We start from the raw sequence: 72,089 nt of genomic DNA, 5'->3' as shown, positions 1-72,089 counted from the left end.
GTTTGATCAAACTTTGATGCAAACTCCTTTAAACTAAAATCTTGGTTTGCTAACACAATTTAATGTTTAAAAGGTGAATTATCAGTTGTATTGTGGTATGCTCCTCCAACTCTATTTAAACTTACTCTACCTACAATTGTATTTTGAGGATTTCCAACCTACTAAAGATGGGCCATTCCAAATCCTAGCATTTTAGGACTATTTTCAAGGTTTTGTACATAAGCTACTAGTGCATACATTGGTGAAGTAACTACTGACATTGCTTGTCTTGTAACTATCATAACTTTTTTCTTTTTTTCCCAAGGTTCATCCATGCTAGTGCTAGTACCAGTGCCAGTGGGATCAACTACAATTGTATTTGAAGATTTAACAAATGTTGTGTTGGGATGACCTTCAAAAGTAGAAGTATAATATTTTTTTTCCCTTTCTAGATGAATCATCTTCAATCTCATTGAAGAGTCCAATGATTGGTTTACTTCCTCTTTTGGGTGGGTCTAGTACTGGAACTAGATTCGAAATCCCTTCACCACTTGTACCAATGGGCCCTATGCGTGCATAACCCATTTTTTGTATCATAGTTGCTCTTTTATTATACATTTGTTTGAAAGAATCACTCATTTGAATAGTAACAATATGCCTACCCCTAGTTGACCCAGAATCTTGAATACCTTGAATGTCTCCATCAAACTTGAGGTCCTTCTATCTTTGACTATCACTGTCACTGTAATTGCCAAATTCATATAGTGCAGTTAGATGCTCTTTATTCCAATAATTGTTGAAAAGTTCATCCTCCTCAATTTCTTCAAAACCTGCTAGGGTCTTTGGTTTACCCAAATTTTTCCTCATTTTCCAAAAATCAATCATCATGGTTTGACACCATAATTTAGATTTTCATGCCCCTTTATTTAATTACTTTCAACATAGAACTCTTATAAGGTTGAGATGATTTCTTGTAGAAATTTAAGTATGATAGAGACTTTGATTTGTGTGACTCTGATATGTGCAATGTCATAATTTGGGATGACAATTCTTGCATTGAAATATTATTCTCCATTACATGTTTTTCCATCTCTTTTTTAACCTCATCCCATGAATCCATGTTTTAAACTTTTCTATCAATGGCATCTCATAATGTTGATATTTGCTTGTAGAGTTCCCATTGGCAATAAGTCTTTTTTATTATGTTCAGTGGATCATAATTCCAGTGACTAACAAAATCAAATCCAAAAAATTATACCAATTCATTTTCCACTTTGAAAGCCTTTCTCTCAAATGTGAGGCCTCCAATTGTGAAAGGTAAGGAAGGAAATATCATTTTCTTTTGTTGTCTAGTGAAAATTTCATTTGTGATCTCCATCTATCATACATGTTCCAATGCAAAACCCCTTTCTATAACATGCATTAGAAGTCTGTATGATTCAACCATTGAACCGTAAAACTTAAAGACAATGTCTTCTTCCATGAAGAACCAGTCAGCCATTTGAATTTGACTTTCCTGTTGAATGCAATTTTTACAAGACATAGGCAATCTAGGCATGCAAGTGCCTATGATTTTTGGTAAATAGATGCCAAAAAGAAGTTTACAAAATGGTTTTACTTATTATTGTTAGCAGTCATCCTCATCTTATGTATCCACTCATCTACTGGACTTGGAGTCTCTAATTTCTTCTGGGTTTTCTCATCAAACTTATAGACCTCAATATCAAGCTTGTTGTTCTATGTCTCAAATATTAGGTGATGCTTTTCTAAAAGAAGGTAGCACAAGTAACTTATGAACCTAAATGTCTTCATCTTGCCTATAATTGTACTTTGTTTAATCATTAGCAATTATTCTTGCATAGATTCAACAATGTGTTGAACAAAATTATATCTTACATCTACCTTCTCAACTGATTGACCTCGATAATGGATATTATAAATCATTTCAAGAACACTAGCCCCCACTTCTTTCTTATTGTCCAATCCTAGAAAAAATGATAACAAAGAGATAGTATTTTGAACCCATGGCACAAAAATATCATACTGATAAAGAGGCTTATGGTCTATGTCCAATGTAACAATAACACTAGTATGATCAGTAGATGACTCTGAGTTTATTAAACCCTTAATATATGAATCTTGAAAAACTCTATCAAGTTTTTCATAAGCCTATGCTAGTTTATCCAAATCAATGCACTTGTTAAAGCTTTATGGTTTACATCCTAGCCCTAGGTGTAATAGAGAAAAAAATTCACTCTCAGTTATGGATAAAATTTTCTCCTAAGTGTTTTGGTTTAAAATTGCCTTTCTATTTTCATCATAATTTTGAGCGCGTAGCATTACAATTTCAAGGCAAGGGAATACTTCAGGTACAATGAGGTTTGCTAATCCAGTAACCAAAGTAACTAGTTTATTGGTATGTGCATGAATACTTTTGTTATATTTGTAACAATTTCTCCCCTTTTGTGGATCTCTCCACTTATTAAACAATGAATGTCTAATTCCCATGATTCTCAAATCTTCATGCATAACATGATAAAAAATATCATGACATTCATTGATGAAACCTAAGATGTAGGTATTCCTCCTATTTGACTTGATGGTCCATCACGTACATATGTAGCATGCCCTCCAAAACCTGATTCACTTGCTCAATCTGGCCATTGGTCTAAGGATAGTATGTTGTACTAAAATTGAGCCTAGTGCCCAAGCTGACTGCAACTCTCTCCAAAATAAAGAAGTGAACAATGAGTCTCTATTGGAGATGATCTTACGAGGAATTCCATGAAGCCTGACAATGTCTCGCAAGAACACCTGAGCTATGTCTCATGCTGTAAAAGTAGTATGCACGGGTGAGAAATGTGCAACCTTGGTCAATGTGTCAACTATCACCAAAATGGCATCATGGCGACAAGATGACATAGGAAGACCAACAATAAAATCCATAGATATAGTAATCCCATTTACACTCTGCAATCTCATGCAGCTAGAGAAGCCCACCAGGATGATGATGCTCTACCTTCACCCTTTGGCACTCAAGGCATCTCACAACTATGCTAGCAATCTGCACTCTCATGCTTGGCCAATGATACAACTGTCTCAAATCTGCATGCAACTTCTTAACACCGGGGTGCACTACATAAGGTGCTCTGTGAGCCTCAAGTACAATGAGCTAGCACAAACCCCCAATGGAAGGTACATACATATGTCCCCTATGATGCAAAAGTCCATCAGACTCCAAGGAATACTCTGCAAACTTCCCTTCCAAGGGTCTCTAAGAATGTACTAACTAACTCACTTCTACATAAAGCTCATCGGCTGATAAGTGTTGTAAGATCCGCTCTCTCAAGTCAGTGCAAGTAGTCACAGATGAAAGCTCATGGCACCTTTTTCTTAAGGCATTTGCAACCACATTCTCCTTTCCCTTGATGTAATGAACATCAAAATTGTACTCACACAGAAACTCCATCCACCTTCTTTGCCTAGCATTAAGGTTTGGCTAAGAAAATATGTACTGCAAGCTCTAGTGATCAGAATGGAGCTCAAATCTATGACCCAGAAGGAAATGTCATTATCTCACCAAGGAATGAACCACTACTGCAAGTTCTAGGTCATCAGTGTATACCACAAAATTTGCAATAGGATCTGGTACTGCAAGAATCAGTGCACTCATGAGGGCTCTCTTAAGCTCTTGAAAAGCTCTACCACACTTCTCTATCCACTCGTAATTCTTCCCCTTTTTCTGAAGAGATGTGATGGGGTGTGCCAATCTAGAGAATCCTGATATGAAACATCAATAATATCTTGCTAGCCCCATAAAACTCCTCACTTCAATAATATTGGTGGGTGCTGGCCAATCCATAATGGCCCTGATCTTTGATGGGTCTACTGAGACTCCATCATCTAATATGAAATGACCCAAATAATGTATCTCAGGTCTGAAGAATGCACACTTCGACAAGCTGCCAAACAACTGATTCTATCTCAGCTTCTGCAATACCTACCTCAGGTGCTCTTCATGCTCTTTCTTGTCATGAGAATAAATCAGAATGTCATCAAGAAAAACAACCACAAACTTATCCAAAAAGGTACATAATACTCCATTCATGAGGCTCATGAATACAGTTGGAGCATTCCTAAGGCCAAATGGTACCACTGTGAACTCGTAGTGACCATACCTAGTACAAAAAGATGTCTTGGGGATATCACCATCCACAATCCTCAACTAATGATAACCTAACTTCAGATCAATCTTTAAAAATAATCAGGCACCCTATAATTGATCAAAGAGATCATCAATTCTGGGAAGAGGATATCAGTTCTTGATGGCCACTTTGTTCAATTATCGATAATCAATACACAACCTAAGTGATCCATCCTTCTTCTTAACAAAGATCACTAGTTCACCCCAAGGTGACACACTAGGTTGAATATGACCCTTCTCTAAGAGTTCCTCCAACTGAGCCTTTAGCTCACTGAGCTCATGAGTAGTCATCCTGTATAGTGCTCTCAAAATTAGCTCGGCTCTTGGCACAAGGTCTATGTGAAAATCCACTGCTCCAGGTGGAGGCATACCAGGAAGCTCTGAAGGAAATACACCTACAAACTCTTACAGGATTGGAAAATCATTGAGGGATGACTCCCCCTCTGGATCTTCCTATTTGTCACTAATGGTGATAGCAAACAACTGACAACCCTTTTGCATGCATTGCCTAAGATGCATAGTAGAAATCATATGAAGGGATACAGGTCTCTTCACTCCGAAGATCTCTCTAGAGATTCCATCATCATCCACACATTCCACCCTCTTCTGTCGACAATCCATCTTGGCGCTATGGGCATAAAGCCAATCCATGCCAAGAACAACATCATAAGAACCTAGAGGAGTAATGCATAGATCAGTCCTAGTGGACATGTCTCTAACCTACATCTGACAATTCTGCACCAAGGAACTAACTGACACTCTGGCTCCTGAGGCTAACTCTACTTCCCAACTAACATCTTGTCTAACTACCACTAGCCCACAACGCTCCACCACAAATGGAGATATAAAAGAGTCAATAGCTCCAGAATCAAATAAAACTGCAACCATATAGCCCTATATAATACCTATAGCCTCGATAACTGTGGCCTGATGCTCAACCTAGCAGTTATCAACCGCTACAAAAACTCTATGGGATCTACCCATGTCACCAACTGTCAGCTCTGAAAAAGCCCTACTCTGACCACTGGATGCCTACCCCTACAAACACTCCCTAGCCATATGACCCATGCCACCACAAGTGTAGCATGGTCATCAAGTATACGATCGTGCACCCTGTGATCCAGACTGCTGTGGGCCTCTTGACCTGATAGATCCATTGTATCCACCCCTAGAAGACTGCTGAGTCTTCACTGACTATGACTGTGGGGCCTATACTTTCTGATCCTACTTGGGACCCTATGAATGCCACTACTTGGACTTGGAGCCCTGAAATCCCTGAGAAGGTTTCTGCTACTACTGCTGGGGTTTCTGTTGCTAAGACTGTTGGCCCTAAGAGGACCCTGCTGTATAGTTCTGATTCCCTTTCCAAGGGGGTTTCTGCTAGGAAGAGTTTCAGTTCTCAGACCGATCCCGTGACTCCTGCCTACTTCAAGTATCCTCAACAACTAGTGCTATCTCCACTACCTATCTGAAGGTGGTAGGGAAGACCATCCGAACTGGGCCCTAAAGTGAGAAATTCAGTCCCATGATAAATTGATGCACCCATAGTTTCTCATCTTTCATGTATTCCAAATAAGGAAGGAGCTCAAGAAACCTGCTCTCATATTGAGTCACTGTAAGGCCTCTCTAATAAAAAGAATGGAACTCCTCTATCTATTTCTGTTGAAAATGCTCTGACAAGTACCTCTCTTAGAATCTTTCTAGGAAATATTCCCATGTGAGGGTGTCCATCCTAACTCCACCTATGATCTCCTCCTGATGCCACCAATTGGAGGCATCCCCTCTCAACTGATGAACTGCTAGGCATGCCTTTAGATGAATCCCATAAGGGTGTAACCCAAAGCATCACTGTAGGCTCTGTAACCATACCTTTACTACTGACCCCTTAGTGGAATCGATATACAATGGTGGTCCGAGTCGAATCAATTCCCTAATGTCATCTCCTATATGTCTAGGAGGTCTGTCAAATGGGGGTCCTCTATGGTGTATTGACTCTTCCTCATGCTCACCTTGACCCTCAATCTATCTTGATGGGGGACTCCTAGTCCTCTCTCTGACTCCGGGTCTGCCTCCTCTGGGTCCCTCTGCTTCCACTACTAGAATCTGCTAAACTGGCTGAACTACAGGTACTACTCTTTGCTAAACTACACCGATCAAAGTCTAAAGTGCATCTATAATGTCCTGGTTCAGGTTCGATGGTGGTGGAGGTGGTCCATCCTCTTGTCCCACTCTACCACCCCTAGCCCTACGACCTTTGCCTTGCCAGTTGCTTCGAGTAATAGGAGGCATCTACACAATTAAAAGTTTGAGTTAAGATTAGGAAGCACAATGGCTTAAGGTTCCTAGTATTGAAACACGGGCTCTAATATTTAACTTTAACAAACTATTTTTTATTTTTAAAATATTTTAAAATAAATTAATAATAGTTAAAACTATTATAACTATTAACTATTTACTTGCATGGCCCTGACCCTTGTGTTCATATATTATCAAATTTTATAGGTTTTGAAATTATAAAGGACATACATATACATATTACAAATTTATAAATTTTCATTGCATAATTTTCAATTGAATATTTTTTAACTATAAATCATTAATCAAATATGAAACCATAACAAGATTGTTGAAACCCTTTTTTTGTTTCTAACTTTATAAATATTAATAGTTAATTTTTTATAACAGAGTCGCAGACTAATATTTCAACAGTGCATTGAGATGCCAAAAATAGAGTTGTAGACTAATAGGAACAACATTTTGAGTAGCCAAAAACTATTTTTTTCATTGATAATATTTTAGAATATACAATGTATATAATTCTAATTCATAGCATAGATATTCAAAATAGCTGATTAAATAAGCTTGGTTTTACTATTTTGTAATTTACATTAAAAGGCAAGGCCCAATCCAAAGAAAAGATAGATATCTTAAAAAAAAAAAAATTCCCAAAGGGCAAGGGTCAAGGAAATAGGATTCAAGAAATAGGGAACAAGGAACCAAGAAATAGGGAGGCTGGAAGCATCAATAGGCTGAGGGGCCAAGGGCTTGAAGCCTTCAATTAGAAAGGTCTTCAAGCCCCTCTGTAAGGAATCTATTGGAGAAAATGATGTTGCTAAACTCATCTAGCCATGTGAAGTCAGTCTTGCTGACATCGTCCAACAATGACCACTTTTGTAGAAAATCTCTCCCAAGTTGCACCCACTTCCAATGGTGAGTCAATTATCATTCATTCATGTTGAGTAGGAAGGGATGCTTTTGTACAATACTCCCTATGCCTTGCTCCCAACACTTGTCTTCTACATTTGCAAAAGGGATGCCAATGCCTGGCCCCAATACCTACTTGATCAATACAAGAATTTTGAAATTGTCTTTTAAAAATGTTTCCTTAAAAATATTACACAGAAGCATCAGAATGTCTATTTGATTACCTCCAAGATTGAGAAGAGACGTGAGGAAGTGGGAGGTAATATCTGTGGACACATGATACCTCTTATCATTTTTTAAGAATTCATGGCCAAGGACCATGAATAAAGAATGGCAGATAGAAGGACCTTGGGCATCTTCCTTGCAAACCATGGCTAAGACATCGTCAGGTATCATGCCCAAAAAGGGCTTTTGCAGACCCATTGTAGTGCATTCCAGGTGAATTGGCATATCCATGACTAAGAAACTTTGCAAACTGAATTTAGATTCAAAAACTTGAGAAATGATAATGAAAGGGGAATTTGAGAGGCTATTTAATGATAGTTACATTAAATTGTTTGGCATTTGCAATCTTTCATATCTTTTTTTTTTGTATTCCTATTAATTTTCAAGTGTGCAAAATGCACTCACATTAATGTCTGACAATTGGAGTGCCTACCAAGGTGGTTGTAAATGGAATATAATAATTATAACTATCAGTACCACATTAATGATTCTAATCTTGATGTGATGTTCACTACATTCTTGTAGTGCCTACCCCTAGTTTAAATTTTTCTAGTTTGCATTTCTATTATCATTGTCAAACTCTTTTAGGCCAATTTTATGCTTGATTATTAGTAGTATTGTTTTCAGATTTTCAGATATTGTTTTGCATTTAGTTGATTTATGATGAGATTACTTGGCACTGTATATTTCATGTATGCATGATGATTATCACAATGTTTGCATTTATTGATGATGATTAGTTAGATGCTTTATTATCATTTGTGTTTTCTTATGGATACTTACTGCATTCTACATGTGTATGGTGTGCGTGTTTATTTTCTTTATGTATGGCATTTTTGATGTGGTTAAGGAAGGGAGTAGTAGTCACTTGCTAGTTAGGATCTACATGATGCACTACTTCCTACCATTGCCTGTTTAGTTTAGAATATTGTGTTTGTACATGGGTGGATTTTATGCAAGTTGTAGGTATTGAATATTGACTTCCCTGAATTGCTAGGATGAGAATACCTTTGTTGGAAATAGAGATGGAGTAATTGAGAGGGGAGGGGTGAATCAGTTACCACAAAAATTATTTCTACAGATCCTTAGATGTCTTAAAATACAACTGCTGCTGACACTTGGTAACCACACAAATAAATGTTGAAACTTGATAGATGTTCTGTTAACTTTATTAAGCATTTAAGGTGATTAGCATGCATGCATAAAAAAATAACATGAACACAAGAGACACCAGATTTAACGTGGAAACCCAATTTGGGAAAAACCACCAAGTAACTAGTTACCAATTTTCACTCTTATGAAGTGAGCCTTGTTAGGAGCCAACCCTGTTAAAGGTTACAAAACACACTGTTAGGTGTGACCCTGTTAGAGGATTTGATCACCTTGTTAGAGGTGGCCTTGTGAGAGGTCTTTAAAACAATTCAACTGAATTGTCACCTTGTTAGAGGATATACAAAATGGCTGTCAAACCAACTCTATTAAGAGATTTTGAATCACCGTTACAATGATTAGAAAACAACAATGAAGTGATCTGAGATATATGCAACTTATCTTTGCTGAATACAGATTTCTGTTCTATTAAATCCTCATTGATCGAATGCAACTTTGCAGCTTCATAGGGATGACAAATTCTTCCTCAACATTATCTCATGTATTTGCTCGCACTTTTTGCATCCATTCACTTCCTTTCTTTTGAATTCACAACTTGACTTTTCATATATACCTTACAGATTGTCAAGTCGGCTTAATCAATTGAAAAACATAAATTAGTCGGCTGCATTAAACTTAATTCTTTAGAACAATAAAATTCTTCACTGCCCGACCCAACTCGGTGACCATTGCTCAGAATGTTTCCCCAGTGTTTAACCAAATGGAGCTAGGTAAACACTGCAAACCTTGCAACTTCCTTCAGAGACCAAGTTAACTTGATAAATACTGACCTTCCTTTGTTTACCGAGTGAGCTGGGTAAAAGCTAAATTTTTTTCGCTTACCGAGTGAGCTCGATAAAAGCTAACTTGCCTTTTCTTATTGAGTGAGCTCGGTAAAAGCTAACTTGCCTTTTCTTATCGAGTGAGCTCAGTTAAAGTTAACTTACCTTTGCTTACCAAGTGAGCTTGGTAAAAGTTAACTTACCTTTGTAATGTTCAGGAATGCTCGGTAGTCACTATAAATTGCTTTGCTAACCATCTGAGCTTGGTAGACTCTAGTCTGATGACTGATATGACATTTGTGTAACATCAAAGACAATACATAATTAACAATTGTATCCAACAAGCTCCCTCTTTGGCATTGATGGCAACACAACATGTCATAGCAGAAATGAAATTTGAAAACAAGTCTTTTACTTATATGGCAACACAACATGTCATTATAACAATTCTCCCTCTAAGATAGAAAACTCTACCTCTTACAGTAATCTCCTTCTATTTTGAACAAATTTTAGAGAGATATGACAGTAATAAACTCTCCCTCTTTGACAACACATGCCAAAGACAATTCAAGCTCAAATGAATTTTAGTGTACCTTTAGTACTGATTCATATGCAATGTTTCCTAGTTATGTTGCATCAACTAATAGATCTTCAATCTGGTATGAGTTGATGCATCACTAGAACTTTATTTTAGTGAACTTTGGATAGGGGAGTGACCCCTAACTTACCTCTTCGATAGAAGAATGCATCCTTAGGTAATGGTTTTGTGAATATGTCAGCAATTTGGTCTTTTGTATGAATATATTCCAATCTAATCTTCTTATCTTGCACAAATTCTCTGACAAAATGATATTTTATTACAATGTGCCTGGTTTTGGAATGCATCACTAGATTCTTAGATATGTTGATTGCACTTGTATTATCACAGAACATAACAACAGGTTCTTTGATTTCCATCTTCATGTCTTCCAATAATTGTTTAAACCAAATAATGTTAGAGCAGTTTACTGCTGCAGCAACATACTCTACCTCTGTTGTTGATTGAGATGTACAATTCTGCGTTTTGCTTGTCCAAGAAACCAACCTTTTTCCAAGGAAGAATGCACCTCCACTTGTACTTTTTTTGTCATCAAGGTTTCCTGCCCAATCCACATCAGTAAATACTTTCAAATCCAAATTTCTTCCAAACTTATACCATAAACCATACTCTTCAGTTCCTTTTAAATATCTCATTATTCTTTTGATTGCCATCAAGTGGTTTTCTTTTGGTCTTGCTGAAAATCTTGCTACAATACCAACTGCAAGAGAAATATTTGGCCTTGTATGAACTACATACTGCAATTTTCCAATCATAGATCTATACAATGTTTGATCTACTTCTTTTGATTCATCTTCCTTGGTAAGTTTTAATTCGGTACACAAAAGAGTCCCAACTGGTTTACAATCTTCCATTCCAAACTTTTTCAATATCTCTTTGATGTACTTTGATTGAGTAATGTAGATACTATTTTAATTCTGGTTAATTTGAAGACCAACAAAGAATTTGATCTCACCAAACATAGACATTTCAAATTTCTTGTTCATTTGTTCTGAGAATTCTTTGCACAGATCATCATTCCCTGTGAAAACAATATCATCTACAAATATTTCTGTCAAGACAATCTTATTATCTGGTCCTTCCTTAATATACAAGCTACTGTTATCATTAGTTCTTTGAAAACCAATCTGAATAATATAGTTATGCAATCTTTCATACCATGCTCTAGGGGCTTGTTTCAGACCATACAATGCCTTGTGTGATTTGGAGACCATGTTCTTCTTATCGGGATTAACAAAACCTTCAAGTTGTTCAATGTAAACCTCTTCATCCAGTATACCATTGAGGAATGCTGATTTGACATCCATCTGATAAACTTTGAAACCCATGTGAGCAGCATATGCTAGTAAGGTTCTGACTCCTTCCAATCTTGCAACAGGAGCAAAAGTTTCTCCATAGTCTATTCCTTCTTCTTGAGCATATCCTTTGCATACTAGTCTAGCTTTGTTTCTTGATACCTTACCATCTTCATCCAACTTGTTTCTGAATACCCACTTAGTTCCAATTACATTTTTGTCTTTAGGTTTGGGTACAAGAGTCCATGTCTTGTTTTTCTCTATTTGCTCTATTTTTTCATTCATAGCCTCAATCCAACTATCATTTTCCAATGCATCTTTGACATTTCTAGGTTCAAAATCAGCAAGTAAACAAGTACCTTTCAGCTTATTTCTTGTCATGGTTCCTTCAGATTTATCTCCAATGATCTAATCTGCTGAATGATGTCTTCTGACATACTTGGCTAATATAAGTTCCTTTCCTTTTGAATGGATTTCATTATTATCTTTTTGCATTTCAACTTCAGGCTCTTTCTGTTCTAGCTCGGTAGATATTTGCTCGGTGAATACTTGCTCAGTAGATACTGAGTTTAACTCGATTTGCTGTGGCTCGGTTTGAACTTCCTGTAACTCGGTTGTAGATGACTCGAGAGTAGGAGTTTCTTGATTCTCTGATGTAACTGGTACTGTATCAGGTTCACTAAAGACAAACCTTTTATAATCTTCTGGTTCCCTTTTGCTTTCTTTTTCAGTCCTTTCTACAAACTCATCAACTTTCACATGTGCACTTTCTATGACTTTGTGAGTAGAAAAGTTTAAACATCTATATGCCTTACTTGTGCATGAGTATCCAAGGAATATACCTTCATCACCTTTTACATCAAATTTCCCTTTTCTAGATTCTTTCAAAATGTAACATTTACTTCCAAATACTTTAAGATAACTTACATTAGGTTTATAGCCATACCATAACTCATAGGGGGTTTTGAATGAGTCTTTCTTCAGCTGTACTCAATTCAAGGTATAGACTGCAGTGCTGATTGCTTCCTTCCAATATTTAATAGCAATGCTCTTTTCAATCATTAATGTTCTTGCACAATCCATGATGGATCCATTTCTTCTTTCAACTATTCCATTCTGCTGGGGTGTTCTAGGTGCTGATACCTATCTTTTGATTGCTCTTTCAATGTAAAAATTATTGAATTCTTGTGAAATGAATTCTCCACCTCTATCTAATCTCAAGCATTTTAATCTTTTTCATGTTTCCTTCTCTACTCTGGCCAAATACCATTTGAACTTTTTAAATGCTTCTGATTTATTTCTTAGATACATGGCTGTCATCATTCTTGAGTAATCATCAACAAAAAGAATGAAGAACTTTGCTCCAGTATAGCTTTCAATTCCAATAGGTCCACATAAATCAGTATGCAAAATTTCTAATATGTCTTCAGACTGATAGTTTTTACTTTTAAAACTAGTCTTTCCCATCTTTCCAATTTGACAATTTTTGCATAGACTGACCTCAGGTTTCTTTATGTTGGGAATGCCTTTTACTTTTCTGAACTTGCTTATCTTTACCAGATTATCAAAGTTTACATGACACAACCTTTTATGCCATAACCAACTTTCTTCAACTTGAGCAATGAAACATGAACATTCACCTAGTTCAAGATAGAACAAGTTACCTTTAGTTTGAGTGCCTGATCCAATCAGCTTTCCTTTCCCATCCAGCAGTCTTGTTTTACCACGCATGAATTCTACTTTGATTCCATTATTGAGTAGCTGTGCCACACTTAACAGATTATGCTTTAGTCCTTCTACCCAATAGGCATTATCACATATAAGTTCTTTGGTTAGAGGGATTCTTCCTCTTCCTTTTATACAACAAGGTTCATTGTTACCAAATCTTACACTGCCACCATCATAGTCTTCAAAGTATTCAAACTTAGTTTTGTCGCCAGTCATGTGATGAGAGCAACCACTATCTATGATCCATGTATCATTTTTTCTCATATGAGAAATGAGTGCCATTTTTTCATCACTATCAGATTCATCTTTCACAGCAATATAGATAATCTCATCTTCTTCTTCATCATTAGAGTCATTAGAATCTTTAGCCATAAAACATGTTTTCTTATCTTTGTCCTTGAATGATTTGAAATCTTTCTTGCCATTCCATTTTTGATCTTTCTTTTCATCTTTATTCTGCTTGTTTGGACATCTAACAACAATATGACCAACTTCTTCACATGCAAAATAGATTAGGGGTACTTTACCTTTGTATTTTTCTCTACCTCTAGAATATTTCCTTCCTAGAAGGGCTTCAATTACTTCAAGATCACTGTTTGAACTTTGGTTTGATTCATCTTCACTTTCTGACTGAGATTTTTTTTTGCCTTTCTCCTTGAGTGAAAGTTTGGCTTCAAATGCTAATTCAATGTTTTTGGAAGCTGGAACATAGTTATCAAAGTTGTCCAGTTCAAATGCAGTCATTCTTCCAACTATAGCCTCTAGATTTATCTTATGATTTGCTTCACATCTTCTTTCCTGAATTGCAGAGACTCTGATTGCATAAATGGGAAGGAAAGTTCTGAGGACTTTTCTTATAACTGTCTCTTCACTGATATCTCCACTAGAAGCTTTGATTGTACTGACACATGCTTTAACTCTTTCAACATATTTTGCAATGTTTTCATCCTCTCTCATCCTCATTTGATCAAATTGTCCTCTCAGACTTTCTGCTTTCGCTCTTCTAACATTATCATCTCCTCCATATATCTCTTTTAGCTTTTCCCACATTTCAAAAGTAGATTTGCAGTCCTTGATATCATCAAATTCTTCATAACTCAGAGCAGATGCTATATCTATCATCATAATGTTGTGAGTCTTCTTTTTCAGCAATATCATTGACAGATAGTGTACCAGCTGGTTCTGCATATTTTTCATCAAGGTACTTCAGTCCTGTATCACCAATGGATGCTAGGTGAAGTCTCATCAGTCCTTGCCATGTTGAGAAGTTATTTCTGTTAAGTCTTGGGATTTTCCTTTTGTAAGACATCCTGATCTTTGGCTTAGATCCTTGAAATCTTATCCTGCAAGCACCAAAAGCTCTGATACCAATTTTTGGAAATAGAGATGGAGTAACTGAGAGGGAGGGGTGAATCAGTTACCACAAAAATTATTTCTACAAATCCTTAGATGTCTTAAAATACAGCTGCTGCTGACACTTGGTAACCACACAAATAAATGTTGAAACTTGATAGATGTTCTATTAACTTTATTAAGCATTTAAGGTGATTAACATGCATGCATAAAGAAATAACATGAACACAAGAGACACCAAATTTAACGTGGAAACCCAATTTGGGAAGAAACACCAAGTAACTAGTTACCAATTTTCACTCTTATGAAGTGAGCCCTATTAGGAGCCAACCCTGTTAAAGGTTACAAAACACACTGTTAGGTGTGACCCTATTAGAGGATTTGATCACCTTGTTAGAGGTGGCCTTGTGAGAGGTCTTTAAAACAATTCAACTGAATTGTCACCTTGTTAGAGGATATACAAAATGGCTGTCAAACCAACTCTGTTAAGAGATTTTGAATCACCGTTACAATGATTAGAAAGCAACAATGAAGTGATCTGAGATATATGCAACTTATCTTTGCTGAATACAGATCTCTGTTCTGCTTCATTAAACCCTCACTGATCGAATACAACTTTGTAGCTTCATAGGGATGACAAATTCTTCCTCAACATTCGCTCATGTATTTGCTTGCACCTTTTGCATCCATTCACTTCCTTTCTTTTGAATTCACAACTTGACTTTTCATATATACCTTACAGATTGTCAAGTCAACTTAATCAACTGAAAAACATAAATCAGTCGGCTGCATTAAACTTAATTCTTTAGAACAATAAAATTCTTCATTGCCTGACCCAGCTTGGTGACCATTTCTCAGAATGTTTCCCCAGTGTTTAACCAAATGGAGCTAGGTAAACACTGCAAACCTTGCAACTTTCTTCAGAGACCGAGTTAACTCAGTAAATATTGACCTTCCTTTGTTTATCGAGTGAGCTCGGTAAAAGCTAATTTTTCTTCACTTACTGAGTGAGCTTGGTAAAAGCTAACTTGCCTTTGCTTACCGAGTGAGCTCGGTAAAAGCTAACTTGCCTTTGCTTACCGAGTGAGCTCGGTAAAAGTTAACTTACCTTTGCTTACCGAGTGAGCTCGATAAAAGTTAACTTACCTTTGTAATGTTCAAGAATTCTCAGTAGTCACTATAAATTGCTTTGCTAACCATCTGAGCTCGGTAGACTCTGTTTGATGACTGATATGACATTTGTGTAACATCAAAGACAATACATAATTAACAATTGTATCCAACAACCTTATCACATTATCTCAATGGTAAGAGAGGGGAGATAAATTCTTAAGTCCAAATCCCAAACTTTTAAGCCATTTGTCCTAGTTAATTAGGACAAGTATCCGAGTTGAGTACCCTCCGAATGCATCGAATGATGATAATTCGTGATTATAATCCTTTAGTTTGATTTTGTATGTGTTTTTCTTTGATGAGTTTTTGTATATTGTTTTATGAGTCTTTGGTGAATTTTCTATTAATTAAGTCTAACTAAAAGATTAAATTAATGATTTAATTTAATGGAAAATTATTATGATATTTTAATATTTAATTATATTTAATTAATTAGGAAATTAATTAAATAAAAAGAATTAAATTTGAAGATAAAAGTTATAAGAATAAATTTAGAACGTGATAATATTTATTTAATTTAATAATAATATATTTAGAGTTTATTTTTAAATAAATGCTAAATATTATTATTATTTAAGTTAATGAATATTTTATTAATTAAGCTTTGAAAATAAATTAAAAAGTGAAAATATATTAAATTATTAAAAATTTTAAGCTCACATGATGTATGCATGAGATTAAAATATAAGAAATCAATTTAAATGATTAAACAAGTGAATTTAATAAAGATATTCTAATTGCATGAAGTGCGCATGAGGTTAAAATTTAATAAATTAATTTAAAGAGAAGTCAAGTAAAAATTAAATAAAGTAATTTAATAATTCAACAAATGTGCATGAAAAAGATAAAAGAAAGATTAAGAAAAGTTAATAGGAGTTAAAGTCTGGTGAGCATGGAGTCCTCTCGGGTGATTGCACAATTAGTGCCTTGATTTAAGGAGAGAACTCTTTATCACAATTTGAGGGTTCATTTTTGGGGGACATGAATTTTGGAAGTAAAATTTGGAAGTGAATTTTGGAAAGGAATTTTTTGGAGAAATTTTTAGAGAATTTTTATTGGATAGAAGCAAATTCTCTCATGATCTTTGGGTGGTTGCATATTAGCATCAGGTTCAAGTAGGGTCTTGTTCTTTGATCACTGAATGAATTATCTAATTTGACATTCTTATCTATTTTGCGATTGTAAAAAATTGTTTTCTCAAATTTTGTTGTATGAATCTATCCACCCTTCATTCTGAATCTTTTGCTATTCAATTCCATCTTTATATCCAGATTGAAAAACTATTTAGAAAACTTCATCCTACAATTGAAAGAAATTAGTTTTAAATTGGGGAGGGTTTTATTTTGAAAAAAGAAATTTCAATAGAAAATTTAAAATAAAGAATTCAACTAGTTGGTCATATTTCCCCTATTAGATTAAGGCTGAAATTTTGTATTTAAAAAAAATATTTTAATTAATAAATTTGGGGGGCAGGGTCTATATATATATATATAAACATATTAAAATATATATGGGTCAGGTGGGGGAAACTCCACACCCTCCCTCTTTTAAATGACATCGACAGCCTTACTGCTACCACAAGGACTGCATCAGATGCCACAGGCCCTGCATTAGCAGAGGCCGCATAGCAACCCATGCTATTGTTATTAACAACGATGGGTATTATTATTATTTTTTAAATTAAGTTTTTAAATTATAAAGTGTAAATACTATGTTATTATTGTTAAATAATATTTTAATTAGTAAATTTTAAATAATTTTTTGATTATTATAATTAATAAGTTTTATAAATAAATTTAATAATTATTGAACAATTTTTATTAATGAAATTTAATATTAATTTCATTATTATTTAATAATATCATTGATAAGTGTTAATATTAATTTAATTACTATTTAATAATGTTTAATAAATAGGTTTTTATTTATTAGATTAATTATTAAGCAAATTGCTATTAACTATTAATATTTAATAATTAATATGGTGTTAGTGAAGAATTAGATTTATTTTATTATTATTAATAAATCTGATTCTAATGAAATTGTTAATCATTCTTATTAAAGTTAATGGGGATTTTTTAAAAAAATAAACAATTATCCTTAGACCATTTGGATCAATGGATTTGAATCAAAATAGAGTAATTGTACAATTATTTAAATTCAAGAGCGAGATAATTTGTGTGGGTAAACTATGGATTTTATCTGTTTAAAACATATGTTCAACTAGGAAAGGATGTAAGGCCAGACTTGTACCTTATTATAAATTGTAAGGAATGAATATGATTAGGAGTTAATTAGGTCTTGATCGACATTTTTGTTATTAATAATGATTTATGAGATCCTATTAGAGACTGATGTAGATTTTGATTATACTAAGGTTGATACCCTATCCAATAACATTAGGTCGATTAGATAAGACCACATGCAAATGAGACTCATTGTGTTCAAGTTGAGAACCTGGTCACGAGATTCAAGGTATGATCTACAAGGTAAAAAGGAAAGATAAATTAACATTTACTTTAGTGAGGACAACCATGAATGTGGGTTATAATGACAACAAGACATATGATTACATTCGAAAATTGGTTTTAAAGTATGATGACATAATTATGGAAACACTTTAATAGCCTAAGGAATTAAACCTAGAAACTTACTCACAAAACCCCTCGTAATGTGATAAAGGGATATTGCTAGGAATGTCGACATGTATAACTTGATTGAAAGGATACTAGTTAACAAGTCTGCATATTAGTGATTTTCACTTAGGACATATAAGCTAAGATCTAGTTGATATGTTTTCATGATTTAGTAAAGAGGACCTTAGAGTTTCATTGTGATGGTGGAAAGAGTTATGATAATATTTAGAATGATAATTGGTCATGTTAAGAAAGATAATTGTTGATACACATATCTGATATTTCAATGTTTTGAAAATTAAATGGAAATGATTAGATGAAAGTTAATTGTACATGTTAATGCAAATTATGTGATATTGGATTATTGTGCACTTATATGTATGTATTTTGTATTATTTCATTGGGCTACTGATGTTTAAGTTGAGTGTGTAGGAAAGTTGAACCATGGAAATTATTTGGGAAAACAAGGTTCAACCTATGTGAACACAGTAAAGACAAGGTGAATCTTTGGAAGATTCAAAACCTTGTTGTATTATGTTTGTTTCGTAATGTGGTTGTGCATGAATGTTGTAAGTTTAAAGATTGTGATTATTTAGAGACATGTCATCATGATGTGTAAGTGTTTTAATGTGTGCGTGTCATTTGACACTTGTATTGTCTATGTGTAAATGACATGTCATATAGGGTTTTTGGGCATGAAGTCGCTTAAATCAAATCTAATTCCCATTATGAATTAAGTTAACCCACCTTGGAGAGTGTTAGGATGAGTCAACTTCATGATGGGATTCAAATTTAAAATTAGGTAGGAACTTAGGAGAGCTTAAAAGTGGTTCCCAAGTGTCATTTTGGTGAAAATAAGTCTCCCACATGGTAGTAGTATAGGTTGGGGGTCTAAATATACCCATAAGTTGGTCTAGGGGACTTAGGAGACCCTCTAAACTAGTCATTTTCAAGCCAATTCGAAAATCAGAGTACCATATGACTTCTTTCCTCATCCCTCCACTTGGTTAAGTTCCTATTGGTAGAAGGTACAAGGGTGTAAGAGGGGTAGGTGGGAATGGAAGTGGAGGTCTTTTAGGGAGCTTGTGCCGAGCTTAGTGGTTGTTCCCCACTCTCTAATTGTAGAGACAGATAGGTTTATGGAAGGGAAGCTTGGAAGCCAAGGAAGGAAAGAGATCTTCATCACCATTTCATAGCCATAGCTTGTAAGGAGGTTAGTGCTTCATGCCATATTTTCTCTCATCTCATGAAGTTTAAAGATGGAAATTTTGTAAGAGTATTCTTGTAAGTTTTATGTGTTGCATATGGTGTGAAATTGTAAATGTTTGGTATGTGAGTGTGTATGATTGAATCTATTTGCATTTGGTCTTGTTTCTTGGATTTTTTTGTGTGGATTGAATGATGTTTTGGGTGTGAAGGCTTCACTCACCCTTGGGAGGGAAGAGAAGCCTTGGTTGAAGGGGTTAGTTGGGCTTGAGATTGTAGTTGAGAAATCCTTCTCTTGGAGAGGGGATAGTTTTCATGGAGTATGGGCTCCATTGAAACCATATGCCTTTTTAATGTTCTATGGGAGGTATAAGTGAGGATGTGTGAAGAGGAGTAATTGTTGAAAGCCTTGTTGAGGCATGTGTTCTTGATAGCTTTTTCTATGGAAGGTATAAGTGAGGATGTGTAAATGGATGAAGTGTTGATAGCCTTGTTGAGGCATGTGTTGCTGATAGCCTTGTTATGGCATGCTTCTTGGGAAGCCTTATTGGATTAATGCAATTGCAAGATTATTGTTTCACAAGGATATGGCATTCTCCTCCTTGAAGAGCCCACCTTTACCCAATGTTTATGATTCCATTCATGAATCATTGTGCAAACTTTGGTTGGGGTTGTAAATGTGTTGTAAAATGTTGTGATCATGTTAGTTCTTGTTGCTGTGATGTTGCTTGAATGTATCCTGGTTGAACCTTGTTTTGCTTGCACGAGGGTGGTCTCATTGAGGCCTAGGTTGGGAGGTGAGCCTCCATGGTTCTTTTTTTTTTATCCCTCATTTACAGGTTCTTATTGGAAGGATCTTGGAAACTTGGAGTTCTTGTTATTTTCCATGTGCATAGGAAGAGAAGACATTATTGCATTGAGATGAGATGGAGAGCAAACTCCATCCTGTTGTGTGGCTTTAAACATATTGTAAGAGGATGTTATTGTCTTAGTTCAACTGTCAAATGGAAAGGTTATGAGCAATCATGTGTAGTTAAAAAGTATCTCCATTGTTTTTAATTGATAGGCTTGAGTTCACCACCTTTGTGTATTATAAGAGTATCACGGAAGAGAAATTCAATGTAATGATATTGTTGCTTTCAATGTCTTGAATATGAGTCTATTGATGTGAAGAGTTAAGCATCATTGTAGAATATGAATTGTTGAGATAATGGATTTGTATTTGGCTTATGGTCATGTTATGAATATTATTCTGAAATTTAAAATACTTGAAGGTTTGTGAGTTGTATACATAAAGTTTCTCCAATTTTCTAAATCCATACATGAGAATAATCAGATTTCTTTCATATAAGAGTTCTATCATGTTTCTTTATGTGTTTTTGTATTGAGGTTATTGTCCAAATGAATCAATAAGATCATAAATTTAGATTATCATAACATAATTTAGAAATCTCTAATGTATCATCGCAATAGATATCATGATGCCTTAGACTATAGTAGTAGAGAAAAAAAAATAGATGACATATAATATATAAGGTATAAAACATAAAACTTGCTGTAGACACACAAATTACTCTTTGGATTTTATATGGAGGAAGTGGAAATAATATCTATTAATATAGAAAAATAGAATAGTCAAAAAATATACTATGGTATCTTCCAAATAAAATAATGGAATACCTAGTTAACAAGCAAGACATAGCATAATAAAATAATCCAAAGGAAACACCTAAGGTACAAATCACTATCATTTCAAAATAAGAAGTCAGCAAGTATTAAAGATGGAATTCCCCAAGTGAGGGTCGACCTAGTAGCTAGATGAGACATCGAACAAAAAAATAACAAACAAAAAAAATTAAATCATGAAAGTTGCTGACCAAATTAAACTAGGCGGTCATTTCCAGTCTAAATATAAAAAGAATGTATGGAAAGAGGGAGGGAAAGGGTCCCACCTTTCCATCTCCCCCTTCATGCCTCCCAAAGCTCATAAATAAATTGAAGCGCTGCCAAAGAAACTTAAGTCAGGACACTTTCCTCTTGCAATATTAAGCCACCCACCCTAGAAGAGGAGTCTTGGTCTGCTGAAATAAATGAGAGGATAGGTTGCCATATCCTAGGCGCTAGCTCATAGGAATAAGTAAGTGATAGAAAGTTGGGACATGGGTTTGAGTGCCAAGGGTAGTAAGGAGTCCTTGGAAAGAAAAAGAGACTAGGCACTAGTGTTTTGTAAGTGCAGATTTTGTCTGGTTGGAGTTGACTAATGTTATTTTTCTATGGTGACTAGTTAGTGAGATAGTAAAAGTTTATGCATTTAATTAGAATGTGGGGTAGAGTTTTAAGGGGTGTTGGGTAGTGTATGGTTAGGTATCTAGGATTAGGACTATATTTCAAATATGATAATTGGTAGTTGTCAAGATGGTGTAATCCATCTTACTATTAATAATGTTTTTTTTAATAAAGTAGATGGAAGTATATGTTAATAGTGAGTTTTGATTAGTATTAGGGAGATATAACCTTGATAGGCTAGTAAGGATTTTAATAGATAACTAATTCTATGTGATTAGTAAATGTAATGAGGATGATAATAATAATAATATAATAGAATAAAATAAATTAAAGGTTATGGGACAATTATGTTTGGAGTAAATATTCTAGAAATAGTCTATATAATGCTAATACTACGTACACAAATCTAATACATGATAGAAGTATTCTATATAGAATATAGTGAGTAACATACATGAATTGATACCTTTAGCACCAAGATGTTGAAGGGCTATGATATACACATTGTATGCTCTAGAGTTCATCTTGAAAAAAAAAGTGTAAAGATTGTTATGGATATATATAATAAATGTAAAAGTAAATTAAATGATATTCTTATATTCAAGTAATTTCTTGAGTTGGGTACTTGGGTCTAGAGATCTTTAAGAAAGTAATGTGATTTTATCATTTTAACAAATGGACTCATAGTCAAATTCAAATTAATTGCATCAATATATTTAAGATTTTTCATGCTATATTAGAGAAGAAATAATAAAGGTGTTGATAGATAATACATAATAGTATAATTAGTTGATGCAAAAACTTTGTATTGAACTCAAACTTATACATGGAGGATGCCAACTAAATGGGGAAGGGATTTTAATGGTTAATGAGGAATAGCTAGTAGTGAGATTGGAATTATATATAATAATAATAATAATTAAACACATGTATCTAAATTAATAATAAGTTACATATATTGAATAAAATGAATGTATAGATCATGCTATTCAAATAAGTATATTATAGAAAACCTTATATCGATAAGTAGTATGATGTTTAGCTCCGCCTGATGCATATACTGAGTACAAACATATCTTATATATATCAAGATGATCAAGTTGACATATTTGAAATATAAATGAGATACTCCACTAAGAAATTTATAGGTAGGTACTACCTCATCCTCTAATGGAAACAAGTCTTGGTGAGTGACTTCATACATAAACCTTCCACTATTAGGGATGCACCTTTCAACTGACTATTTTGACTAACTAGGAAATATCCATGAAATCTTAACTCATCTTATAATCATCTAGTCCTAAATTATACTTGTCAATGCTACCTAGAGCTTAGTTGATTTAGAGGATGAAAGTATGACAACAAAACTTGACTAGGTGTGTTTGAACTTATTCAGTGCAACCAATCTATATTCAATGTAATGTCTTTTCAATGACAATTTGTCATATCAATGTTGTGTTAACTAGTTTGTTTAAAAAAAATTAAAAAAAATTGAGGTGTTTTTGCCTTGTAAAATTTAGGGCATGACAAAGCCTTACATTTACTCAATACTATTTTTCCAAATCAAACCCAACTATGTGATTATCTTGTTTCTATGTGATGTCTATGTTTGGGGTTAGGGTTGTCCTAGTGTTGACCAGTTTTAGGATGTTACCAAAGGCTCAAGAGTTATGTGATTATGATGTTATGATGTTTGATCTCAATCTTTTAAACCCAACAATTGTAATGTGATTGTATGCTTTATGATATGTTTTTATTTAATGATCGTTATCACTTTCCAGTGTTCTCTTCTGAAACTAAGGTGAATGTATGACCTACTTGACTTAAGCATTTTTGAGTCCTTGATCAGTTATACTTGGGTTACTTTCCAGTCATCTTGATGCGACTGAAGTGTTTTCTTTGATCTTGGTGATGTCATGTTGTGACATGTTTGACTTAACCATTTTGAGTTGTTGATCAGTACTATTAGGATACTTTTTGGTTGCTCATTGAGAACCAATGGGTATCGTGATTTATCTGAGGATGCTTTCTAGTTTCTCATAGAGAACTAATGTGATTATTGTGGATTATCTTTTGATGCTTTCCAATCACTTGTATATGACTAAGGTGATTTTTATATGATTATTGATTTGCGATTTCATGAGCCTAGGGTAAGATATCTATATGTCATGTTGAGAAGTGGCTTGCAATGGGGAGTGGGGCCCTAAGTGGTTACTAGGGTAACTCATTGTAAGTCATTTAATAAGTGAAAACATTACACTAAATGAGAGTAAAATGAACCTAATAAGATTCTTTGTATCTTCTTTCTCATGCCTCGAGTGCTAGTACAAACTAGGATTGGAGTAGAGAGAATGCTTGGTTGCAACCTTCCATCTATAGTATGCCTTATTAGTATGAGAGGATAGTAGTGGCCACATAGGGATCACTAGGGGGCCAGGGTCCTAAGAGACTACTAGGGTAACTCTAGCGTGATTTGTGCAATGACACTTGCCCACTTACGTAGTAGGTTTCCGATGTGTCTGTGTGTGCCTCTAGGAATTAGATGTCGATCTATCTTAGAACCTTTGAGTTAGATTGCTTTTAGGATTTCCTCAACTTGGAGAGTATTTTGATATGTGGTTTGATATCCTATTTGGGGCTTGAGACTATCTCCTTAGCATGGTGGGAGTGGGCCATTTAGGTTCCATGCAGTCGGGTGGTAGTGCTTTTTCACTCTTACCATTGAGATCTATTCGTAGTCACCATGGCTGGAGCTTCCTTGTCTGCATTTCCTTTCATTCTATCTATGTATCATTATGATGGATGGTTATGTTTTATGATGGATGTTTACATCTTTTATGATGGGTGGATGTATCATGTATGGTTGATGGTTTCATTTATTTTATTGTACTTATATCATGGATTCGAGGAGGATGATGTATATTTAGTTCTACATATGTATATCCTTTTAGCCTTTCATACCCTGTGACATGTATAGTGGATGATTGAGCATTTCGAATTTCATTTGCCAAGTGGCATTTGGAACAAGCATATATTATTTAAATGGACATTGGACTTTTTAAATTATTCTTTCATATGGATGTGGTATTTGATGGACTTAGTTTTAATTTAAATTTAAATGTGATTCAACATCATGGGATCCTTAAGGAATGTAACTTATTACGTATGTTCTTAGTTGATTGTTTGTTATCGCTTCTGCTACTATGTGTTTGATGTTAATGATTTATCTTTCTTGTTTAAAAAAAAAATGCTACCAAACTTAGTAAAAATTTAGGTTATTTCTTTTGGATCCCTTGGCAAGGTGTTACAATTCTAGTTAATGGTTTCTATATAAAACTTTCCACCTATCTCCATTTCGGAGAATTTCATGTGACTCCAAGTCTTTTCAAGAGATTGGGCTTGAAATGCATCTTCTGTGATTGATCTCTAATTAATCAATGATTGATAAAACTATTGTATTAAAAATATGAAAGTAATGGTAGCCAACTTGGTAATGGTGACACTGACATAATGACATTATTAATAATAGACCGAAGATAGTACACAAGTTGAAATGACTACTCAGTAGTCAGTACAATCACTAGCCAATACACGTGCAAATTTGCTTTCATATTAAACAATTTTTTAGTTTATCACTAAAGATTAGCCAAGACCATTATTATTCATTTTTTTTACAAAACAAGTAATTTGCCTCTAACATTATTAATTAATTTTTGGCAAGGGAAAAAATAGTCATCATTTATTTATTTGTTAGCAAGAAAAAAAATTAATTCCTCACATTTAAAATGATTTTTCCTAGGGAAAGAAAAAATTTGTCAACATATCATATTTTATTTCCCTACATGGAACAAAATAATCACCCTCGACATTAAAATTTTTGCGCCCACAAAATATTGGATTCACCAACATTTTAGGCATTTTTTTTTGGGAGGGGTTTCTTAAAGTTATCCCTATGACTTAGATAGTTTTCTTGGATCAATATTAGGGTTTAAAGGAAAATATAGATTCTATTTAGGTGATTTCTTTGGGCTATTTTTGAATGAAATTATCTTTAGGCTTCCTAGATCAATATTTTTTCTATATGCCTAAATTTTGAAAGGAGATTATGCAGACTATAAGGTTGTGGTGAGAGTGATATTGTTAATATGTCCTTTATATTTATCATATTTGATATTATAGATTGATCTATTAGTTATGATTCTTGTAGATCCATTTAGTTTGATGTCTGAATTTAGTTTGATTAGTAATTTAAAGTTGTTATGATTATTCATATCTATTCCAATTAGGTTTCCTAGAGCTAGACCTATTTTAACCAAAACATGAGTATGTAGGATTTCTATTGGAATGTCCTTAAAAGCTATCCATATTGGGAATTATAATTGTTGGAGGGATTGTTCAACAAGGTTGGGTTTCCACTTTATAAAATTAATAAGATACCTTTCAGAAAGAAAGGAGGAAATGATAGAATTTCATCTCTAAAAGCTTCATTCTCGTAATGCAAATAAACTAATCTAGGAGAAATAGAAAGAATACTTACCTGTTCCCAATAGAAGGTTTTGATCTAGTCTCCCAGATTTTCCTTCCCATGTATTAGGCAATTCCAGAAGGCATATACTCCTTTTCTTTGGCATTCAAACCACCTTTCTTCACTTATGGAATTGCTTATAATGATTATTTTCAAGGGGTTTTCAGAATAGGGTTTAGAAGGGGGATGCTTTTAGAAGGATTTGCGGTGGGAAGTGGTTTTCCTAGGAGGAGGAATATAGGGATTAGGCTTTATAGAAAGGGTTATAAATGGTTCAATTGATTCCTGGGGTGGGTTTGGGGAGTCAAGGGTAGTTTTTTTATTACTCTTGAGAGGATTACTTCTAGATAGTTTTTCGGGGGTTGATATATGTTTTTCTATCTTGGGTTGTAACCCTAATGAAATACTTGTTTGCATAGGATATGATGTAGGTTGCCGTAGGTTGAAGTCTATGTTTTTGGGATGACATAATCTTTCATTGATAAATAAGGGCTTTATCAGATTCTAAATAAAGCATTTGGGAGAAAGAACTAAAGCATACTTAGTTTTAAAAAAGAAAGTTTTTTACTTGTTTAATGGATATAAATCTAGAGGTTTCAAATTGATGTGCGTACCTTGTAAATTGTTAGGTATCCAATATTTTTGTGTCTTCTTTCCTTCATTCCTGATAATGGGCTTCTCTGGATACTGATAAGGAAGATTTATAGTAGCCCTTCTTTCTAATTTTGTTTGTTGACAAAATAGGTTTTTGTACCTCTATTTTTTCTACACTATATGCCAATCTTTATTTGGCTTTTGTAGTATTTTCTAGAGATTTGAATTTTCTTTCTTTGAGTTTGTTTTGTGATAGGCTTGGTATTCTTCCACTTTCTTGGTATTTCTTTCCCTTTGGATATGTTCATTTTTATCGCATGTAATCTAGCCAGGATTTCAATTTTTTTGTGGTAGGGAAGTGTATAGTTTCCATTTTTCATTGATATTTTTAAAATTTTCATCATAGGAGTAGAGTTCACCATTTTTTCACTTATATCTATTTTGATAATGAGAATTAAATATTATTTGAAATTAAAATAATAATATTATTGTCTAAAAATATCTTGCTAAATTAAAAGAGGTGGAAATTATAAAATAAAATATTATTTTATTAAAGGCACTAAGTGTGTGTGAAATATTTAATTAAAATAAAATAAAAAGAAAATTAATATAGTGAGAGCCCATTTGGAAAATAGAAACCCCAACTAGGGTTAGAGGCCATTAATTGGAAATTGGAGATTATTTCTCTACACATAGGTTTGGAGGAGAAACATGAGAATTCAATAGGCTGAAATTTCTCTCTGTGTTTTGGAGACAAGATTCTCATGAGTACAAGAATTCACTAGTTTCAATTAGCATCAGATTGAGGTAGTGTTTTGGAGAAACCCTTTTTAGAAAATTTTCTTAAAGCCTTTTTCTTCTTCATGCCTGCAAGAATGAGAAATTACTGTGATAGATCTATGAGTATTTTTGTAAATCTTGAAGATGAATTAGAATTCCTCATTAGAAAAATTGATTATTCATGATTTAAAAACATTTGTAGAAATGAGAGACTGAAACCCCATTAGATATTTCTATAGATTTTGTATCTATAAGATTTTTTTCTATTAATGATTTTTTATGAGACAAGATGCTAGGGAATATTTCGATTGATTATTATAATGGACTGTATTAGACACTGGATATATTTTTTTCCACTTCTCATACAAAATTGAGAGGCTTAAACTTACACCTATAGGTCAATTTTCTAATGAAAATTTGTGCTATACCATCTATTTGGTTTATTTTCTCTATTCAAATATGATGTTAAGAACCTTGACTTGGTAGTAGTTTGGTGTTATTTCTAATATTCTAATGTATATGTCTAGGTTAATGAACCTATTTAATATCACTTGAACAATACATTTAACCCATGAAATGCATTTGAAACAAGATCAAATATTAAACTAATAGGTTAATCTCTCCTATCAGTAATAGAACTTAAATGAAATTTCTTATTGAACTAATGAACAATGAAATTTCTTTATATGAAAAATCTTTTGAAATGTATTCTCTTGTAGTAATTCATGATTCAAAATGAGCATACTACAACATATGCTAGTTCATTCCTTTAGTATCAAAGCAATACATTATCCTTTGAGATGAATCTCCTTTACATTCCAACTAATGACTATAATGAGACATCAACTTTCCATTCTAATACATTTAAATGCATGTTATTGAAACTACATTGTAGATATATATGGACAACTTCCCAATTCTTCATTACTTCAATGAAATCATAATTCACAACAATGTAATAACATGGATATTTCATCTTTACAATACAATACACAAATGACATAGATGGAGATTTCATCTTTACAAATGAATTAAACCAATGACATGTCATTTCCTTGTTTCATCAAAACATGAGGGATGCCAAGCTTTTCCTTGGATCCAATGAGCACAAAACCTACAACAAAATTTTACACAAGAACCATGGAGGCTCACCTCCCATCTTAGGCTTCTAAGAAGCCACCCACCAAGATAGGGGACACAAAATTCAAATAGGTTCCACTCAAGTAGCTAACAATGCATACAACATAACATCAATAAACATATACAATCCCTCCAAGGTTTAACATAATGATTCACCATTGGAATCATGAAACATTGGGTGAAGGTGGGATCTCCAAAGAGGAGAATCACATATCTAGATACACATATACATCTGCATTTGCATAATGCCTCTTCAAGACTATTAAAATACATCCTCCTCATCACATAAATACACTTATACCTCCCATAATAACAAACAAGGCATATGGCTTCAATGGAGCCCATACTCCATGAACAACAAAACCCTCTCCAAGAGGAAAATCTTTCAACTTCAATGTTGAGCCTAACCAACCCCTTCACCCAAGGCATCTCTTCCCTCCCAAGGGTGAGTGAAGCCTTCACATCCATTAACAATCAAAACTCAAAAACAAGAACAAAGAAAGTAATGTAACACAATCTATAATCACTTCAACATAACAAAAAGCCTAATTTCACCAACACCAATTTAACAAGATTACAACACAATTATGCAAATGAAAAAGGTCATGGCATGGGCACCAACCTTGGTCCAAGCTAAAATAAAAAATGAAAGTTATTGTAGAGCTCCATTCTCCTTATTCCTTCCTCTTTCCAAACCCTAATTGTCTCTAAACTTAGAGAGTGGGTGAACACCCAACTAGTTTGTCCAAGTCCACTAAAAAGACTCTCCCACTATCTCTTTTTGGAAAAAACATCAAGCTACTATGTCTTACAACTTTTTCCCTACCAAATTTACTACTTTTGACTAAGTGGAAAGATGGGGATGAACTCATGGGACAAATCAATCATGAGTCCTAACACCATTACCAAGTTAATGAAAAAAGGAGTTAGCATTGAAGATGCCCTTATTCACAAAGGGATCCTAAAGATCTATTGGAAACTTTTTCAGTGCTCCCCTCAAGATTCCTAATAAGGGCTTAACTATGTCTTGTGTACTATAAGTTGAGTCATTATATCAGGTATTGATAGATCAATCTTTTGTTACAAAGACAACCCCATTCTAAAAAGTGGTATCAGAGCTTGGTCATCGGTTCGAATCCTTAGACCCTTAGGTAACACTGAGGGGGAGATTATTGGAAATTTATTTAGTGCTCCCCTTGGGATTCCTAACAAGGGCTTAACCACCTCCTATGTACTATAAGTTGAGTGGTTGTATCAGGAATTGACAAATTGGTCTTTTGGTGCAATGGAAACCCCATTCTAACAAGATCAATAAGGATAACAACAAAATAAGAACTATACTAATAAAGAGAATTCCTTTTCTAAGAACAATAATTTCATAAATGATGGTAATATTTATGCTCAAGTGATTAGGATTATACAACCCAAGTTCACTATCAAGGGTCCTAGTACAACAAACACATAAATTACATCTCATACAACAACCCCAACACAAACATTAGATACCTCAGCTAAGAATAGATTCAGATAACCTCGTAGAAATAAGGACCAAAAATTTACACCATTGAGGTTACCACTTGATGTTGTCCTACAAAAATTGATCCAAAACAACTTTCTCAAGTTACGAGCAATCAGAGATGAACTAGAGGTTAAACCTTCTTGGTGGGATGACAAGAAATTTTGTGATTGCCATTGAAAAAAAGGACATAAGAAAATATCTTGTTTTAAACTTAAACATGTAGTTGAAGACTTGATAGACCAAGGATTGGTTGAGGTATATCCATCATTGTTATGCTCCAATACTGATCACACCATTTTATAAAATCCTTTGGTGGACCATGATAAAGGGAAAGCCTCCAATTAAAATTCAAATACAAAATCCAATGTTAACTACACCTGCAATAAATATGAGTATACTCTTAATTTCTTTGAGGAGATTCGTGCACATGTGTCTATATTTACCATCAAGAACTAAGATCCTCATTGTGTTGTTACTACTTGTCATACCAAACTTACCTTACTAGGAGCTCCTTCTAGACCTTCACCTCATCTTGGACCTATAGCTTCCTCTAGACCTCTAGCTACTTCTGATTATAACCTTGTTGACCAACTTGGCAAGACCCCCACACAGATACCCATTCTTGATTTGCTATGCTCATCCTCTTAGCACCTGAAGATCCTTGACCAAGCACTGAAAGAGTCTATAGTTCCCAATAACATTGATGTTGCTTAGTTCTAGGCCATGATAGGGCACTTTTCATCATCATAACATGTCACTTTTCCACCTTGCAATGTTCCCCAAGATAGATTTAACCACAAAGATCCCCTCCATCTCAAAGTCTTTGTCCATAATGTTAAGGTTAGACCAGTCTTAATAGATGGTGGAGCAAGACCTAATATTTGTACCTTGAAAGTTATCAAAGGTATTGGTTACTCTAAAGATGACATTGATGCCTCTTGTAGGATTACAATAGAGGCATATGATAATGGTGAAAATTTCTTGAAGGGGGTCATAATATTACTAGTCCTGCTACTGAGAATACATGATTCCAAGTCCTACATATTGAAATGAATTGTAATATGTTATTGGGATGTCCTTAGATTGATACCATGAAAATAGTTCTTTCCACATATCACCAGTGTCTCATATTCACTTATAATGACATGGAAATTACAATCCCTAGTGGTCCAAATTCTTTCCAAAAAGTCCTCAAAAAATTTCAAATTTTTTGAAAAAAGCCATGAATTTTTATTTTATTTTTAAAGTCATTAAAAAAATGCATGCCTTGATGAAAACCTAGAAAATAGGTGTCTTGGCATGAAAAAATGATAAAATTTTCTATCCAAAAGTGAAAACCTGGCAAACAGGCACCACGTGTAACAAGCCATTGCTCCGCCATCTATTGGGATTCTATCTATTTTTCCCCCATCATTCCCTGATCACATCTTTTACACTATGAGATGTTCTTAGTCCCTGATCATGGCCTATGAACTAGCTGATATCTCATGTTATTTCCTCATGCATCACCAATCTCTACATACCTTTTCCATGGCCTCTGTATATAGTGTGTTTCTTGTCCAGGGGCATTTACATTTGCATCCCATGACTTTGAATTTGAACTAGGGGAAATTCCCTAACCATTGTTAGTCCACTAGACTCATCATTCTTATCAAAAGAAAAATTCAACAAAATCAAATATGAACCTAAAAAAAACCTAAAAATTGCACCAAAAAATCCTAAAAAAACCCTAACTAGAAGAAAAAAGTCAAATAACTTTGAAAACCACAAAAGTTTAAAAATCATCAAAAGCTTGCAATAAACCTTGTACAAGCTTACTATAAATAATCACTCCTTTTCTCAATACTTGTAAATGTAGACTCAGACTTAAACACTACACTTCAATGAAATTATGCTTTGACAAGGTCCACATGTAACTGCTTGAACCAACTTGTGACACATCAATCTTTGAAATCCAAAACAACACTTAATAAAGCAAGTAATAACATATCAGAATGGTTGTTGGCTCATGCTCTTTAGTGAGTATTTTATTTTTTCTTTGTTTTCTTTTGATCATGTTCCTATGCTACTCGATGATATAAAATAACTTATAAAAGTGGCTAGCATTGTTCATGATCATTTTTTTTTTCAAATGTATTTTGATAGTCTAGGGATGACTCTTTGGCTCAAGGTGTGATAGCTTGATTTTTTGCTTATCTAGTTTTCCATGAAACTAAGAAAATTAGGAAGAATTGTGAAAGGTATTTAGGATTTATAAATTTGTTTTAGCATTTTGTAAAACCCTAGATAGGCCCTTTTGTACTTTCATAGAAAGAAGTTTGTATTAGCCATGAGTTATTATCCTCGTCATATGTCTTGAGATGTTTATTCTTTTATGCTCACAAACCTATCAAATGGGTTAAGTTTTGATGATGTGAAAGAAAGGAAAGTGCCTATTTGCGTGTTCATTTCAACTTAAGGTAGTTGTAGTTGTGAGTGTGCGAATCAAAGAAAAAGGTCATTACAAGATGTTGAACACATGATCACACTATCAAGATGGACATCCAGTCTTAGAGTTGCGAATGAGCAATAAAGTGAAACATAAAGCATCGCCTAGTTGCAAGCATAAAGTGTTCCAAAAGCTTAACCATGGTGAGGTTGCAAGGTGTTAATGGATGAGGGATTATCACAAGATTGCAGCCACCATAAAGATGAAATTAAGATTAGCTGTGAAGTGGTGATATATTAAAATAAAGGGTTTGGAGTGTCACAAGTTTTATCAGTACAAAGAAGGTTTCTTGTGCAAAATGGCGAGATGAATTTGTTTGTGGCAGGCACACTTATAAGTTCTAAAGGCATAAACCAACTTTTTCAAATGGAAAAATCTAAAGAGGATGTACAAAATTTTAAAAAGGAATAGTTTTAGTCTATTTTATGAGTATTGATAGGATTTCAAGCATGCCACCATTAAATGCAAACTAAAGCCATGCTTTCATCATAGAAGTTGATAAAAACCTAGAAGAGAATAGGCTATGGTTACTATTTCCACAAAGTTGCTTTCATTTTGAACAACTTCAAGTGCATAGTTGATTTCTAAGTAGTTTTCACCAAAATAGAAAACACAAAATCAGCAAAGGTAATTGTAGAAATGTCCTAGAGAGAAGGAGACTTGATCACATAGGCAATGATTGAAGTACCAAACACTCCCTCGAGGGTTCCAAGTACATTCCTAGAAGAATGGATGCACATCTTGCTTGGTTCTATGAATACTCAAAATGCAAACAACCTCATTTTCAAAGACCCATATACCATGTGTAGAGATGCAACTATCCTTGATAGAAATGGGTATGAGTTGTTTTGGTTTTTCTATAAAAATAGGGTAAAAGAAGTTCCAATCTATAACCCTTGGGTAAGAAATTTGGGAAAACTAATAGTGCCAGAAGTTTTCATGGACATGCATTTGGTCAAAGCATTAATCAAATGTTATAATCCTGAAAACAAATCTCTTAATAGGAAGGATAGAAGTTTTTTTCTAGCATTAGATAAAGATATATTCATTGAAGCATTTGACTTGGGTGGACCCATGTCATTGCCCATTGATATTGAGTATCTTAATAAGAATTTCAAGAATCATAAAAATTTCTATATGGGTAAAAAAATGACTTGACACATTCCCAAGGTGAAGAAAGATGTAGGGGAAATTTGAAAGAGGAGGGATATTGATGAAGTCAAGCCCTTGGATTTCTTTCACAGATATTTTTAGAATATTGTGTTTGGTAATGAAAAAGTCCTAGGTACAGATGTGACCATGAATGCTTCAGGGGCACACTATATCATGGCCTTGAATATTCAAGACCTGAATCATTATGTTGGATATGATTTTGTTGAATGCATTATTGAGGGTATTCACAAAAAAATTTCTTCTACCCAACAAGAAGAACTAAAGGACTTTAAGTTCCTTCATTACTCCCTCCTCATGTACCTTATTCTAGCAAAGAATGCTGATATTTTTTATCAAGGCTTTTTTGAGTCAACCCAAGAATAGGGAGAAAAGCTACCAGTACAAAGATGGAAATGGTTATGGCAAGTGTACTATCCATATTCAAATGTTATCTCTTTTTATAATGAATTTGTTTTTCCAATTTAAAAAATGGTAGGTTGTGTGATTGAAAGAGTTCCTAGAAGTGTTAGGAAAATTGTTAGACCTAAGCAGTGTTTTAATGATGGGAAACAATTGCAGTGTTTTGATGATGGGAAAAAATTGCCTCATGATTGGGGTAGTGTATTTTTATTTGAAGATTACATTGTGATAAGAATCTTTGGTTGTCCTTAGCCACCTCATATCTTTCCCAAGTATGTTCCTGAGAGATTAGGACTAGTAGAAATTTTCTAGCAACTTATTTATTTAAATCGAGAATATTTAGGAAAAGATGTCAAGAAAGGGACATCTTTATGTAGATGTACCAAAGTGGGAGATTTTGAGATTGGGAAGAATGTTATTGAGCCAACCAATTCTTTCCTACAATATTATAAGATGCCAACTGGGCCAGCTAGAACCTACGACCCCTATAATGTAATAAGGCATCTTTTTAAAAGCATGAGGGGATACAATCTGCCTCCTACCAAGCCTATGTGGGAAGAAGATATTATTGCTGATGTATTGAGTGAGTATGTGTGTAGGGAAAGAATGATAAAAATTAGAGACATCATTAGCTACGAGTGAGAAATGGGAAAAGAAAACCCATCTTTCAATTATAGTTTCAACTTTTTGGGTAAGAATTAAGATCCTTATTCCTTAAAACATTTCATATTGATAGTTTAGTAACTAGTATCAACTCTAAAAATCAGGGTTTAATTTCCAATTTATCATGCATTGTAAGCCTAAATTGTTTACTTTTTAGTGGCTATTTAACTTGAAAAGTAAAAAAATACAAATACAATTTAGAGTTTAAATGTTATTCATGTTTGTAAATTGTAATTTTTGTTTGTGTATAGTTTTGTATATTTTTCAATGATGATGAAAACATACAAAAGGAGTGGCACTGGCAATGGAATTTCAACCCAAAAGAAAATAGAGGGGACCCAAAAACTAGTTTTTGACATGTACAAACTTGTTAAAATGCCAAGTTTTACTAATGAATTTCATGATATTTTGGATCTTGTTATATATGGAAGGAGTATTAAGGCAATCAAATATGCAATTTAAGATAAATGGAATCATGTACAAAAAGAGTCAAAATATATTAAATCGAACACCATGATAGGGACCATTGTAAACAAAGTTGCAACATAGACTGGTGGAATTGCCCGCTTGGGGTTCCCTCAAGTATTCCCTTATCTAGAATTTTTAATAGTTTCTATTGAAAACTATGATGAAAATAGAAAGGCAATTGTGAATTGAAACACATAGGAGGTAATTTTATTTATCACATAGAGTGAATTTAGTAGACTATTGGACCTAGGATTTGAAGAACAAAACTTGACCCACACTGACCTAGAAAAACTGGTAGAAACAAATGACAAATTAGGTTCAGATAAATTTTTTTATTATATTAGAGGGTTAGCAGACACATTTAATATGTCTTGTGATCATAAACCTCCTTACGAATTGGATATTTTTTCGTAGTGAATTCAGGATATTGTATCTGTACACTCGAAAGTGTCCCACTCTAAACCCTTCTATCCAAACGATTCCATGAGTTCGGAATGCTTGGATGCCGGCTTAGAGCTCCCTATCCACGGAGTGCAAGAGAGTGTATTTCAAGTTCAAGGGCTCTCAGATGAGCCTTAGAGATACTCTTCTTGCTAGTAAACCATGCAATGGGAGGTTCCAAAGACAAGATGCAAGAATGCAAATGTCCCAAGGAGTTCCTCAAGAATGCAATGCAAATGAAGATTAAGCTAGAATGAATATGAAAAATGCAGCTATTCTAAGCATGGATGAGAGTGTTACAATACCATTATTAAGCTATGTGAGATTAAGCTACATGTAAAAATGAAAGCTAAGCTAAGATGCTATGGTATGAGAGAATGTAGACAAGAAATAGAAGTTCTCCAAAAAGCTCCAAAGAAACCTGTTAGAAAACCTGCAGCATAACAATATTCAAAATGAGGATTCATTGAGGGGGAAAGCTCTCTCCCTTTTAAAGATGTATGGATGGTAGAGATCAAGATGAAGATGGTGGATGATCAACGGTGGAATTTGAAAAGAGGAGTGATCCATGTGCACACACAAATCAACCAATAGAATATAAGTTGACTTGTCATATAAGACAAAAGTCACAAAGCCTTTTCTTTTAATTGCAAAATAGAAAAAAGACTTTATGTGTGCACTTTAAGTGGGTTAGAAGAATGGGGTCTTTTATTTAATTAAAAGGGGACATGTTCTTTTAATCAAATAATGAATTTAGGATAGCATAGTCAAACTATAGGTTATAATCAAATAAATTGATTATTAGCAATTTGGCTTAGGTAAATGATTAAATTAATTTAGCCAAAATGCTGAGAAGGGGGCTAATAGTCTAGATGACCATTTTTAGGTGATTACATTTGCCCCTCTTTGACTAATGAGTGATCGATCTGGGAACACATTATGTCAAAGAAAATAGAAAGCCAAGTAGGCAGTGATAGATATAGATATCTGATTTCGAAGAGTGAAATGCAGAAATAGATAGCAAGTCCTAAATGCACAGCCTGATAGCAGTAGTACTGAACACTAGGAAGATGATGTTAGAATTCAAGAAGAATGCTAACACTTAGAAAAGTGGATAGAGTGAGAGCAAGTGAGAAGATCAAACAAATGCTCCTAAGCAGTGATAGAGTATTTCTGCCCCCTCGGGATCGAAATTGAAATGAGGTAAGGGGATGCAAAAATTGGCTAGAAATGAGAAAATTAGAATATAGCAATGTCCAAGATGACAGATAGATGATTAGAACCCAAGAATGACTATATAAAAAAATTGATAAAATGCCCCAGTTTGACTAGAGTTGACCTTGAAGGATATATCATAAAAATTAGGTCAAAACGAGTAGAAAGGTGATTTTAGACATGAAACAGTGAATTTAAGTAGATATGAAGTATGGAAATGATGAAGACATGAAGAAATGAAGATGCCCCAGTGATGATTCAGAGATTAGACCTCAAAAGGTCAGCTAACTGCTCAGAAGAAAGTAGAATTTTAAAAGACAGTTTTGACCATCAAGATGAACTCGAATTTGGATTTTGATCCCGAAAATGAATCTAGGACGTCAAAATTATTTAAGAGGTCAAAACTTTATATAATGTGATGACAAGATAGAAAAGAGATGAAGCGAAAGATTAAGAAGTTGAAAAAGACATGAACAAGAAGAAAGTAAAGAAATATATGAAAGGAGTTAGCTGATATGTCCACAAAAAGATGAAGAGAGAGCTCTCCCCATATGCAAGAATGCAAGACTAAGCTAGAAAATGAACCTAAAATGCAAGCTAATATGCAAAGTGGTTTACCAGCAAGAAGCGCATAACATTTAGACTCTTAATTTCATCATTGAGCATTTATTAGGGACATCATGAGATCATACAACCATCACTAGTATAACTATGAGGATATGAATATGATCGATATTAGATAGGTATGTGGAAATCCAATCTAAGAATCAGAGACATGTAAGTCAAGATAACTACACGATTAGATTTCCTAAGTTTAATTTAGCAAGATTACACCTGTATCAAGGCATAAGCACCAGGATAAACCCTAAGTGCGGTCTTGCAAAACAATCAAGGATGATACATTTATACGTCAAAGTGTTGAATAGGACAAGCATGAATGCTTACAACACTATAGACAAACAAAAGTATACCCACAAGCAGAAATCAAGAAAATATGTCCCATGCCCCCAATCTTCTAGTCAATGACATCCTTGAAAGACTATTAGGGAGGGAACACATGGCAAAGAAATCATCATAGAAAACACACAAAGTAGATAAATGTCAACATAGCTCAGTCATTTAAGTGTTAAAGTGCGTGTGTGTAAGTCACTTGGCCATTTCTTCCAGACTTGATTCTGATAGTGAGATATTGCGACATCAGAGACCGTAGGTAAACTATCTGTAAAGTGTTAAAAAACACTTGATGTCAAAGTGGGGGAAGTGTTGAGAAACACTATTTTGTGAGTTGTCAAAGAAACCCTAATCCACAAGAATACCTCAATAGGATAAGTAGCTATGCCCCCAAGATGAGGACAAGAAACAATTCCAAGCTAGGAAATGTGTAGCAAAGTGGATGATTGAGATTGATAGACATAGGTGCAAGGGTTTCAAGTAGCGCCTGTTTCCAGGTTTTCACCACTTTGACAGATTTTTTCAAGACTTTTTTCAATTTTTTTGTATTTTTGTATTTTTGATTTTTTTGGTGATACATCAAAGCACCTATTGCTAGGTTTTCACTAAGATGATCATTTTTTCAGGACATTTTCTGATTTTTAGGATTTTTTCAGCATCATATATGATTTTTTGGATTTTTTAGAATAATTTAGAGATCACTAGTTCTCAAGCAAGATCACATCATTTTCTCCTAATGTCTAGCAAGGTATAGGACATGATGGAGAAACAAGCCAGTGGATAAGCAATAATGCATAAGAAAGGAGTGTGAAGCAAGTGAAAGTGATCCTCAAGAATTGACTCCTTAAGAGTACCCAAGCTAGGGAAAGAAGTGAAATAGTCATATGAAGCATATTTTGGATAAGCAATGGAAGAAATGATCAAGATAGCATGTAGGATAAGTAGTGAAGCCAACAAGTGAGATAGCATGAAGTGTGTAGTCCAAAAGAGTAGACATGTCAAGAGACCTATGAGAACCATGTTTCATTTATTATGATCAAGACCAAGGGGTCAACTAGATAGGATAGCGATGGGATAGAGCAATAAGAATAAAGCTCAAGATAGAGGCTATGAGTGAATGGGAGAGAAAAATAGAAAATCTGGTGGATAAGATAGCCAATATGCAAAGATAGCTCAACATTGTCAAGATCAAAGAGAGAAGAAGGGATAGATGGATGATGGAAGAATTATGCATGATGCCTGTTTGCCAGGTTTTCATCATGGTACTTATCCAAGGTGCCACAAGAAGTAGTTTTCACCATGGGATGGATTTATTTCTCTTTACTTTTGCTACCAAGGTGCCACAAAAAGTGGTTTTCACCAAGGCACATTTTCTTTTTTTTAAATTTTTTTTTGAATTTTTGAATTTTTAGAAAGAGCTCAAGCTTTTTGAATGTAGACAGTGCTCCTATAGGAAAGATAAGTCATAATAAGCCAAGACCATAGAAAGGTATGCTCAAAGATGTTGATAGGGTGATGAAACCGAAATGGTAGTAGGAAGAATATATGGAGGATAAGAGTTCATGTATAGAAAGGAGGTGTAAGCTTTAGAGGATTTCATGTGGGTAGCTAAAATATTGGACAAGATCAACATTGACACACACCTTGAAGGGTATTGGAATGATGGAGGAATCATGGATGAAGTAGCTTGAGGTTTAGATCTATGAGAAGGTAGAAGAGATTTGGAAAAAAGTCGAGTGGAAGGCTTTGGAATATTTTTAGGAAGATTTTTGGAAGAAGATGGAATGGAAGCCTTTGGAAGCTTGAATGTCAACTTTGAAATATTTTCAATCTTCAAGTCTTTTAAAAGAGACTTGGGAATCCATATAGCTTTATATTTTCCTTGTTCTTTGGGTGCTTGAGATTGCATTTGTATAATGATGGATTTAGGAACCCATATTTTTTTTGGTTTAGCTCTTTGAGTAGTGGACCTTTGCGGTCTCTTTTGTGCATTCTCCTTCTTAGCATTCACATGTCAATTAGATGGGACATAGTGATCTTCATTTTTTAATGGATTCTTATGTTTATTCTCACTTCCAAAGGAATTGGTATTTGTGGATGAATAAGATTGATATGACTGGTTTAGATGGATAGATGGGTGAAAACTCATCAAGGATGAGTGTCTTTGTTGATCTTGAGGTATGATGGAAGAGCTAGGGAATGAGCTAGGAGTGAATGTAGGAGATGGAGGAACATAAGGCCCCAATATGGATGGAAGGTTTGAATGCTTTAGCTTAGATGGATAAGGACCAAGGATAGATTTAGAAGATGCAAAGGGATAGTGGGAAGGGATATCAATATCTTTAGAGTGAGCAACATGGTCAAAGCCATCAATAGACTCATGAGTACCTTTGATAGGAACACCATTTTTAATAGAAGAACTTGAAGCTTGAGCACAATTTTGAAGTGGATGTGGAGAAGTAGAACATGAGGGGATCCTTTGATCTTGACAAGTAGCCTTGGATAGCATATGAAGAGAACTTTTCTCATAATTTTCAGTAAGCTCAAGGGAGATAATGGAAGTGGTATCTTCATCATACTTGGGGGTTGGACAAGATATAGGATATGGAGGGGGAAAATCTTGAAAGAGATGAAAGGGTGCTTGATCTTGATCTTTCTTGACATTTATAGCTTTTTCTTTTGGAGAGTCCTCTTGACATGGAGCCACTTCAAAGGACAAGGGATAATGAAGAGTGAATGGAGTAGTGCTTGGATTAGGGATAGTAGTGCATGAAGGTTGAGGATGTTTAGGATTAGTAGCATGGAAAAGGTTTGCAGCCAAGTGAAGGTTAGCTTGAGTTTCTTTTAGAGGTAGCCCTTTAGGATACATGTAGTCAATGTGGAAAGCATTAGGTTCTTTATTTGATGGAGGCATGTTGGAAAGCTTTGAAGTGTTTGGAGATGCATGAGTGTTGGAAGAAGTGGAGGTATCAAGGAAACCATCACTAGACATAGGTTCATTAATTTGATCTTTCTCGAGAAAAGTATCCTTAGCACATGAGTCACTAGAGGTTCCAATAATTCCATTATCCATAAGATCTTGGATTTTATGTTTTAGCTCAATGCAATCTGAAGTACTATGCTCATTATGTTGATGATAAGAACAATAAGCATCCAAGAAAGGATTTCCATAGGAGCTAGACTTAGGCAACATGATGATCTTATTGCCAAGAAGTTTTTGCAAAGTGTCGTCATAGGAATCTTCCAAGGGAGTAAAAGTTCTATTAGAAGTATTTATAGGATCTTCTTGTTGTTTCTCAAGTGAATAGAATGCATTCATGTCTTCATCATTATCTTGTTCAAAGATAGGTCCATCATGAAATTTTGGAATAGGCTCAAAGTAGGTATCACTTGCTTGTTCTCTAAAGAGGTCTTTAGATCTAGAAGATGAAGACATTTGATGTCTTAAAGTAGAGCATGTAAACCTAGAAGAAGAGGATGACCTCAAAGAAGGTGACTTACATGCATGTAAAGACCTTAAGGAAGATTCTTGTAATGATGCAATCTTCTCCTCTAACCTTTTCTCAAGTTTAGACTTCATTTCCATCATGCGCTTAGAGAGACGAAGATAAGAAAGATCATTTGTCTCTTCTAGTTCTTTGTATTGTGCATATAAATCTTGAAACTCTTTAGTGACATGGAGGATATCATGATCATCTAGATTTGGTTGAGGTTTGCTAGCACAAGGTTTAGATCCCATAGTTTTAGATGCAAAGCCAAGCATAAAAGAGCCTAGAAGATAACTTGATGTTGAAACTATAGGAGGTAGAGTGTTCACTTGCCAAGATAGTAGAGAGAGATTAAAGCGACTTGTCAAACAATATGTCCAAGAAACTTACGACATAAATGACTCAAGTCAATAGCTAGGCAAGATGCCCAAATAGCCAAATATATAGAGCAAGCGGGGTGACAAGTGAACAACTCTCCAACCCAAGAATGTAGTCAAGAAATCAAGGCAACCATTTCAACAAAAAGATAACTAGCAAGTGGGCATAGACCATGAAGATAGAAAGACCAAGAGAACTAAGACCAAAGAGCCACTTTAAGCATGTTCAAAAACTAGAGAAATAGCAAATCAAAGTCAAATGATGAGACTCCCCTTAGCAAGCAACACAAGAAAATGTTTGCATTTGATGTTTTGACTTGGTTGACAAAGTTTGACAATAGTTGATAGCATAACAAGTTTGATGTTCAAAAGCAATTTCTTTCCAAGCAAGATAGTGACACATGGAGTAGTCTTCAAACAATCAAGCAAGGGACAAAGCAACCTTGCATGATACAAGCATATTTGAGGTCTCAAAAGAAAGCTGTATAACTATCATCATGTGTATGTTCAAAACATTTTCACTGGTATAGCACATTCGAGAACACATCAAGCAATATCTACCTAGAAGTCATGGTTCATTACTCAAAAACTTGGCCCATGCTTGATGCTCCTTTGCCTCACATCAAGTGGTTGCCCACAAGAGATATTGGCTTTGTCATGGAAATGCCATAAGCATAACCAAGGGAACACATATGGTGAGTGTAAATCTTGGGGTGATCCGGGTAGTCCACTAGGATCAATCCTTGCACCAAGAAGTTGAGCGGCTAAAAAAGGTAGTTACTAACTTAGAGTTTTTAGATCGGGCTTCCGTTCATAGTGTTCCTCTTGCTCCCAATTACGGGACACCTCACCTTGCGATGAGTAACCGATCTCACGATCACAAGAGTACCTTAAGCATTCTTGCCTAGTGATCTCCCTATGGTCGAAATCCCATAAGCAATCACACTAGGCGAAGACAAACACTATGTCTACCAAAGTTTTGTGTCCTTGGTAGCCTTGAGTTTATAGTGGGTTGGAAGAGCTGGGTAATCTGCTTGTCCCCACTTGGGTCGTTCCTCTCAGGTTGTCCGAGAGCAGGCCCTCTAAAGGATTCTAACTACACAAAGTGGATCAAATTTTGGAAGTCAAGATTTTTGGTTCACCACAAGGGTGAAGAGCATACTCTCCTATTCCAATCATTTTCTCCCAAACACGCCAAGAAGATTCAGTTACCCCTTGCTTTTGAAACCAAATGGCAAGTCAAGATTTCTGATTCACCACAAGGGTGAAGAGCATACTCTCCTATTACCAAAAGACTCCAATCACAAGTTTTATGTGCCTATGAAAAATGAACAATTATTCAATGCCACACATGAAAACAAAAAAGCAAGAAATTTGAGTTTTTATGCTTTGGGCAGCCCTGCAAACAATCGTTAGTAGCCCTTGTGCATTTGAAGCTTTGACATGCGTTCTTTTTATGCAATGTTTCAATTTTTTTCACAAGGATGGCAACCTGAAATCACAACTTGTTAGCAATAAAAGTTAGTGTGAAATAACATAAAAATCTGCAATAAAAAGTGGCGAGTTGCTTCAAAAATCTAATTTATCCTCCAACCAAGTACATGCAAAAAAAGTGCAAGTTAATCACAAATGCTTTCATTTTTACTCTTTGGTTTTGACCTAGTCAACAAGATTGGACTTTTTTGCTATGATTTCGTATCCAAAAATGAAAATGAAAAAAAGAGATCCCTATTAAAAATCAGAGAGCTTTCCAAAAATGCAAGAAATTTTAAAAAATCTCTTCATTTGCTCCCTAGAGATTGATTTTGTCAAAATAGGCAAAATTTATCAAATCGAGTTTTTGATCCTTAATATGATCTCAAAATTCAAAACACAAAGAAAGAACCCCCATTAGAATTGAAAAAAATTTCTGAAAATGTAAGTTTTGTAAAAAAAATCACTGATTTGCGATCAGAAACGACTTTTTATGAAAAAAAAAAGAAAAACTCATAACTCGCAAAAATCACATCAAAATGCTCTGCAAATCAGACTGAGAGATTTTGAGCATATATCCAACCTGTAAAAAAAATTTCAGAACCAAACTCCAAGCGATTTAAAAGATATGATCAAATCTTTAAACCAACTAAGTTTTTGGCCTTCAAACCAATTTACTTATGGCTTGGCCTTAAAACCAAAGTGATAATTCTACAAAAGCATTTGATTAGACCCAATATGCTGCTGTAAAAAACCAGAGATAAGAAATGAAAGCAAATGGAGCTGAAAATTTGATTCAAGCCCCACGGTGGGCGCCAAAAATGTACACTCAAAAGTGTCCCACTCTAAACCCTTCTATCCAAATAATTCCATGAGTTTGGAATGCTTGGATGCCGACTTAGAGCTCCCTATCCATGGAGTGCAAGAGAGTATATTTCAAGAATAAAAAGGCTCTTAGATGAGCCTTAGAGATACTCTTCTTTCTAGTAAACCATGCAATGGGAGGTTCCAAAGACAAGATGCAAGAATGCAAATGTCCCAAGGAGTTCCTCAAGAATGCAATGCAAATGAAGATTAAGCTAGAATGAGATGCAAAGTGGAGCTATGCTAAAATATGTTTGGAAAGTGTACTCAATGTGTTTAGGTTTGGAAAGTAACAAGAAAGTAACAAGAAAGTGGGTGCCAGCATTTTGGAAATAAGAAGGCTCTCAAATGAGCCTTAGAGATACTCTTCTTGCTAGTAAACCATGCAATGGGAGGTTCCAAAGACAAGATGCAAGAATGCAAATGTCTCAAGGAGCTCCTCAAGAATGCAATGCAACTAAAGATTAAACTAGAATGAATATGAAAAGTGAAGCTATTCTAAGCATGGATGAGAGTGTTACAATCCAAATATTAAGCTATGTGAGATTAAGCTACATGTAAAAATGAAAGCTAAGCTAAGATGCTATGGTATGAGAGAATGTAGACAAGAAATAGAAGTTCTCCAAAAAGCTCCAAAGAAACCTGTTAGAAAACCTGCAGCATAACAATATTCAAAATGAGGATTCATTGAGGGGGAAAGCTCTCTCCCTTTTAAAGATGTATGGACGGTAGAGATCAAGATGAAGATGGTGGATGATCAACGGTGGAATTTGAAAAGAGGAGTGATCCATGTGCACACACAAATCAACCAATAGAATATAAGTTGACTTGTCATATAAGACAAAAGTCACAAAGCCTTTTCTTTTAATTGCAAAATAGAAAAAAGACTTTATGTGTGCACTTTAAGTGGGTTAGAAGAATGGGGTCTTTTATTTAATTAAAAGGGGACATGTTCTTTTAATCAAATAATGAATTTAGGATAGCATAGTCAAACTATAGGTTATAATCAAATAAATTGATTATTAGCAATTTGGCTTAGGTAAATGATTAAATTAATTTAGCCAAAATGCTGAGAAGGGGGCTAATAGTCTAGATGACCATTTTTAGGTGATTACATTTGCCCCTCTTTGACTAATGCGTGATCGATCTGGGAACACATTATGTCAAAGAAAATAGAAAGCCAAGTAGGCAGTGATAGATATAGATATCTGATGAAGGGGGCTAATAAGAAGGCTCTCAAATGAGCCTTAGAGATACTCTTCTTGCTAGTAAACCATGCAATGGGAGGTTCCAAAGACAAGATGCAAGAATGCAAATGTCTCAAGGAGTTCCTCAAGAATGCAATGCAACTAAAGATTAAACTAGAATGAATATGAAAAGTGAAGCTATTCTAAGCATGGATGAGAGTGTTACAATCCAAATATTAAGCTATGTGAGATTAAGCTACATGTAAAAATGAAAGCTAAGCTAAGATGCTATGGTATGAGAGAATGTAGACAAGAAATAGAAGTTCTCCAAAAAGAATGTAGCAGGTTTTCTAACAGGTTTCTTTGGAGCTTTTTGGAGAACTTCTATTTCTTGTCTACATTCTCTCATACCATAGCATCTTAGCTTAGCTTTCATTTTTACATGTAGCTTAATCTCACATAGCTTAATATTTGGATTGTAACACTCTCATCCATGCTTAGAATAGCTTCACTTTTCATATTCATTCTAGTTTAATCTTTAGTTGCATTGCATTCTTGAGGAACTCCTTGAGACATTTGCATTCTTGCATCTTGTCTTTGGAACCTCCCATTGCATGGTTTACTAGAAAGAAGAGTATCTCTAAGGCTCATTTGAGAGCCTTCTTATTCTTATTCTTATTCTTAGCTATCAATGTGTTTAGGTTTGGAAAGTAACAAGAAAGTGGGTGCCAGCATTTTGGAAATGATTTTCAATATTCATTGTCTAAAACAACTCATAAAATATAATTATATTGGGCACATTTTACATCACATGAATGAAAAATTTTTAATGATTAAAAGAGGGGTAGACCCACTATCACATGAGACATTTAGATACATGACCTACTTGTGCTATCTTCTGTTATCAAAGCATGATCAAATTTTTGAAACAAATAAGCTTCAGCTTAATTTTGTTAAACCAATATTTGAATGGAAAACTATGATTAGGATGGGTGATCCCCAAGGGAGCTACAACCACTTTGTAGACTTCTTTTTGGCACCACTTTATCATAAAATTATAGACACTTCAATGCCTAGAATGCTTGTGTCTTGTAAACAATTAATTCAACTGGGAAGTCAAATTTAATTGGTCAATTGGTGCTTTATGGAAGAGTGTATTGTATTAAGATTTTAAAATTCACTTTTAGAACCCTACAAACTTTCCATACATGTGACAGAGAGAATATTAGCATTGGAACATGTATGGCAGATGGAAAGCACATATGTATTGTTTCATGGCCAGCAAAAGAAAACCATTTTTCCTTTCTTGTTTGTCAAATGTCGAGGGTTCACATTTGAGAGGAGAGCATTCAATGTGGTACAAGAATTTTTTGTAGTTTTTAAATTTGATGTTGCCAGGCACTAGAAGTATGACCCACTAAACATAATTGGTACAAAGCTTGTACAGAATGGGAACTCTGCAAGAAAATGTCAACATGAGAGTGTGCCATTGATTGAAAGATTTAAAAATATGGACTCATGGGAAGAGGTCAAAATAGAGATGGAAAAATGCTCCAGTGAAAAAAATATTTCAATACATGAACTGTTAGCACAAATTAAAGAATTGCACAAATAGAAAGAAAAAGTGCAGCCCATGACATCCTACAATTTCTACCTAAAAGTGGATCATCCAAGTAAAAAACATCTTCTAGATGCCATAAATCATGGTTGTGTAGTTTCAAAGTGGTGTTGATAAAAAAATAATGCATTTTGGGAGATGAGGAAGAATCTCGGTGAACCAAACACCTTTTCAAATTTTGAAGACTTGGTTGAGGATGAAACATTTAGAAAATTATGAGATATCAAGCATCCAAATGCAACAGTAGCACAATGTGATGTAGGTGATGAAGGCAACGAGTATGAGGTTTGTAAGGATTCTTCATCCATAGCCACAGACACTACCACTAGTTCCATTGAATCCATTGCTCCAAGTAGTAGTGAATTTGATTCAACAACAACTAGATAATATGTTGCACTTAATCAACAAACAATGGAAAATTATTGCATAGGGGAAAATATGATAGAAAAAATGGGCTATCTAGGTGATGTTGAGTTGGGCATAATAGGTCAAGGAAATTGGTATCCACTCCTAGTACCAGATGTACCAAAATGTGGTCATAAACCAAACACTAGAGATGAGTCAGATGACCCATCAGGTTCAAAAAAAGGAGAACCCAATCAATTTTTTGTCCTAGGTGGATATATAACCTCCCAAGTTTTTTTCTCTAGAAAAGGTATGATGCAACTAAAATTTGACAAGATCGTTGCCCCTAGAGTTGAAGATCACTATGCAAAGAAGCAAAAGGTTTTGCATATTGATACTAATACAATGCCAGTCTCAACTCCCTCAGCACAAAACCTTCAAAAAAGTCCAAAAACTCCACTTGTTAGTGGTAATGGGCAAGCTTAGGAAGGGGAGATGCTGTTAGTATTGGTAATCCTCAAAAATGCAATTATTACAACCTCAAACATTGGTGGAGACAAGTACAATGTTTCAAGTGCTCTTTCTCCTTTCAAGTATCAAATTGTACCAGCAAACCCAAATTTTGAATTAAACAATTTTGTATCAAATTTTCAAGAAACCACAAAGATGAATAGAAAAAATAATAAGGAATTCAAGAAGGATGTACTTGAGGTGGTTCAATCTTAAGAACCTACATGGAGTAGGATATTTCCAACATATAATACCAATAAAGAAATGATGGAGTTTATGATTGTTTCTCCCCCACAGCTAGATAATAATCTACTAAAGAGAGATAAATCCATCAGATTTTCATGTTAGCACACTATCTATGGATTTCTCCAAAGTACAAAATATGGACAAATTCAGTTTAGCAAGAAAGACCAACTCTATGGTCTACAGTTCACTGCTCCTACTAGAGAGAGAGAAAAAAGGGCTAGAGAAGGCAATTGAAAAGTTAAAAGTAGACTTGGTAAATGAAAAGGCAAAGGAGAAAGCAATAGATAGTAGGTGCAAAGAAATCAAGAAAAGGATTAAAAGTGCTTCCTCTCAAGGACCAAGTGCATAGCGCCTCAGCCATAAAATATGGAGGCAGAAATGAAAATTCTAAAGGAACAATTAGAAAAAAGCTATCTGATGTAAATGTCGAGAGAGAAGAAGAACTTTAGATGTTGAAGGAACAATGGGAACAGAGCAATAAGAAACTCAGTGATACTCTCAACCATGTTAATATGGGAGTTGATGAAAAACTCAAAGAACTTGGGGAAAAATTGTAAGAAACAAATAAAAAACTTGATGATGAAAGAGCATCTATAGTAGATATTTTCAAAAAGTTGGAGTCTAGTGGACATACAATCAATAGTAGAAATAAGGAATTACACAATGAGAAGGAAAAAGAAAAATAGTGGGAAGAGAAAGTAGACAAAATAAAAAAACAAACTAAAAATTAGTTGTCACAAATTATGTAAGAGGTATAGAAGGCTAATAAAATAATCAAAACCTTGGAGAACAACTTGTTTGATTCGAATGAAAAAATAAAAAATTCAGTCAAGATAATTAAAGAAAAAATGTGGGGGGAAATTATGGCAAGTATCGATAGGTTGTATGATTGGTTTGCATTGCATCAAAGTTTTTGAGCTATTTGTGGGAGTATCAAAGAGCATATTGAGAAGAATAATGACCTTTTTAAGCTCAAGAAGACTGCAAGATAGATTATACACATAATCAACACATGTAGTGACAAGTATTTGGCTAGCCAAGGAGTTCATGACCATGTTAGTGCATCAGTAAAGACATCAACTATCATTCAAAGATGCCAGAGTATAAGGGAAGGAGAGGAATATTTGAACTCAATTGGGAGAAAACTCACCATGATGGATGGCAGAGAAAAATTAATGATAAGTCTTGTTTTGCCTGCTCCTTGCTCTAGTAGTTCATCAATGACATTCATTGGCAAGGAAGCTTATCAAAAAGAGTTGGAGGCCAAAATGATGTCTTAAGTAGTCAAGTTTCCTCAAGATTCAACTCTTAAAGGCATTTTGAATTGTATCAAACTAGTGGCGAATCTGAATGCACTATTGGATGTAGCATTGCTTTCAAGTAAATCTTCCAATTATGGAAGTCTGACGAAGTTAAAGGTCATCTACTATAAACATAACAAATGTTAAAACACCAAATGAAGAAAACTTCAACATCCTAAAAAAGTTGACTGAATCTTCAATCATATCATAAGACATCCATTAAGCATCAGAGTATGTATAATGTGACACTTGGAAAGTGATTTTAATCATCTTTGTAATGTTTAATTATTTCAATTTGTAATTGTTTAATATGATTTTAAAGTTTGAACTTTATTTCTTGAACAGGATAAATGTAGCAGAATTAAAATGCTATTTTGCTTACTAGGCAGAGGCCTATCAAATGCAAAGGCAAAAATGGTAATTGATATTGAATTTGATGCTAGTGTAAGAGTCTAAGATTCTTCCCATTAGGCAAAATGACCTGAAGCTATTGTTGCTCCCTTATTTCTATATTTGAATAGAAGGGAATTCAGGGTCATTTGCTAAATGTTATAGTTCATGATTATGAAATTGGGCATTCAAATTTAACTTTTACAAATTGAAATAATTGAATTTTATGATTTTATTTTCTATATTTTCATAAAAATCATTAGTCATTTTACCATAACAATGTATTATATGAGCATAATAATGCAAATAAAAAATAATAGTATAGTAATGGTAAAATTTGAATGAATCCTGATTCATGAATCATGGCATCATCTAACTTAAAATGTACTTGTTTGTTTGACATTAGAAATTTAAAAAATGATATAACTTGTTATTCATGATAGATGAATCCTGATTAGATTAGATTCAGATAATAATTTAGAATTGACACATCATACTATAATTGTTAAACTTGTCACATCATCTCATCATCTGATTCTTCTGATTCCTTGGCATCAAGTTCAAATAGTCCATCATGCTCCATCTTTTCTCCAATAGGCATACCTTCATCATCTTGATAGTAATCCTTAGCTTCAACATCAATGTTACCACTACTAGTAGTAGCACCACTACCTAAGTTACTGATCTCATTGTTTGAATGTTTCCCAAACCTCTTCTTTCACATTTCTTCATCCACAATTTCAATGCCCTTTCATAAGGAAAAGTATTGATTTCATATCTGGATGTATACAGCCTTAGAAAATTTTCCAAATTCTTGTCTTGTTTATTGCACTGAAAAATTTCTCATCTTCCACAAACCCCAATATCATGGTCAAACATAATTCAACAAGCTTGAAAAATTCTAATATTCAATCTCACAACACTTCACTCTAAGCTAGATTTGTCCAAAGTTTGGTTATTGATCCTTCTTCTTTGGAGTCCCACATAAGATCATATTGTTCCATTATTATATAGGCAAAATGACGGGACTACTCTCTCAAATGAGATTAATCTAAAACTCTATTTACAGTCACCCCATTGATTTTTTTTCTTTTGCAAAATTGATCTATCAAAACTATTAACTTATCACGAAAATCTTTAGCACTTCTTAAAATCTAGTAATGGGGAACCCAATACACATTGATTCAAAGCAATTAGTGTCAAGGAAATCTTCCTCTAATTTCTAAGGAAATATTATAAGAAATATCCTTCATAGAATTCATTACAAACTCAACAATATATTCAAACACTTCATTTGTTACTGTTAATTTTTGCTGTGTGGGTTTCTTTCCTTTTCTTGTGGATGTAGGCCTTCCATAGTAGTGCATTGATATCTCAACACCCTATTTATTGGCACATAATTCCCCCTTTGCATCAATCTTTAAAAAGTTATTAGGATTATCCAAATCTATCATCCTCATCCACCTTGAATGTTTTTCATCCATAGCAAATGAATCTAAATTTCTATAGATATTATCGAGGGTCACGCATGTCATTTATGGAATGTATTATATTCTGCAATATACATATATCTTTGTTGGATCTTCTTCACTTTATTTTGCATTTCCTCTAGCATGGGGAGAATTGCTACTAATTTTAAGAGTGTCTCTATATTACTTAACCTTTCACGAAGATCACAATATTTCCATTGACCACCTTGATCATTGCGAGTTGATTCCATTGTACCAAGCAATGATGGATATTTAGAAAAAACTTGATGAGCTGGTCCATCCAAAGAGATCCATCTGGTATCGTTACCCTTAAGTAGCTTTCTCCCATTAGTTAGGCCCTCAAAAAATTGTTGAAATTCCCTGAATTGTTTAGGACTTCAACAAAAGTGCCTATAGATCTCTTTGATTAAAACTTCAACTCTATATATTTGTGGAGAGTTGCTGATGATTCCAAAAGCTAGATTCATTATGTGGGCCATGCAATGAATGCCAATAATGTAAGGTCCAACAAATTATTTTAACTTTGTAACAAGACCATTCTTGTGGCCTTGCATTACTGAAGCCCCATTTTCTCCAACACACACCAACTTTTGGGCAATCATTATTTCATCTATACCTCCATATTCATTTAGGAAACTCTTTACTAGTTCAAATATGTTTTTTGCCATTGAATTATCCTTCATTTTAACAATAGTTAGTAGATTGGGTTGGTGGACAAAATTGTGTATATTATAGACATGCATGCATACCCAAGAAGTATTGTCTATTGTTGTCACCTCATCTAAAGATAATGCAATGAAATTTGACTCTTTAATTTTTTCTCTGATATCTTCCTTTTCAACCTCAATAAGACAACTTGCCATTTTCCATCTGCTATTTAATGACCAATGACTCCTCATATAATAAGGAACTTTTTCAAAGTGTAATAAAGTACTCAATGATGGGTAGTATTTCATGGCACACCCTTTGCAAAAAATATAGAAGACAACACTTAACTGAAGAACTTTACCCATTTCTTGAACTTCCACGGCTTTCCCAATAAGAGATTCCATGGAGCCCTTTACTTTAGTAAGCTTCATCTATATTCTCTCCTAAAATTAAAAGATTTATGTATTCTTAATATGTTGACATTCCTCCTTGGTTTTCCATCTTGTAACTGATTTTTCCACTCCATCTATGATTTGCTTCTCATAAAATTTACCCATATTCTTTTCTATGGTGTTAATTTTTAGCTACAACCTCTTTTCCTTTTTATTTATCCTTGAGCATATTGTACATTTTCATTCTATTGGAGGCTCACCTTCTTTTGGATTGCATACAGGTTCAATGAATGGATACTTTGAGGCCCAATTTATTTGAAAATTCTTGATTGATACATCCCAATGCCAATTTCTGTTGGATTTTGCACCAGTTTTTGCATTGTATTTCCTTTTTCCCTTCCCTAGTCATGCACCATCACCATCTTTGGAATTATCATCCAAGTCTTTTATATTATTCTATCTACTCTAGCTATTCTAGCTATTTACCTAAATATCTTCTTCAAGTTCATGAAGAAAGACCCTAATCTTTCTATATTAGATGGCCTAGTCCACCTTGTGGCCGAGCTGGCCATCCAAATTAAGTCTTTGGATGTAGCATCTAAAAATTGGGATGAAACTGTTAAGATTATACTAGAGGTCCATAAATATTTCTTGGACAAATACACTATTAGTGTATAGCCCATTGACATTAGTGTCAAAAAGAGGGAGATAGAGAAAAAAGGGGGAGAATGAGAGTAGAGCTAAGTAAAGGGGGAGCAAGCAAAGAATAAAAAGTAAGTCAAAGAGTGTTAGTTGAGACACATTTACTCAATAGGAGTATAGAATAATATCTATCATCTTAGGGGGAGTTATCAAATTTTGAGGTATAAGTTGTTGCAAAATTTTGATATTTTTGAAATTCTATACAGTAGCCAAATAAGAGATATGTTATGCTTGTAAGAATAAGGATATCAATGCATGACCAAGTGTTTTTTACACTCATGTCAAAGGGGGAGATTGTTGATCTCAGATTGGTTTTGACAAGTGAGTGTCTATACACTTAAGTCATTTACTTAGTTCATATCAACCAAGTAGTATATGCCAAGTAAAGCAAGTATAAGATAGAGAATGTCGAGTCCACAGTGAGTGTCGAGTCACTCATGTGCTAAGCAGACAGTGTATGCCGAGTGATATGGGAACAAACTAAGCAGTGCATGCTGAGTCATTTAGATGTTGAATCACAACATATAAATCAATATATGTTGAGCATCAGAGACTTTAGATGTCGAGTAAGATAGTTTTTTCATAGTTGTTTATAATGGCACAAACTACGATGTAAACCCTTTATTGAGCCAACTTAAAGATTGAATTACAATGTTTTGGAGATAAGAATGAATCTTAAGTTGGAATCCCTGTGACTTGTATGTAGCCAATCAAGAAAAGGAAAGGTTTAAGTGGCAAAATGGATAAATCATAGTCATTGATTCATACCTAACCCTAAGTCACATAAGTCTTCTTAAGGAAAACAAACCCTAAACTTCATATGCATGTGGAAGAAGTGAAGAGAGAAGTTTGCATGTGCAAATAGAGTATTCATGGTGGCTAGGGAATTGTGAAGTGAAATTGCATTGCAAAAATAGTTAAAGGAGAATAGAGGAAGGAAATAGTATACAACAGAGAGACATCTGATCAAGAAGGATCAAGAATACGTCAGTTTAGAGGTGATTTGTCATCAAGCAAAAATGTGCTAGCTACTGGATCAATGCTAAGTTATTCTAACAAGTGAATTAGTTAAATCTCTTAATAGAGTAGTCCTAATAGGTTGTATTGAAATCCTCTAACAAGGCACTTACTTAATTGTGAGTTAAAGTCATTTAACAAGGCACACTTCTAACAGGGTGTTGAAATTCTTTAATAGGGTGAGACCTAATAGTCTTTGTAAGCCTTTAAGAGGGCAAACCATTCATTGGGTAGATCATGTTTCATGATAAATAATTGTAACCTTCATTAGATACAATTTATTACTATAAAAGTGAAGATTTTTGGGTGTCATCCCCACCCTAGTTTTACCTTCTCATTGGAGGGTTTCTTGGTAATCATATCTAGTCTCATATATGTGTGAATGCTCACTTGTTTACATGATTTAGATGTACATACTCTACATGGTATTTTAGTTTACTTAGTCAAAGAATGAGATGGATGTGTGGTGAATGTTTTATGGGTCGAACTTTAAACTACTGATTCACTCCCCCCCCTTCTCTTAGAAGTTTAGCTTTCCTATTGTAATTCCAACATGGTTTTCATGATTAGTTGGTTGACTTTGACATTGAAATTGTTGAGTATTTGGTCATGGAGGATCAGGTTGTTGTGGGTGATGATTTGTATATTGTAGAGAATCTTATCTTGAATAATGAGATTGTTGGTGTTAGGAGTTTTTCAGGTGTTGGTGATGTCTTTCATATATTTATTGGTGTGGATTTGGTTTTGGATATTCCTATTATTTTTGCAAATGTGGAATTTTAGTCTCTCATCACTAAGATAGATTGTGGTGATAATTTTCATGCTAATTGGTTAGGGATTATCCTTAAAGTCTTCCTAGGCTTCAAGATTTCCTAGGTCTTAGCCTCCTGAAGTAATTGTACATAGGACTTTCACCAAACCCCTATTTTGAGGGTTTCTAGGGCATGTGACCTACTCTAGGTTCTTGGATTCCTTTTGATGCTCTATCCAAATCTTTTTATCTCCTCCTTGAAGTCATCTACCAAGGATACATGCCCTTTCACACTCCTACCATTTATTGGCACAAACCAATCAATCTTGTGAGCCTTCTTTCTATTGTTCTGCACAAACTCCTAGCTAGAATGCCTCAACACTCACCCAGGGCTTGATGGAAAAATTAGCTACCCTACAAACCATGACTCTAAAATCCATATTTACACTATATACAGAGTATCCTACTTACTTTCAAGAGTCCATGGAAGTTCAACCACATGAACTTAAGTAGGAGCCATATTTACAAAATTAGCTTTGAACTAGACAGTGAATCAACAAAAAACAAGAAATTAGCAAAATGATAACCTATCTTAAAAAATAACTAAAATAATCGTATATAAGGTAAGAACACAACATATATTGAAGTCTCAATGCATTAGTTCAATCCTTTCAATCCATATCTGACTGGATGAAGGGTTTGTTATGCAAATATAGTTAATTCTCGCTCTTTCCAATCCTCAATCCATATAATTTGTTCACTAACTACTAGGTTAAGGTTTTTACAACCTTAAATATGCCAAACCCTTGTGTTTAGGCCCTAAGGTTGGGGTTAGGACTCCTGTAGAGTTAATTCCTAGTTTTTAGGAAAAGTTGTCATGAGCAACTTTTGCAACACTTTCCTCATTGAGAAATTTCATCTCCTAACTTGCATAACTCATTCCAAAATCAACTCCTTGGATCCTAAAGCACTTAAAAACATAAAAAAACACAAATGCCACTCCATTTTGGGATTTTGGTCAAAATTTGACCCTTTTGTTGACTTTCCTAGGGCTTTGACTCTAAAGCCTAATTTTGCATACAAATCACAAACTCTAAGCATCCTTGACTCACACACACATCAAATTAAACCTTGGGAGTTTATGAGTTGTCCTTATTACCTTTGTGGTTGGTGAGAACCACCTACAAGAAAAAAGTGCACTAGAGTCCAAGTCATACTCAAGGGTGCTCCTAATCCATTCTCCCTCTACAACAAAAAGCTAAGGGATTGATGGTGCTAAGAAATCCAAACTAATGCCATGTTTCTTGAAATCACTTTCTACTAACCAGGTAGCCTCTAACTCTAGTTCGTGTCTCCATTTCACTAGATGCTCCATGTATGTCTTGTGTCTAGTTTTCTTCTTCACTCTTGTATCTAGAATCTTGTCAACTTGTGGTTTGATCTAATCAAGTACCTTGAGTTCTTCCACATCCTTACTCACCTTAGTCCTATATTTTTCATTTTCCATCTCTAGTCCTTTGTATTTGATCAAGTCCTTCACATTGAATATAGGAGAGATGAACATCTCCTTAGGTAATTCCACCTTATAGGAATTTGGTCCATATTTAGCCAACACTTTGCATGGTCTTTCTAATCCTTTTCATTTGTATCTTACCTAGTACACCCTTATGTAATCTAGCCTTCTTTAAGAATACCATCACCAAATAACCTACCTAAGATTTTAGATCTCTTTCCCCTTCATCTCTCTTAGCTTTAAACTTTTGATTTTCCTCCATTAGGGTATCCTTTACTTTCTTATGAACCTCTATCATTGATTGAGAAAATTCATCAACATGACCACTAATTCCTTAAAAACCCTTTAAGTCTCTAAGCTCAATAACACCTCTTGCATGTAAGCCATACACCACTTCAAATGAACTTCTACCTATAGTCTTATTCGTTCTATCTTATAAGAAAATTATACTTGAGGTATGGCTTGCTCCCACCCTTTTCCATACTCTTTACTCAAACACCTCAACAAGTTACCTAGTATGCTATTGATTACCTCTGCCTGACCATCCATTTGGGGGTGATAGGAAAAGCTATGAGACAAGTTGGTTCCCAGTCTCTTGCAATAGGTCTTCTAGAAATGGTACATGAACTATACATCTCTATCTACCACTATGCTCATGGGTAAGCCATATATCCTGACTATCTCTTTGAAGAAAATGTGGGCAACATGACTAGCATAATGTCTAGTTTTGCATATAATAAAATGACTCATCTTATTAAACCTATCCACCACCATAGACACATTGTCCAAATGAGTTGGTGTTCTCAGTAATCCTACTACAAAGTCCATGTTGATCCACTCCCAAGGTCTATTTGGGATGAGAAATTTTACTAGTAGAGGCCTACATTTCATGATGTTTCCTTTGCCTTCTGACACACTCCACACTTCTCCACATGTCTCCTTACATCTTTTTGCATCTTAGGCCAATAATAGAACCTCTCTACTAAGTATAGGGTCTTGTTCAACCCAAAGTCCACACTCAAAATCCCATTTTGTTTTTCTTGAATAAGATTATCCCTCATAGAACCTATTGGGACACATAATAGCTTATCCTTAAACATTAAACTATCTTGTAATGTGTGGTCATCATATTCATTATGAAAGTGGTTATCAAATTAAGTGCATACCTTGTGAATCTCTGAGAAGTTTTTATCTCATATGAAAAGGTCTTTGAATTCCTCAACTCCAATGTTCTACAATTGGATCTCCTGAATAGTGAGAAACCTCTTGCTAAGTGCATTTGTAACCTTATTATTAACTCCCTTCTTGTGCTTAATTGTGAAGATGTAGGACTAAAGTAGTTCCATCCACTTGATATGCCTCAAACTTAGTTTTTCTTGAGTGTTAATGTAACTTAGGGCTTGGTTATTAGTGTAAACCACAAACTCCTTAGGCAATAGGTAATGCCTCCGCTTTTTAAGGTCTTGTACTAAAGAATTTGGTTCTAAGTCATAGGATGAATACCTAGACTTGGCCTCATTTAACCTTTCACTAAAGAATGCTACTGGCTTTCCCTCTTGACTTAGGACTACACGCACTACAATGTTACTTGCATCACATTCTACTATGAATGACTTATCAAAACTTGGCAATACGAGTATAGGTGGGGTAGCCACTTCCTTGTTCAATCTTTCAAAACCTTCATTAGCTTCCTTGGTCCACACAAAATTTGTCTTATGTCCTCCTTTTATGATTTCATGAACTCAATCTTTTCAAAGTTTATGGTGAGATTTTCCTCTTGGAGTTTCTTCAACACAAGTTCTAGGTGTTTCATGTGTTCTTCTTTTGTTTTACTAAAGATAAGGATATCATCTAATTAGACTGCCAAAAATACTCCTATATAGTCCTTTAGAACCTCATTCATCACCCTCATAAAGGTACTAGGTGCATTTGTAAGCCCAAATGGAATTACTAGCCACTCATATAAATCCTTTGTAGTCTTAATGGGTGACTTCCAATCATCATCCTTTTTCATTCTAATCTAATAGTAGCCACTTTTTAGATCAATCTTGGAGAATCATATAGCACTCCCTAAGCAATCCATTAAATCTTCTATTCTAGTAATATGAAACCTATATCTAATAGTTATCGTATTTATTTCCCTAGAATTAGTACACACTCTCTACTTACCTCCTTTTAGGAGTCAACATCACCGGGACAATACATGGGCTTATACTCTTCCTGATTAGATTGTGATCCAAAATTTCTTAGACTTGCCTTGCTATTTCTTTGTTCTTCTCTAGTGTCATCTTCTATGCAACCTTGTTAGGAAGTGATGCCCTTGGAACAAAATCAATTTGATGCTTGATTTCCCTCTTTTTTGGTAATATAGCAGGTGGATCTTCACAAATGATCTCTTTGAATTGATCTAGTAGTTGTTTCACCCCTTCTAGAATAGGTGATTGTTTAGGTATCTCCTCCTCCCTTGGTTTCACCAGTATGGCATAGCCAACTCCTTCTTCCTTCTTCATGGTATCTTTTAGGAATCCTTTCCTCCTAATCAAAAGTGTATTGGATTATTCCTTCTCCATTGCATCTTCTTCTATCAAAGATTGAATTTTATAAATTACTCCATTCTTCTTGAATGAGTATTTCTTCTCCTTGCCATGGTGTATTGCCTCCCTATTATATTGCCATAGCCTTCCAATAAGTAGATGGCATGAATCCATTGGTAGCACATCACAAAGTATTCTATCTTGATACTTACCTATGGTGAACTCTACCCATACTTTCTCATTAACCAATATGTTTTTCCCCGTATTCAACTAGGTGAATTTATATGGACATTCACGGGGTATCTTGGTGAGTCTCAACTTCTCGATTGCCTCCTCTAAAATGACATTATCCATATATCTTGAATCAATTATGAACTTGTATACTTTTCCTAATATCTTGCACTTGACCCTAAAAATAGCCCTCCTTTTCTTGTTCTCATCCTTGGTAGGTTCTTTGATCAATATCATCCTCAACATTAGATTTTCACCTTTCTCTGAATCTAAACACACCTCTTAGTGTTTAGGAAAATCCTCCTCTTGCACATATGCTATATTTTTCTCTCCTCTTGTGAAGATGATGGTTTTTCAAGACACCTATAAGCTAGGTGACCCAACTACCCACAATTCTAACACTTCATGGAAGTAAAATGGGAACATCTTCCAAATCCACTTAATCTTCTTCTTTCAACACTAGAAAAAATTATCCCTTTTCCATAACCACCTCTTTTATTTGGTTCATGTTCTTGTTCAAAAAAATTAGAGTATCCTTGGCCTCTATTCACATTGCTTCTTCCACTTGAACTTCCTCTATGTCCACCTCAAGAGTCTCTGCCTCTTCCTCTACCCTTAGTACTTGAGTCTTGTTTCTTTTTCAAAATTTCTTCCACTTTGATATCCATTTGATAACAACTATGGAGGGTATTAGGTGTAAAAAGAATTAGTTCTTCTTGTATACTCCATCTAAGACCATTTAGATACCTAGCAACTTTTATGCTTTCACTTTCTTGCACTCTAGACCTTAGGCTTAGTTTTTGAAACTCCTCAGTATAGGCTACCACTTCTAGGTCTCTTTGTATGATTTTTTGGCTCTTCTTGTATAGTTGGATGTCATAATCCTCTGGTAGATAATTTTCTTTTACCTTAGCCACCATAGTCTACCAATTGACTATTGGACTTTTTCCTTCCTTCTCCCTTTCTTCCTGCAAGAACTTCAACCAAGTTAATGCTTGTCCTCTTAACCTTGATTTGGCTATCTTTACCCTTTGTTCGTATGTTATTCCATCATATTCAAAGTGATCTTTCATACCCTCAATCTATTCCATAACTAAATCTACATCCATTCTTCCAGTAAAGATAGGAATTCCTTCTAGTGTTTTGCCACTTAATGCATTTAATGCATTGAGAAAAGGTTCCTTTGCTAATGGAGGGTCTAGTTCTAGTTATATTTCCTCTTCTACTTGGTTCTTTCCTTTGTCCTTATCCACTTCTAACTTCTCTTTCATCTTGCCTATAGTTTCAACAACTTCTGCTAGTTTTTTCTTCATCTCTTCCACAACTTTCTCAAGAAGCCTATTCTTCTCTTGTTGTTTTGTGAAATCCCTTTCCAACTTTGCATTGGTCACCATGGTCCTTTCTCCTATAGATTCACTTACCTATAATATGCACTTTTCACTATGCAAGCCTTTCAATGGCTTTGATACCACTTTGATGGGTAGTTCTAACTACCTCTCAAGAGCTCTTCTAGCTCCCCCTAAGAACTATTCTTTGTTATTTCTAGGGTACTTCTCATTAACCTACTCAAATATCACTTCTAAGACCCCTATTCTCTTTAGAACTCTCCACCAATTTCAAACATCAACCATACCTCAACTTCAACCTATGCAGTCATGGGCTCAATTAGCCACTCTTCTTCCCAAAATGTTCTTGGGGATAGGAATATATTTCCCCTCTATCTCTTGTTTTTTTTCAATCCATCTTGATCCATTCTAATGTTTCCTTAGGTTTCCTATGTAGTTCTTATTTTTCTAGTTTTAGGCCTTTTTGCCTTTTTGCCCCAATTAGACCTCCTCAAACTTGATTTTTTGGTATAACTATGAATTCCTCCAAAGAAACCCCAAATTGGTTAGGGATTCTCCCTAAGGTATTCCTAAGATTCAATATTTCCTAGGTGTTAGCCTCCCAAAGTGTCTTTACATAGGACTTTTACCAAACCACTTTTTTTGAGGGTTTCTAGGACATGTGAACTAGTCTAGGTTCTTTGCTTCTTTTTGATGCTCTATCCAACTATTTTTCTCTCCTCCTTGAAATTATCTTCCAAGGAAAAATTCCCATTCAAACTCCTACCATTTATTGGCACAAAAAAATTAATCATGCAAGCCTTCTTGCTGATGTCTTGGACAAACTCCTAGCCAAAGTGCCTCAACACTCGTCTAGGGATTGATGGAAAAATTAGTTCCCCTACAAACCATGAATCAAAAATCCATATTTACACTACCTATATAGTCTCCTACTTATTTCCAAGAGACCATGTAAGTTCAACCACGAGAACTCAAGTAGGAGCCATTTCTACAAAACTAGTTATGAACTAGGAACTCAATCAACATAACACAATAAATTAGAAAAATGATAACTCATCTAACCAAAAAACTAAACTAATTGTATAGAAGGTAATAACACAACATATGTTGAAGTCTCAATTCATTAGTTTGATCCTTTCAATCCATATTTTACTAGATGAAGGCTCTATGATGCAAATGCAGTCAATTCTTGCTTTCCCCAATCCTGAATCCATACAATATGTTCACTAACTGTTGGGTTAAGGTTTTTTCAACCTTAAATATGAAAACCCCTTGTGTCCAAACCCTAAGGTCAGGGTTAGGACTCATGTAGAGTTTATTACTATTTTTTAGGAAAATTTGTCATGACAACTTTGCAAAATTACAAAGTTGTCATGAGCAACTTTTACAACTTTTTGCTCATTGAGAAATTTCCTCTCCTAACTTGCATAACTCCTTCCAAAATTAACTCCTTGGATCCAAAAGAATTTAAAAGCAAAAAAAAACACAAGTGCCACTTCATTTTGGGATTTTGGTCAAACTTTGACCCTTTTGTTGACTTTCCTAGGACTTTGACTCTAAACCCTAATTGAGAATAAAAATCACAAATTCTAAGCTTCCTTGACTCACACACACACACCACATCAAACCTTGGGACTTTGTGATTAGTCCTTATTACCTTGGTGGTTGGCTAGAACCACCTACAAGCCAAAAATGCACTAGATTCTAAGTTAGACTCTAGGGTGTTCCTGCACCAAGTGGGGTGTTTATGGAGTCTTGAGTCATAATTCAATTTTACATGGAGTAGCTGAGAGTAGCAAAGTTTATGAGAAGAGCTAGTAGTTACATCTTGGGAAACAAGGAGGTTTCTTATGAGAAAAGTTTGGATTTTTTTTGAGGTTTCTAATAGAGTATTATTTGTGTTACATATTTGGACTATGTAGGGTTAGGGTTTTTGGGTTGGATCTTGAGGGATCTTGTAGAACTATTAATTTCTTGGTATCTAGTCACAACCAAGAAGGCCTTACAACCCAACACAATGCATGTATTTAGTTTATTTATGAATAATATTTTTTCTTGGTATTAGATATATTATCTTGTGTTGTATTTTCAATGTGTGGTTATTTGATGGGGGCTAAGACATTGCCTTTGGGAATTCTCCTACCTTGCATTGTGTCACCCCAACTTGGCATTGATCAAAATATAATCGAAAGGGGTGGATGTTAGTCTTCCCCCTTTTAAATATGTTAGGGTGATTGCTTCACTTTTTCCCTTTCACACCATGGTATTCCCTTCTCATGTATATGATTTTGTTCTATCACAAAGGTTATTTTAATTCATATATGCTATTGGAGTTTGAGATGGATGGTAAATCATTTCCTATCCAATTGTGGTCTACTTTCATGTCTCTTGATTGGAATGATCCCAAATTTGTTTTATTTGAACTTTTTTTTGGGAGGACTTGTTGACTATTTTTTCCTCCATTCAACCCATCATTGATAACTAATCTAAGAGATCTTTCATGTGATGGATAATTTTTTGTGTGATAACATACTAAACATGAAGGCTACTATTTTGTGTTAGCTTGGTTGCTCCTTTAACTAAGTTAGCATAGGTTCTTTATTAATTGTGTAGCTCATTTACTCATCGAAAGAGTTTTTTGACCAAGCTGGCTCAGTTTGTTCTTTAACTGAGTGAACTTAGTTTCTTCCTTTGCTTAGTTGACTCATTTTCTAGTGTTGACTGAGTTGAGTGCATCCAATGACCCTCACATTTTCACAATACTTCCTTTTTCCCTTTGTGAACATGTGACAACTATTAGATCTAATCTCATTGTGGGGATCTTCTTTTTGTATCTCAATCATACATTTGAAATAAATCTTGTCTTGATCAATGATTTTGTTTTAATCTTTAATTGGGGATATTCTCACAGTAGCAAGGATGCCCATCTAAAAATGAAGATTTACATCGATGGTCCACATTTCTAGTAGGAAGATTTGATCTTTTCCACATGTCTCAAGGAATAGGTGTACACGAGTGGGTTAATGCATGCTATCCCACCCTGCATTTTTTGACAGTGACATGAATTGATTTGTTACGGTCATAACACATTACAAGGACCAGTTCTTTAATACTAAGTGATATTTTGGGCCTTGTTTCTATGGCACAATTGCACGCTATTCCTCTTTATTATATGTAATGATTAAATCTTTTGGATTTGATCTATTTTATGATTGTGTGCACTTGTTTTGGCCCTTCCTATCACTTCCAATAGTAGTTGCACTTCAAGATCATATTTCAGTCTAATATCTAGTTATTGCTCTCCACAACTCAACTCCATCCTGGTTGGGGTTTAAAATCAATGTAAACATTATAGTTATGCTTGAACTCTTTAAAAGACATCTGTAAATAGTTTTTAAGGGTTCCTTTATGTTCTTCTCTAGTTCATGACAACAACATTATTCTCTCTTATTGTGACTTCCTTTTTCCTTATATGAATATAAATTTCAATTACCTCTTTACACATTTGGTTGTATGTGCATATTTCTTGCATTACATTGAATAGATTTTTTGTGTCTTTCTAGTTTACATGTTGTGTCAATTTTTTCATGAATGCTATATTGTGAAAGTCATTTTATGTGTATTAGCTCATTATTTCTGACCTTTGTGTGTGTTTTGGGAGATAAATAGAGTTGAGTTGTATGTGTTTGGGATTTTCATTCATGTTTTGTTTATTTAAGGGAAGAGTTGTCACCATGTTCAATCTAGTGCATCACCCCCTTTAATTTTAGCATTTATTTTTTATTCATTCTCTCTCCCTTTTCCTCAAAAGTTCAGTTTAGATGCATCCTAGTTGTAAGGAAGTCAACCTTTTCCAAAGATTCAACCTCAAAGTGCATGTCCCACACCTGGAAGTTGTTTCTGTGTTACACAAGGTTTCTTGAGCATCATACATATCTCAAGCAAGGGTACAAACTTTTGTGTCAACAAGACCCTTAAGGTAGATGATCATGAAAGTGGTTGAGAGGATCTCAAGCTCTTTTTTTATTTCTCTAAGATCAATAGATTGTGATTTAAAGCCTCCTATATCTTACCAATGGGAGATATCTATTTTTATCCCCAAACCACTATTATTAGGTTATATGATCTCCCAGGGAGGCCTTAATTTTATGTCCCTTATTCTTCATTCTAATATTGATTGGCTCCATCTCCTCTATCCCCACAATTACAAGTCTTATTCCTTCACCTACATGGAAATGTCATGATCTACTCCTTGAAAAAGAAGGTACAAAAAAATGTGTGATAAGAACCCCTGGTAGAGGTAGGGGAAAGCATATTGAAGGAGATAAATCTGATCTAGAAATGGATACAAAAGAGCAAGATGTATTTAGTATTTTTTCACTCTAACTTTGATCTCATTGGACTTGAACCTACAATTCCTTTATCAAGATTCCATGATTTTACCATTTTGTTCTAATCTAAATTCATAAAGCTATACCAATCTTTTCTAAGTGGAATAGTTCTTCTATGGAATTGGTTCAAAATTATTTAGGGTCAGCAGGAGGTACAAGGTTGATTTTATTTCAACAATTAGCACATATGTGATGTTCTTCAACTTTTCTAGGAATACAGTAAAATGTTTCCTTTGATTGAGGTGATGTTTGAGGATTTTTTATGATGGATATTTTCATTAAATATTGATATATATTCTCATTCTAAATTTTCTACCACATCCCTGAAATCATGATTATTATGGCCATCCTTAAACTATTATAGGTGTGATTTTTTTGATATTAGTCAGGGAAAATTAGTCTAGAGGAAACAATTCACTTTGGAAGTCATTAGTATTTATTTTCTTCATCCTAGTATTACACCTTTATGTTACAAGTATAATTTCACTATTTTAGTTAAATTCCACATTCTTTAAATTTTAATGACATGTAGTACATGCATAATAGATGTTATGTATTTCATTATGACATAATTAGTTTAATCATTGAAAATGAACTTTATATTTTCTTTTGATTTCAAAACTAGTTTGTGATTTTATTACTTGATATGATGAAAAATGGCTTTAAATCTTGTATTTTGTGAATATTAACATTCCATAAAATAACTTAATATTCTAGGACTTGTAAGTGGAAATTGTGGTCCTTCTAAGCATTCTTCTAAGGAATATTGGAGTAATGAACTCCTTATCATTACCTAGCATTACACTTAAACCTATAATGTGTCTTTCATTTGTCATATTTACACAATCACAATGGAAGCAATGATTTTTTCAAAATTGTGTCAATGTGAATTCTGATTTTAACTCTAATGTTAGGTAGTAAGGATAAAAAATATGATGAGTACCTGTACATGAATAATTAAAACCATATATGCTTAAATATTGTATCTCCTTATTAAATTTTTCCCCTTGTCTACCCCCAAAAGGCTTCTCAGTCCCTATCATCCTAAAAATAAATACACATGTTTCCAATTGTCCTTGCTTTGGAAGCAATCTAGAATATAATTTTATATGAATGTGAACCATAAATGAACACATAAAGGACACATTTTTATATTATTAGAAGAATTTAGTAATATAAGAATATTTTTAATATTGTCAATGAAATCATATCTAGCTGGAAGATATTTAAAATTTACTGAAATATTGCTTCTGTAAATGCCAAATATCATCACAAGTAAAGCTTATAAGAAAATAATTTCTGCAAGTAACAAATGAGGGTGTGCAAGCCTTTGAAAAGAAAATAATCAACATTTGGACCTGCGCTAGCCAAACGTGTCCATAATTTCTCAAAAAAGTTTTTGATTGAGTCATACAAATTGTAAGTATTTACAGTTAGGTAGCTACTCCCCAAGTTTTCCAACTATTGTTTTTATTATGTTTATATGTTAGTTGTTATAAGTGAAGGTTTTCATACAAATTTTTAATTAGGTTTTTATTTTTTGTGAGATTTGATTCATGTGGTTTCTAGTCATATTCAAGGTCACCTCAAGCAATATCTATAATGTTTACTTCATACTCCTAAATATTTTCTAATTTGGAAAGAGGTAAGAGGGTGAAATCCCAAAGCTCTAAATATATTCACCATTTTCCCTTTTACTAAGAAATTCTTAATGTGTCTTGTATTCTAAGTGGGTTCCCTTGACTTGTAGCTATTTTCAACACAAATGGGAAGCCTACATGATCATAAGAGAATCATTTGTTTTGACCACCCCACAACTTTGTACCATTTTTTATAGATGCTATGACTTTGTTGAGAGCCAAATTCTTTATGTTACCATCATGACTTCTCTTTCCAATAGTGGGGCTATTTTGACATTGTTTGTTGAAAATTATCTTATTCTTGTTGCTACAATGTGTACTTCTTGCCTATATCTTGCAACCCTCAATGTCTACCTATCATAGGGAATATTCAGTAGCAAGGTGTGCTAGTGTTTATTCATTCTTCCAACTCTCTTGTTGGCTTTGCTACCATACAATATTAATTTAATAAGAATTAAGAAGAAAAAAATATGAGTCTAACTAGTGATTGTATTATTTTAATGTTGAACAAGGGAAAAATCATATGTATCATTTAATAATCCTCTTCCACTCTTTTAGGTCATTAAATAACCATTAATGGTACGATATTAATCCTCTTTTACAAAATGGTCAAGAAAATTTAAAGTTGCAAAAGTTTTTTAAAACTTGTGTCCTACTTCTCCATTCTCATTAAGTTTATTTTTGTATATGACCTTCAAGAAAACTTTTTATTTTGGGAAAACCATATGGACATGCATTCAAATTCAGCATTGATGATTTCACCTTCTATGACTGTCTTTCTTGATGATATCTAATTTAACAAACTTTTAACTACCAAGAATCTTAAAAAAATATTCCTAAGGACTAGCTAATTTCCATGATGATCAACATATCTTATAATGACTTGAAGGAACTAATTACTAGGTAATTCTACCCCCAACACTTTGAACTTTGCAAAAATTGTTTTGGTACACCTAATATTAGTCACTTCATCTTACAACTTAATTTTAGACCTAATCTAAACAAATAATGTATGACCTCAATTATTTTGTATGTGTACAACAAAAATAGAAATGCAATATCTACTCACAGTCTCTCAACCCACAAACCTAAGTGAAGGTCTACATTTAAGATCTAAAACCTAATGTAAAGATTATTATAACCAATTTTATTGTGACAAAAATGTAAACTTGCATTACCATAAATAATTTATCAGTTTCTTATCCAAATTATGTCAATAGAGTCAATATTATATACAAAAAATACTTAGGTCCATTCATTCACCTTGCAAATGACATATTTGACAATTATTATGAACCCTCTACTTATATAATCCACTCTTGAACCCCTATGATCCTATCAATTTACATTAAATATTTACACAAATTATTAAACTAAAAGAAAAACATAAAATGATAAACAAATTCAAAGAAATTGCAACTAAAATTTTGAGAACTTTACTCAAAATATTCAAGAAACCACAAATACTAGAGATGGAGACTAGATTCAAACTAAAGTATTACTGTAAAATATTTGTATTAATTTCCTTGAAAATGATACATCATAGTATATAAATAATAATCTCTAATAAAAAGAGACAAAATTTCTAACTAGCTTCCTTCATTAAGATAAGTTCTCAAAGTACAAGAAAAATATCATACTCAAAATATAGAAAGGCCTGACAATACTATGAGATGTATTCACGAAAAATGAAATTTAGACCTCTATTACAAGTATTGGAAATCCTTTCATATGCAAGGATTTTAGAAAGATTCAAATCTTGGAATAGGACACATCTCACATCTTGATTTGATATATTTTGAAACATGACAAAATATAATTAGTTGAAAATAAACATGCATGTAGTTTGTCACCCTTGAGAAGATGGTGTTGACACTTTGTACCCATGAATCTTTATTATGTTTTGTGTAACCTTGAATTCTTTTGAGAAAATAAAATATTCATTGAATTTGTTTTTGTGGTGGGGCCTCAAAAGATGAATCATCCATGTCATGTAGAGTAGGGCCCATGTTTCATATTCCTGATATGTTGGCCAATCAAAATCCAAGATTTGATCTCCCATCCTTATGTATGTGTTATACTTAATCATATGTTGATTAATCTCTTTCTCAAAAAATTTATAATATAACCAAGAGCTAAGGGTATTTCAAAATAATTCATATTGAATTCCAAAAGAAATTTATCAATTGCTTGGTTTACTCTATAACTCCTCCTTCTGCTTCATCAGCGTCTTGTTCACCAACCCTTTGTAATATGATATTGCTATTAGAATATTTAGAATAATTGGTGGTGGGTGGGGGGGTGGGAGGGTGGTGAATTAGTTATCCAAGGTCAAGATATAGTAATTGAACAATCAAACACTTAATCAACTTTAGATCTAATTAATTCATTGCTCAATCTCTACTGAAAATCTTTTAGCAACATTAACTAGTAGCTCACTATCCTAGAATAATAGAGTTGCATAATGTAAAAAATTAATCAATAAAACACCATAAGTAACATCCACACAAGTTTGACACTAGGGATTTAATTTGGAAACCCAATTTAGGAAAGCCACCAGCAACATGTCACTAATTTTCACACTTTTGAAGTGAGCTCTATTAGGAGCTAACCTTGTTAAATGTTACAATACACATTGTTGAATGTGACATGGTTATAGGATTTAATAAACCTATTAGGAGTGACCTTGTTAGAGGACTTTAGATCATTCTATTATAACATCAACCGGTTAAAGGATTTACATATGACTGTTAGGTCAACCTTGATTAAAATAATTTCTAATAGTGTTTACAATGGTTAGAAAGAAACAATAGGGATTTGATCTATAAAGTACATAAAAATCACTTTGAAAATTCAAATCTATGTTCATCTCTCATACATTGATACTTTTTTCGATCACCATTGTCATCTCTATCTCTAATTCACTTGGCAACCCTTCAAGCAATCACTCTCCTTCTCAACTCTTCTCATCCTTCTGCTTAGATTCACTAGACAATTAATATCAATCACTCCAAGATTTTGGAACATACTCTTAGTCTTCCCCTTATTTCTTACATTACACTTCTTTGTTGATATATATATTATCACTCAATAAATATTGATGCTCAATCACCACTTATATTTCTCAGCTTGGTTCGACACTCAGTTAACACTAGCATCACTCGACTTCATCTTCAAGTTGCCTAATATTCTACTTTATTTCTTAGCCATGCCTATTCATTTGATATGCCTTTTATCATATCTTCAAGACTTTTTCATTATTATCTTTTCCACTTGTAATATGATTTGAACAATCAATTACTCTTGTCAAAGTCTAACTAATCAAGTGTCCATTGTATTTTTCTTTTCATAACTGAACCTTGCCTCTAGGTTCTTTTGTTATGAACAACTTCTCAAATCTTGTTCATGAATAAAATAGGTGAGACACTTAGATTAGATAGAAAACTATCTTACCAATAAGATTACAATAAATGATAACATAACAATTGTTCCAATTGTATTTTCCAACAAGCTTTTCAAGAATTGATGGGTTTTCAAGTGTGCTGATCTTAAATTACATTAATGCAACACTCCAATTGCAGAAAAAGATAAATTATGAGGGGAACAAATATTCCCTTTACCAGTTTCATAATTGTTTGATTTTTTTGAGAAAATTTGAGTTGCAAAGTGATTTTCAATAAAATTTCAGCATTCAATATAAAGAGTTGATTAAACTATTTGTAGAAATGGCTTAGAAAGAAGGAGAGTTGATTGCACTAGCAGTAATAGAAGAACCAACATGACTAGCATTAAGAGAGAAAACAAAATCTTTGGTCCAATCGTAATAGATAAGAACTCTATCTAGGAAGGCTTGAATACATTCATTTCCAACTCTTTTGTTACTCCAAGTAAAGTCAATGCCTTGGAGTTTCAAATCCATTAAACCTTATTTATTAAAAAAATCCATTAGATCTAGCCTTCCTTCTAATTGACTAGTATTTCCCCTTTTTTTCTTGTTTATAGAGAGGATCATTAAAATCCCTCAATAGTAACCATTTTCCATTACAATCTGAACTCTTGAGCTTTAAAAGAAAATCCCCAAAAAAAATTCTAGAGTTTTTGTTATTGGGAGCATATATATTAACTACATACCACTAGTTACCTTGAGATAAAATCTATACCTTGACCATAATGAAGTGCTTATTGGCATCCATCAGGGTACCAGAAAACATATATTTTTTCCACATTATCAGAGTTCCACTTGAAGCTCCTTTAGAACTACTTTCCATAACATAATAGTTATTGAACAATTTGAAACTTTTAACTTTACCTTTCTCCATTTTTGTTTCCTAGATCACCATCATATCAGGTTTATGATCCCTAACACAATTTCTAACTATATCTAATTTATGGATACTATTCATCCCCCTTACATTCTATGTAATAATTTTCATTATTATTTTTTAGGGGTAAAATCTAGAATAGTCGTTTGCTTTCCATCAACAATATTCTGCAATTTTTCTATTTCTCTACTCTTTTTGGTAGACTTTCTGCTAGATTTCTTTGGGGTTCCATCATCTATTTTAGAGATCCTAGTTCCAATTTACTTCTTTGAGTAGCTACTCCTACAAGCAGAGGAGTAGTTTTCTTATCAACTTTTTCCCCTTGTCCCTATTTCTATTTTGATTCTTCCTTATCAACTATTTGATCTAAAAATTTATAATCTAGCTCACACCCATTTAAAGGTATTTCTTCACATAGAGGTTCCATCAAAATGAGATTTCCTCCATCTAGAGAATCCTCCATAAAATTATTCTTATCCAACTATCCAATCCTTTCCTCTAACATTTCTCCTTCCTCAAACTCCCCTAAATCCTCAACCTCTTCTAGATCCTCAACATAATTTTGAAAAATAACTAGCTAGCTATGTAATCTTTTGGATTCCTCATTTTCCTTTATAGAGGGTAGAAGTATTTCCTCATCATTTAGGATATTCTTCCCTTCATCCTTCAACATCTCCTTCCTATCATCAGACTAAGATGTAAAGCTATCTTCACTTTTCTGAGCATTTAAAACAACATCTCTAGTTAAGACTTTAGGTTTCCAAACCCTTTTTTGAACCTTCTTTTCCACATTCACCACCTTTATTTTGTTTTTAAGTTAGAATGGACAATTTTTTTTCCCAATGACCCATTTTTTTGCAAAAAAATATGTATTAGGAAGATCTTCAAAAATGACTTCTTGAGTCCATTTTCTAAATTTAGAATTAATTTTCATCTTCTGAGGAAGGTCCTTCAGATGCACAACTTTGACATAGATTCTAGCATATAGGAGTTTAAATCTAGACACAGTCATTTTATCAATGACCATGAGTTCTCCAAAGGATCCAACTATCCCCTTAAAAATATCTTCATGCCAAAACTCAAGGGGGATACATGGGAGTCTTACCAATGCTAGAGTAGTGAGGAAGAAAGCATATAAG

Source organism: Cupressus sempervirens, unplaced genomic scaffold (genome assembly GCF_028749045.1).
Source record: "Cupressus sempervirens isolate cs-2001-9-10 unplaced genomic scaffold, ASM2874904v1 CseChr00s100002_03, whole genome shotgun sequence".
Lineage (NCBI taxonomy): Eukaryota > Viridiplantae > Streptophyta > Pinopsida > Cupressales > Cupressaceae > Cupressus > Cupressus sempervirens.
This window is presented reverse-complemented; position numbering follows the sequence as displayed.